This window comes from Mauremys reevesii, linkage group 3 (assembly GCF_016161935.1).
Source record: "Mauremys reevesii isolate NIE-2019 linkage group 3, ASM1616193v1, whole genome shotgun sequence".
Taxonomy (NCBI): Eukaryota; Metazoa; Chordata; order Testudines; family Geoemydidae; genus Mauremys; species Mauremys reevesii.
This window is the reverse complement of record NC_052625.1, coordinates 107206578-107267525: the sequence shown is the minus strand read 5'-3', so window position 1 is coordinate 107267525 and position 60948 is coordinate 107206578. Positions and strand designations below refer to the sequence as shown.

Here is a 60948-nt window from a genome sequence, read left to right as displayed (position 1 = left end):
TACTTAACATATAAAGTTATAGCTATATCTTTCACCACTGAAGCCATTTCCTCAGTCAAAAACATCATATTCTGCTCAAGATAATAATCTGTTTTATACAAAAGCTCCAAGCAGTGAACAGGAAACAAATCACCAACACCACAATTAATACTAAGCAAGATAATCACAAAGCCATTGCATACATCCACTCACTATGTCTCTTCTAAGGAATTACTTGGTAAAATAAAACACAAAACTTGATGATTTCTTTATTTACCAAAAGAAATCCCTTAGAAGCCTGGCATTTTAAAATAGATCAAACAGTATGGCAACTGAAGAGTAGAACGCTTGGTTGGTTTTATGAAACCGAATACTTGATCAGTTTTTAATCAAGATGAATTGAAAAATATTAAAGGGAAAATGCTAATTAAGTAGTCATAACTGAACATAGTAAAGAAATGGATGGGAGGTTAGAAAGGAGGAAAAACTGTTTTGCAGATATTTAGGTTTTTTTCATACTGTGCTGTTCCAGTACAATCACTTGGGAGGGGGAGAAGAAAGAGAAAATAACTCTGAAAAAGAAACTCAGATATACAACACACATGACCATCATCATCTTTTGCTGAATGCTATGCTCTGATTCCTCATTGTGTTGCATCTAGTGGGCTTATATTTATGCAAAGCAGGTTATAAACACTACCATTCTGATTTGGAAGCATTTTACACCCACCTTGCTTTAGAATTACTAAGTAGAATTACTGCATTAATGAAGGAGAATCTGGTCCATCCTATGGAGATCTTATGATCCTGAAAATAGGGTCTGACAATGAAGTTGTCTTCCCAATAATACCCTAATGCAGTGGTCCCCAACCTTTTTGTGGCCAATAGCACATTCATGTTTTCAGAAGAGTGTGGCGGGCGCCAACAATTACTCACATACAGGGCTGGCTCCAGGCACCAGTGGAGCAAGCACGTGCCTGGGACAGCACATGCTACGGGGCGGCATTCCGTCCATTCTGCAGAGTCGGAGTGTTTTGTTTTGTTTTGTTTTTGTGTTTTGGGTTTTTTTTTGGTGCCAGTTCTGGACAGTGCAGAGAGAAGGCGAGAGGAATGAGAACACTGGCGCCCGCAGCCTGCAGCCCCGGAGTTCTCTGTCCCAGCAGGCGCGGTGCCACGGCTTCTCTCCCCTGCTGGGCACTAGGAGGGTGCACATAAATGCCCTGGCGGGCGCTATGGTGCCCACGGGCACCACATTGGGGACCACTGCCTTAATGTATGTGCTACCATGGTGTTATGAAGCATTTATAATCTGAGGCAAAAATTGGTGGAGTGGTCAATAATGAGGGGGATGGGTCAATTATTCAGACTGATCTGGGTGACTTGCTAAGATGTGCTCATTTGGACAATATATGTTTGAATACAGCCAAATGCAAAGAGATACCTTTAGGATCAAAGAATGTAGGTCACACTTACAAAGTGTACTGCTTGGGGAATTCTGTACCAAAACATTAAAAATTCTGCACCCAATATTTTAAAATTCTGCATGTTTTATTTGTCAAAATAACACTACATAATCACACCAGTTTAAATTATTTTGATAATTTATTTCAAAATACCTGTCAGCAAGTATGTCTGTAATAATACAGACAAGAAAAACAATTCGGGAAATGTGTTTTTGAAAAAATAGATTCCTTACGAGGCATATTAATACCGAACTCTGAGTAATAATTCATTTAAACTAAACTACAGACTTGTATTTCCTGCAGCCTTAAGAAACAGTTCAAAGGCTTGGGGGAGTCAGAGGTAATGGAGGAGATGAGGGAGAGGGAAGTAAATTGCTGGGAAGGAGTCTGGGTGTGAACTTGAAGGGGATGTTGGGTAGGGGTGGGAGATCTATGGAACAGGTTTTTTTTTCCTGTGGTGGGGGAGGAGGGATTGTTAGGAAGCTTTCCCCATGCAGACCCTGGATTACACCTAGCCTCTCCCATTCAGTCAGATAGATCTGCCCCTGCCCCCATCTCTCTGTGTACCCCCTCCCCATGTCCTGACCCAGCCACTCCCCTGCCTTTATGTAGTTTTGCACCCCCTCCTCCATCCCCATGTGTCTTTGTCCCCACCCAGCCACTCCACTGTCCCTATGTAGTTCTGCATATAGAAGCTTTTTTTGCACAAAACAATAGACATCTGCAGGGCTCATTAATTATGCACATGCACAGTAGCGCAGAATTCCCCCCAGGAGTAGAGATGGTGGGGGGGATGATATCCAGAAATACAGTCACACTGAAAAGGACTTGGGTGTCACAACCAGCTGAACATGAGCTCTCAGTGCAATGCAGTAGCTAGGAGCACTAACGTGATCCTTGCCTCTGTTTTTACAGCCACATTGAGTAGGAAGGTGATAGTACATTAGTGAGACCACTACTGGAATACTATGTCCAATTCTGGTGTCCACACTTCAACTAGGCTGTTGAAAAATTGGGAAAGGGTTCAGAAAAGAACTACAAGAAATGATTTGAGATCGGGAAAACCTGCCTTATAGTGATAGAATTAAGAAACTCGGTTTATTTAGTTACCCAAGAGAAGGCTAAGAGATACCTCATCATGGTCTACGAGTACCTACACAGGAAAGATTTTTGATAGTAAATGGTTCTTTGATCTAGCAGGAAAAGGCATAACAAGATCCAATAGCTAGATGATGAAACTAGCAAATTCAAGATTAGAAATAAGGCATACACATTAATTATGGTAGTTAACCATCAGAACAACCCACTTAGGAACATGTTGGATTTTTTATCACATTATTAAAATGAAGACTGGCTATATTTCTAAAAGAGATGCTATAGCTCGAAAGAAGTTATAGGGTTGATGCAGAAATTACTGGGTGAGATTCTATGGCCTGTGGTTATGCAGGAAGACAAACTAGATGACCACAATGATCCTTTCCAGCCTTAAAATCTATGAATCTACAAATGGAGTCTCCATAATAATCATGAAGAATACCCAGACTGATACTGCATATTGCTCAGACTGCACACTTTGTGCAAGAATGTTAAGTAATACGGGAAGGCAGTAACTATCACTTCCCTGAAAGAGTTTTGAAATCATTTCTGTAAATAAACGTAACCACAAAACTAAGAAAACGAAAGAACTTTAGGTTCTAGACAACCTAATACTAGACTTCTCTCTTGAAAGTCAGCAAGCAAAAACCCCGACTAAGGGTTTTTAAAAAACCTCTTTCCTGCTTGCTTTCTTTGCACTGTGTTCATAAAGTGTAGTAGCTTTATTTCTTGCATCTAGAAATGGAAAATTCAACTTGTGTTTAGTGTAGTAGGCTTCATGTTTTGAAATTATTTAGCTATGTAACTACCACTGAAGAGTTAACAGGTCTTTTACTAGACGTATGCCAGTTCTCTTAATGTACTATTCCTAATCCTAAGAGTACAAACTATTATGCTATTCAAATGCAAGATCAGGCATTGCTTTCTCATATTGTATTTCATATGGCTATAGTATGTAATCTTCAGATGACAGTTCAAATATCTAGAAATAATACCAATGAAATCTGATCCTGTGTTTTGCTGATGCTATTTTTGTTGCAATCTGAGTATTAATTTAGATATGCTAAGCTATTAGAACTGTTTCAGTTAGTGACTATTGGCATTTAATACAGTATATGTAACTTAATGCCATAATGTGAGAATATCATAGTTTAAGCCTGTTTAATATGAAAAGGATTTTGAGCCAGGTTCACTGACTGTTAAATCAGCTTCTTAGTGCTCCTTATGCCAGTTTACTCACCTACATGAGGATTTTCCCTGTGTAAATAAACCAAACAAGCTGCTGTCAAATGAAAACATTCATAGAAGCAGTCCCTGAGCAAGAGTCAACAGGCACCATCCAGGACCTCCAGAAACAACCAACTAGCCTTGGAGGGAACACAGCTGGTGTGGAGGAAGACATATGAGATACCATTGGGATTGAGTAACACCTGGGGCCTTGTCCTACCTTGACAGTCTTTTTTTGGAGCCACAAGCCTCACTTCCAGATGAAGTCAAACACAATAGCTGCTCATTTGAGGTCCAAATAGGGATATTCCACTGTCTTCTAGCCTAGTGGTCCTGATCCAAAGCCTAGTGAAATCAATAGAAAGATTCCCATTGTCTACAGTGAACTTTGGAGTAAGGGCAAAGTGACCAACTACCAGTCTGATCAGAGCAAAATGACTGTTTTCTTCCTGACACCAGGGCTGGCCTTACCATGAGGCGAACTGAGGTGGCCACCTCAGGTGCCAGACTCTGTGTGTGTGTGTGGGGGGGGGGGGGGGGAGCGGCCTAGGACCCCGAGTGTAGAAAATTGTGTCTGCTGCTGGTGCATATGTATTCTCTCTGCTCTAGATGCACAGAGATGGTAGAGTGCTGTGCTGGAGGAAGGAGGGCACAAGAGACATAGGCAGGCAGGAGAAAAGGTGAGAGGGAATAACAGAAGGCAGCAGGAGCTGCAGGGAGAGAGAGGAAGAGAGCCTCTTATGCACCTTTCTAGTACCCCCAGGAGCCTGGACTGATTAACACCAGCTTCTTAGAGAGCTTCCTGTTTCTTGCTGCTTCCCTGAACCCACTTGAGGAGAACAGGCAGTCAACAGAAGTAGTAGGAGCCAGTAGGAGCATTTTCTAGAATTTATTGACATTGATGTTACTACAGGAGCTGGTATGACAAATGTGCTCCTTAAAAAGCTGGAAGATACTAGAATTGCGATAGCTGACATGAGCGGTCAGGGCTACGATAATGGTGCCAACATGAGAGGAAAAAACAGGAGTGCAGACACGGATCCGAGAGTTAAACTCTCGGGTTTTTTTGGTCCCATGCAGTTCTCATTCATTGAATTTGGTGGTCAGTGATGCAGCATCAGTTTCTAGTGAGGCTGCTGAATTTTTTAATGTAATTCAAAGCATCTATGTATTTTTCTATATATCAACTCATGGATGGCAAATTTTGAAGCAACATCTGGGGGAACATCCTCTCCGACACTGAGACCACTGAGTGCCGTACGATGGGAAAGTTGAGTGGGGGCGATAAAGCCTATCAAACACCAAATTGGGAAGATAGATGATGCCATAGTTGCCATTATGGAGGATAATGCTATGACAGGAACTGTTTGTGGGAGAATAGTGGCAGAGAGAAATGGAATCACCAGAAACATACATAACTTCAAATTTCTGTGTGGCTTAGTGTTGTGGCATGACATACTGTTTGAAATACATGTTGTAAGCAAGATATTCCAAGGTGTTCACCTTGATATATCTGGAACAGTGGAACAACTGGACAGAGCAAAGTTATACTTGCAGTCTTACCGGTCAGATGAGGGATTTCAAAACGTTCTGAAGAGTGCACAGAAGTTGGCAGAGGAACTGCACACTGAAGCTATTTTCCCACCCATTCAAGAATACAAGAATCACCCAAGAAAAAGACATTTTGATTATGATGCATGGGATAATCGCACAAGAGACCCCAAACAACAGTTCAAAGTTGAATTCTTTAACCAGGTGCTAGATTGTGTAATACAGTAAGTTGAACATTTCATGCAGCTCAAGGAACACAGCAGTATATTTGGGATGATGTATGATAGTCCAAAACTCCTCATTATACCTGAAGACCAGCAGCAGCAGGGGTGAAAGTAGAAATAGGGACTTACCGGTACGGGGCTGGGAGCGTTAAAAAGCTGCTGGGAGCCCCGGGCCCTTTAAATTGCCGCCTGGGGAAGCTGGGCCGCCCTGGTACGGCATACCTGATCTTGCCGGTACGGCGTACCAGGGCATACCGGCTTACTTTCACCTCTGTACAGCAGCACTGCAGGGCACTAGAGACAGTGTTGACACATGATGACATGAGCGATATTGATGCAAGTGATGAACTGAAAGCCCTTTCGAGATATATTTCATCAGGATCAACTCCAAAGGCTTTCCTGGAATATATGTGCACAAATAAGATGACCACCCTATTTCCAAATGCTTTTGTTGCCATGCACATACTTCTAACACTTCCTGTAACAGTTGCCAGTGGAGAATGCAGCTTCTCCAAGCAGAAGTTAATAAAAACACATCTACGCTCCACAATGACACAGGAGAGGCTGATCGGCCTTGCAACCATCTCAATAGAGCATGAACTGGCCCAGACTGTGGACCTTCAGCAGGAAGCAGTTCAAATCTTTGCAACCAAGAAGGCACAGAAAGCACCACTTTGATTATTCAAACAGATAAAAATGCCACTGTTTTTACTATGCAAACAAGAAAAGTTACATTTGCTGTTCAGGTATTTGAAAGTTAAGTATTACTTAAAATTTTTGAACAAGGCATTTTAAGTTGTTAGTTCTCCTTTATTGGGGTAGGTAGTAGAGCAGTACCATGAGAGGAGTAGAACAGGAAGAAGGCAGAATTGAGACCTTTCAAAGTTTTGGCCCAAGCGAGAGTGCATGGGGGTGTCATTTGAGCTCCCTGCCTCAGGTGCCAAAATGCTGTGGGCCAGGCCTGCCTGACAGTTTCATGTAAATTTTCCCTTTTAAGCTGATCAAGGGTAGCTCTCAAAATTCAAGAAAAAGGTCTTTGATTTCTCTGCTATTGGCCTTGTGTTTGTGTACTTTCCAAATCTCCCATAGGAGGAATAGTCAAATGTGGGGATTCCAGTCTGTTGTCCCTCTGTATGGAAAAGGGGGATAGGCTTAAAAGGGTCACTTGGGGGACTGAACAGACCTTTATGAAAATAAGACTGAAACAGTCACTTACAGTAATGTCTCCTGGTGTCTTCCTGGGTTGGGGCTCTCCTTTTCTGTACAGAGCTCTACTGAAATTTGATTTACCTTAATGTTCTTTTGACTTGAATTGGATTTCTGAGACTGCAAATATTTTGCCCAATAAAGGAGAATAGCTATCAGCCATGGTGAAGGGACAGTTCATCTCAAATACCTTTCTTCCCCCTGCATCTTCCACATTCCCTTTTTTTTTGGGGGGGGGCAGGATTGCCACCTTTCTCATTGCTGATAACCAGACCCCTTAGGCCACTCCTCTTCCCCCAAGGCTCCATCCCAATTGCTCGCTCCTCTTCTCCCATGCCTCCATTGCTCACTGGATCTTCTCAAGAAGCCTGCCTACAGGTAGGAGGTGGCTCTGGCTGAGCAGGGATTGGCATGGGTTAAATCTTCTAGCCTTGGATCTTACCTGTGCTGTGAGCAGTGAAGTGGTTAACAGTATTTACATTTAAAAGTATCATCATTGGAATCTGTGTTCACACCCGTTGAAATGAATGGGATAGCTGACTCTTCCAGGCTATAGCTTCTTCCTCTCTGCAGGGTCAGGGAGATGCTTCTGCAGTGAGTCACACTGGATTCAAACTTTGAAGATGAAGGACTTTATTATTCAAAACTGGGGAATCCTTCAACTAGATATTTCCTTTATTTAAAAACAGGAAAGCTGAGACTCTGGAGAACTAGTAAGAGATCGGTCTTCACCCTTCTGCTCCTGGCTTGTCCTTTATCATTACACCCCCTCAGGAAGGAAGCCCCCATATGGTACTCTATGGTACCTAAAAACCAATACCAAAAATATGTCCTGTCTTCTACTATCCTGCATTTGCAACCATTCATTGTGCCAGGGCATAAAGACTAGACCATAAAAGTGGCTGGGTCTATTTCCTTTGTTCAACTGAATGAAATGCAAAAAGTAAGCAGTCGGTATTAAAGGAGAAAAGAAGATGTTTACAATTATTTCAGTTCTAATCATCTATAGTGTTAATAGCACAGACAAAGAAACTGTCTCTATAAAATATTTTTAACCTGCTAGGGCCCTCTTAAAATCCACAGAGCAAGAGACAGTGAGAATATGTTTATTGTCTAGCAGGCATTTATACATGTAAGTAGAGTTTGTCTGGTACAGCATCTTGAATCATCTGGGTAACAACCAGGCTTCATTTTCTTTATATTCTGTGTAGCCTGGAGATGGCAGAAGGATATTTGAGATGGCTGACCAGCTTCAGGCCAGTTGCAACCAAGTTGGCCATTGAAGGTATGTCTCCTCTGCAATGAAAATTCCTGTGGCTGGCCCATGTCAGCTAATTGGCGCTTGTAGGGCTCAGGCTGTGGGGCTATAATATTGCAGTATAGATGTTTGGCCTGTGGAATGGAGCCTGAGTGTTGGGACCCAACAAGGAGAGAGGATGCCATTTTCTCCACACAGCATGGCCTCATACGTATGGTGTGTGCAAGGTCATGCTATGCAGATGATGCCATATTTTAGAGCATAGTGTTAATTGCCCCATCCACCCACGGAGAAGTGCATGCAGAAGGCCTCATCCCATAGCTTTGAATGCTGGAAAAGAGAAATAAAAATAGTTAACATGAAGACTTTTAATTTCTTTGGTTTCAAACAGCAGAGAAACCAAACTGAAGCCACAGATCCCCAGAGGTTATCTTCTTGGTCTGCCCTGAAAGATCTCTACAACTCTGTTCATTTTAGGATTAAGTGGTAACTCATTTGTGCACAGGCACCAACTTCCTTCTTTCCAGGTGTGTGTGTTCCGCTCCCTCCCCTGAGTGCACTTCACCCTTGCTCTACCTCTTCCTTTCCCTCCCCAGCACCTCCCACCTGCCACCAAGCAACTGATCGGCAGGTGGTTTGTGGGTGCTGAGCTCCCACTATTTATTTCTGTGGGTGCTCCAGCCCCAGAGCACCCACTGAGTCGGCGCCTATTCATTTGCGTGTATGTTTGCTTGCTCTAACTTGTAAAGAACTCTCTCATTCTCCCCACCCCACAAGTTAATAAACCTTTAGTTTGTGTAAGAAACTAAGACAATCCTGTAAGATCTAAGGTACGAATTGATCTGGGGTAAGTGACTGGTCACTTGGGACTGGAAGCAACCTGAATATTGTGTGAGTTTTGGTGTAAGTGATCATTTATCACTAAAGCTACAATTGTCACGGGGGTCATGACTGAGTACCTCAGGGCATACTGTCAAAAATAGTGCACATCTCAAACTGGTGGTATGTTCCTTAATTAGATTTTACAATCATGAGCCACTCCAGACAGCGTAACAAGGAGGAATAAATTAATTTGGGTTTTTAGAGTTAGTCATGACTGGTATTCCTTTGTATGCCACAGCATAAGAGGCCTGTGAGTATGTTCTGTAATGTGTACAGTATCAGACTATAGGGGATGCTGGAATAAAAATTAATTGTGGAGACTAAATGAGATATTGCAACAACTTTTTACTTTGGACTTAGTGTAAACTAGAAATTCCTTTTGGAAAATCCAGGTAGTGAAAATAATCATACTTAGAGGCAGATTCAGTGGGAATTCTGCATGTACAGAAGTCACTGAGCATTTTTGGGTGTGGAGTTTAAGGCCCTTCACTTGCAATCCTGCAACCACTTATGCATGTATGTAACTTTAGTCATGTAGCCACTGAAGCCAAGGGGGCTACTTTGTGATCAAAGCTATGTATGTGCTTAAGTGTTTGCAGGATTGGATCCTAAACTCTCATGTTAAATATATGTACTTGTGAATTTAGGCCTTGATCTGGAATCATGCACATGAATAACTTTAGTCATATGCATAAAGTCAATCTAAACATGTGATTAAAGCTAAAAAATCTTGGCTACATGCTTAAACACAGGAATGGGGTCTTTTTCAATATTAGCAAAACTGTCTCGGAAGCTCTTAGGAATTGTAGTAATGCCACAAATCCACTTGGAGTCACTCGAACACAGCAACCAGCCCACAATGACATTCCATCCAAACTATTTGTTGTGCAAGACTCGGAACTTTATGCCTGGGGCGGGAGGAGGGGGAGGAGAAAACTGCAACCATTTCATATTGACTAAAACTTTGATATGTTCCTGCCACTCGTTAAATTTTCAACTAAGACTTTCTCTGTCGTGTGATCACAAACATATTTGTACTGGTGGTAATGAAGAGTTTTGTGCAGTGGCAGGACTGTTACACTTCTCTTTTTTGAATTATGTTTGGATGGTCTCATTAAAATCTTCAGTATTATCTATTTAGAACAGACATTCAATTATTTTTTTACAGTGCTCACACAACTAGTACAGTGAAATCCCTAAATAGGTGAAGATTCTAAGTCTATCCCCCCCGTATTAATGTTAGGAGTTCCATTTGAGACTATATTTTGGTTTCAAAGGAAGGTATATCTAATGAATTGATCTTATAGATCAAAGTTACCAGGGATTTCAGGAGTAGGAGATTGTAGGCCATGCAGGGTAAAATAAGAGGTTTGATTGAACATTAGATGCTAATTAAAAAAAATACTTAGGACCTGATAGTGCAAACACTTACCCATGTGAGCACTGTTAACTATTGAAGTTAATAGGTCAGTTCATATGCTTAAAATTAAACATGCTAATAGTTTTTCAGGATGGGGTCCATGATAGAAATAGGTTGCAGACGGAATATAACCAGGAAGAAAAGTAACATTTTCATATTCCATTCAAATTCACAGAAAGAAGAGATTGAATATCATATATGCTAAAATATACCATTAGGTATTTTCAACTTGGCATTCCCCTTATCCCTCTTCCCTCCCCCTAACCCCCTCCGCAAGTTTAGGACTATTCCGGTATATGAAAAGAAGTGACAGGAGATACTAAATGAAACTTTCTTTATACAACTAAAATATTTTCCATGCTAAATAATGTGGCAAATTTTTGTAAGCCTTTTTTTAAACACCCACTTTTTAATTAACCAATTTTTTTAAAAAGAATCTATCCATGCACTGGGTAGAGAAGGAAAAGGCAAAATAAATCTTAGGTGAAGTGGATTTTAGCCCATGAAGCTTATGCCCAAATAAATCTGTTAGTCTTTAAGGTGCCACCGGACTCCTTGTTGTTTTTGTGGATTCAGACTAACCCCGCTACCCCCGATACTTGACTGTATTAAACTGTCACCTTTCCGTTTCTTAGAGGATACCAGTGGTTTCAATTTCAGTGTCTTATTACAGTAATTAGTCTATTTCAATTTTATACAGGGACTGAGTGAGGGTTTTGGAGCCAATGTGAGGTTTTCCTCAACAAGAACTGCAGGGTCAGGTCCACAGTGCAATCCTCCCACCCCTCCGGACAATTGCACTTCTATTTTATGTTCTGTAAATCTGGATTATGAAATACGATGTATGCTGCCTTGCCATATTCCTTCATTCCTAGCCACCAGCATCTTTTTGCCTAAGGTATTCTTATTTGAACAGTAACAGGGTTGTTTCCAAACAGCATTCTTCAAAGAAATGCCTATTTACATCCAAATTTGGGGTTTCAAACAATGTTATACTGATGCTGATGGGGAATTAGCTATGGTCTGTTTAAACATGAGCTGAAAAGTGACTCCAGAAATATCTCAACAATTACTTAATAATGTTTGCTAAATAATGATGGATATGCGTATTCTGTACCACACAATATGGACCCAATCCTACTTCCGTTGTCCGATTAATGGTAATGGGAGTTTTGTTACTCCCTCCAACGGGAGCAGAATTGGGCTTAATATTTTTGAATACCAGAGTTTTGATATATAAAATTAGTTAATATAAATAGGAAACTGAAACTTACTGCCTTTTCACTCCTTAGTCAAAATAATTCAACTGTGACATTGATATAAGAAACATTCACATATTTACTGCTAAACCCTTTCAACATTACAATTGCTTTGAAGACTAAAGGGACACCATTATTTTCTTATGTATTTAAAATTAATTCTCAATATATAAAATGAATGCTTTTCATTAAACTGACATCTTTTGAGCCTTTCTGTTAGTGAAAATAGGCTGATAAGAAAGATGCCTATGATTTTATTTTGAACACTTATATCCAGATGTTACCACAACAATATAAACGTAATTTTATGTGGTGTCCTAAACGCACGTGATCCAACGCACCTTATAGTATTATATATGTACAGTGACATTGTGCAGATTTTCACAGCATTTCTTGCAGGATTATTTAAAAAAAAAAGGCTTTTAGCATGTCACTGTATAAGGGCTCCAGTCAACTCCGTTTAGGAAATGGAAAATCTCCCATTGACTTCAACACGAGTGTTATCAAGCCTTAAGACAGCAACTGACAATATTAAAATCATATCAAACATTTCTTTTAATCACTGACTTGACCTAAGAAAGGCTTTTCATCAAAAGTGTAATTTGTCTTTTTCTAAATTGGATAATTTTAACTGTTTAATTATAAAGAACAAATTTCACAACTTACCCTAAAGGATATTGTAAGTACTACAATTTAGTTATTTTATTAATCTTTATTTAGTCTACTCTAGCACGTAGCTTATAATATATTATATTTTGCTGTAAAAGTAAATGTTTTGCAATGTATAAATCTGTATACTTTATGAAGGCCTGGTACAGCATTTGTCACTCCCTAAAATTTCTGACTTCAAAAAGAGTCTGAGTTTTTAGTAATTGAAAGGCTCTGGAATAGTCTCAAGAAATAAGTATACAAATAAACTAATATAGAAGATACCAATAAAAAAATCTCCCATGAAAAGGAAAATAAAAACTCCCATGTAGCTGGGCTGCATGATCAGGTACAGTAACTGTAATTTAAGAATAGTGTTTACAGTGTAAATACATTAAATTGGCTCTCTTAAACAATTACTAACAGATAAAAGAACTTAAAATTCTTGTATTAGTCTTTACAGATTTCAATAGAAATGAGTATTTATTGCATAATAAAAAGCAGTGTTTATGAATAAATGAATTGGTAATTGCTGTGTGTGTGTGTGTATATGAAGAACTACTCATTTTCAAATAGGTAAATGTTATTGCTGATTATGAATTTATCTCATTGAACACAGTTTTCAGGACAAGACATCAGAGATAGAATTAAAATGAGCCTGAATGTCAATCAAAGGTGTTATATTTGTTTTGATTTTTCTCTTATTTCTGGGGTACCTGTAAGGCTAACCCAATATTAAATCAGCTGTGACCATGAAAACTTATACTTATTAAGTCTAAAGGGGCATTTGATGGGTTCCCCCTCCTGCAGACTTGCTACATGTTATGAAGAGTGACTGAATACCTTATGTAATGATACATGGCTAAAATTTTCAAAGTGAGTGATTAAATCTTAGCACCCAAGTACATATCTAGATAATTTTATCAGGAAAAATCTATGGTGGGCAATGGAATTACATGATAGTAGTAGAGCTGTCAAGTGATTAAAAAAATTGTGTGATTAATCACACTGTTAAACAATAACAAAATATCATTTATTTAAATATTTTGGATGTTTTCTACATTTTCAAATATATTGATTTCAATTACAACACAGAATATAAAGTGTACAGTGCTCACTTTGATTACAAATATTTGTGCTGTAAAAAACAAAAGAAATAGTATTTTTCAAATACTGTAGTGCAATCTCTTTATTATGAAAGTTGAACTTACAAATGTAGAATTATGTACAAAAAAAGTTTATTTTTTAATGCAATGTAAAACTTTAGAGCCCACAAGTTCACTCTGTCCTACTTCTTGTTCAGCCAATTGTTCAGACAAACAAGTTTACATTTGCAGGAGATAGTGCTGCCCACTTCTTGTTTACAAGGTCACCTGAAAGTGAGAACTGGTGTTCGCATGGCACTTTTGCAGCCAGCATTGCAAGGTATTTGCATGCCAGATGCACTAAAGATTCATATGTCCCTTGATGCTTCAACCACCCTTCCAGAAACATGTGTTCATGCTGATGACGGGTTCTGCTTGATAACTATCCAAAGCAGTGGAGGCACATATTCACTTTCATTGTCTGAGGCCTGGTCTACACTAGGACTTTAATTCGAATTTATCAGCGGTAATTCGAACTAACCGCTCAACCGTCCACACCAGGAAGCCATTTAATTCGAACTAGAGGGCTCTTTAGTTCGAATTTGGTACTCCACCCCGGCAGGTGGAGTAACGCTAAATTCGCACTTGCTAGCTCGAATTAGGCTTGGTGTGGATGCTAATCGAACTTAGCAGCTCCGGGAGCTATCCCACAGTGCACCACTCTGTTGACGCTCTGGACAGCAGTCCGAGCTTGGATTCTCTGGCCAGCCACACAGGAAATGACCCGCGAAAATTTGAATTCATTTTCCTGTCTGGGCGGTTTGAATCTGACGTTCTGGTTGCACATCGGGGCGAGCTCCACAGCACCTGCAACGATGCAGAGCTCTCCAGCAGAGGAGTCCGGGCAATCCCAGAATAGAAAGAGGTCCCCAGCATGGAGTGACCGGGAAGTCCAGGATCTGATCGCTGTGTGGGCGAGGAGTCTGTGCTCGGAGCTGCGCTCCAACAAGCGGAACGCGAAGACGTTCGAGAAGGTTTCTAAAGCCATGAAAGACAAAGGATACAGCCGGGATGCGATGCAGTGCCGCGTGAAAGTGAAGGACCTAAGACAAGGGTATCATAAAGTCAGAGCGGCAAACGGACGCTCCGGAGCCCAGCCCCAGACATGCCGCTTCTACGAGGCACTGCATGCCATTCTAGGTGGGTCTGCCACCAGTGCCCCACCAGTGACGGTGGACTCCGAGGACGGAATAGTGTACCGGGACAGTTCCCTCCCTGTTCGCCGATGGGGAAGATGAGGAAGGGTCTTTAGAGGACGGCGCAGGCGACATGGAACCCACTCCCGCTTTCCCTGACAGCCAGGATCTCTTCATCACCCTCACAGAGATCCCCTACCAACCCTCCCCGCCCGTTAACCAGGACTCGGAATCAGGGAAGGATCAGGCGGTAAGTGCAACACACGTATAAACATTTATTTTTATAACAATGTTATAAAAAATAGAAACAGTATTTACAAAATTCTAAATATTAAACTATAATATATATTAAATTATATGAAGAGAAGGTCCACACAAATGGACTTTAAAAAATTCTAAATATTTACAAATTAAAACATTCTAAATATTAAACTATAATATATATTAAACTATATAAAGAGAAGGTCCACACAAATGGGGATAGAAAAATAGTCCTCTAGCGACATTTCTACGAAGGTGTCATTCAGTTCCTCGCAAAGCCTCCGCATGAGGTTCGTCGGAAGAGGTCGCTTGTTGGGCGCTCCGTGGAAGCAGACTCTTCCACGCCAGGACATCCGAATATAGAGTGGAACCATCGCCTCTACTAGCATTGCTGCATATGGTCCTGGTCTGTGCAGTGCGTCCCGTAACATGCGGTCTTTCTGGGCACGAGTGACCCGCCTCAGGGTGATCTCGGTCTGCAAATACTGCATCTAAGTAGGGCAATTAGTGTAGTGTTACTATTGTTAATGGTTTACAATTAGGTTGCATAACAATGACCCTCGCCTAACAGCCACGTGCGAGAGTCCACAGAGAACAAGCATGCATTGATCGTTCCCGTGCGCTGGCGGGAGGGGCTGCTAAAGGCTTATCCTTTCTGCTTTGCACATTGCCTTTAGCAGGAGAGCACAGCTAACCAGTAACTGATAAGCAGTATGTACTGTAAGGCTTACCAGGACTTTGTGCAAGAGGATGCAGCTATCTTTCCTCGCATGCGCTCTCCAGTGCAATGGCGCCGCCAATGAGAGCGTATTCAAATCTCGGACTAGTTCTGAGATCTCCTGAGACTTGGTTCCCTCTTTGGTCTTGTTAACTGAAACTGACTAGACTGTGTTTACTGTTGGCAAACATGTATGTGTTCAAGGAAATCACCTACTTTTTCACATCACACAGCTTCGGCTCCTTCCCGGACTGCCCCGCCATCCCCCTCGCAGAGGCTGGCTCGGATTAGACGCCGAAAGAAAAGACAAGGGACGACATGTTCCAGGAACTGATGGCCAGCTCCAGAGCGGAGGCGGCAGAGCAGAGACAGTCGAGGGAGAGCCTGTGTCAGCAGCATCGCACACACCTGGAACGGGAGGATAGGTGGCGGCAGGAAGACCAGCAGGCGACTCAAACGCTGCTTGGTCTAATGAGGGAGCAAACGGAGACGCTCCGGCGCCTTGTAGATGTTCTGCAAGACCGCAGTCAGGAGGAGAGAGCCCCCCTGCAGTGCATCTGCAACCGCCCTCCAACGCCAAGAAGTCCTGTCCCCCCCTCACCCAAAGTGACAAGACGGAGGGGCGGTAGGGGCCGTGAGAACTGTCCCTGCACCGCAGCACACCGATAATGTTAGAGACAACTGTTGCGCTGTAAATTTGTACAAGCTCTTTCTTTACAGCATCAACCAGTCCCAACTCCAAGTTCAAACCCCCCACTGTGTATTACATTATTAAAAGCGGTTTGGTGTTACTGACTGTTTCCGTCACGTTTCTGGTGTCAGAAGACTTTCTGTTGTTCTGTGGGGGGGGGGGGAATTGTAATGTCACTGCATAGCCCACAGTGCCATGCTACAGACTTGGCTGCAGGGTCAACTGCAGGGCACACACAGACTGCAGTCACTAGGCACCAGGGACAGTCTGTGTGGTGTATGCTGCCCAGGGTCTTTCCTTGATGTGTATGCTTGTGCAGGGTCCTGGTGCCTGACATCCCAGAATGTAAAGGCAGGCTTCCCTTCACATGCATTTGGACCGTAGTCACGATCCTCCCCGGTGCCCCGAGCCCCAAAAAGAGACCTCATCCAGGGGCAGATACTCACCCTTCCCCCACACCCCTCACCCCTTCCAACGCCCAAACCCACAGCCGTCATGGTAACCCCTATCCAAGGACGGCACCCCTCGCCCCTTCCTGCAAACCCACCCATCAGTGCACACCTTAACCAGCACAGAATGCTTCCATGTTTCAACGAATAAACAGAAATGCAAAGTCAACGAAAGATTTATTATTAATTACTAAAACATGTCCTTAGTTTTAAAACGTCCTTGGGAAGTGGGGAAAACTTGGTTTATGATCAGGCTCTCTTAAAATCAAGTGGACAGTCACAGGTTACCCTGCTCTGCGAGGAAACTCCCTGATGCATATCGCTTCCCGCTGGGATATTCTCTCAGCACGGGTGTCTGGCTGATCGTAAACAGCAGCCAGGCGATTTGCCTCAACCTCCCAAGCGGCCAAAAAGGTCTCGCCTTGCTCTCACAGAGATTGTGGAGCACACAGCAAGCAGCAATAACTACGGGGATATTCTTTTCGCTGATGTCCGAGCGAGTCAGTAAGGTCCGCCATCTCCCCTTGAGACGTCCGAAAGCACATTCCACCACCATTCTGCACTTGCTCAGCCGGTAGTTGAAGAGTTCCTTTTCAGTGTCCAAGGTGCCTGTATAGGGCTTCATGAGCCAGGGCATTAGCGGGTAGGCCGGGTCCCCGAGGATCACTGTAGGCATCTGCACATCCCCAACCGTTATTTTGTGGTCCGGGAAGAAAGTGCCTGCCTGGAGGCGTCTAAACAGACCAGAGTTCCTGAACACACGCGCGTCATGAACCTTGCCCGCCCACCCGACGTTGATGTTGGTAAAACGTCCCCTATGGTCCACCACAGCTTGCAGCACCATTGAAAAGTAGCCCTTTCGGTTAATGTACTCGCTGGCCTGGTGGGCTGGTGCCAGGATAGGGATGTGAGTCCCATCTATAGCCCCACCGCAGTTTGGGAATCCCATCGCGGCAAAGCCATCTATGATGGCCTGGACATTTCCGACAGTCACTACCTTTGAGAGCAGTTGCTCAACGATTGCGTGGGCTACTTCAATGACAGCAATCCCCACGGTAGATTTGCCCACGCCAAAGTGGTTCGCTACTGACCGGTAGCTGTCTGGCGTGGCAAGTTTCCAGAGGGCTATGGCCACTCGCTTCTGCACAGTCAGGGCTGCTCGCATCCTTGTGTCCTTGCGCTTCAGGGCAGGGGACAGCAAGTCACACAGTTCAAGGAAAGTGCCCTTACGCATCCTGAAGTTTCGCAGCCACTCTGTGTCATCCCAGACCTGCAGCACTATGCGGTCCCACCAGTCTGTGCTTGTTTCCCGGGCCCAGAATCGCCGTTCCACACCATGAACTTGACCCATTGCCACCATGATCTCCACTGCCCGGCGTACCCTGCTTTGTGAGAGGTCTGCGCCACTCTCCTCACCGTGCTGCCGGAGCCTCCTCGCCCGGTTTCTCAGCATCTGACTGTGGAAGAGGTGGACGATAATGTGCGAGGAGTTGACAACGGCCATAAATGCAGCGATGATCGCAGCGGGCTCCATGCTCGCAGTGCTGTGGCGTCCACGCTGTAACTGACCAGAGAAGGGCGCGAACAGATTTCCCGCCGGCGCTTTCAAGGAAGACAGGGAGGGCGGGATTGACGGTTCAATGATGACACATTTTTCCCCCCAGCATGCATTGGGGGGAAATCCCACAATTCAAATGGGCAGCGGGGAGTGCGGGAACTGTGGGATAGGTTCCCACAGTGCACCGCTTCCAAAGTCGAAGCTGGCCCCGTGAATGTGGACTAAGAAGTTCGAATTTGTGTATTTAGTATGGATACACAAATTCGACTTATTAAGGTCGAATCCACAAATTCGACTTAAGTAGATTCGAAATAGTCCTGTAGTGTAGACAAGCCCTGAGTCAGATGCCACCAGCAGAAGGTTGATTTTCTTTTTTGGTGGTTTGGGTTCTGTAGTTTCTGTATCAGAATGTTGCTCTTTTAAGACTTCTGAAAGCATGCTCCACACCTCATCCCTCTCAGATTCTGGAGGGCACTTCAGATTCTTAAACTTTGGGTCCAGTGCTGTAGCTATCTTTAGAAATCTCACATTGGTACCTTCTTTGTGTTTTGTCAAATCTGCAGTGAAAGTGTTCTTCTGAACAACATGTGCTGGGTCATCATCCGCAGCTGCTATAACGTGAAATTAATGTCAGAATGTGGGTAAAACAGAGCAGGATACATACTATTCTCCCTCAAGGAGTTCAGTCAAAATTTAATCAATGCATTATTTTTTTAAAGAGCGTCATCAGCATGGATGCATGTCCTCTGGAATGGTGGCCAAAGCATGAAGGGGCATATGAATGTTTAACATATCTGGCACGTAAATACCTTGCAATGCTGGCTGCAAAAGTGTCATGCGAATGCCTGTTCTCAATTTCAGGTGACCTAGTAAATAAGAGGCAGGCAGCAGTATCTCCTGTAAATGTAAACAAACTTGTTTGTCTGAACAATTGGCTGAACAAGAATTAGGACTGATTTGACTTGTAGGCTCTGAAGTTTTACATTATTTTGGTTTTGAGTGAAAACAAAAACAAAAATCTACATTTGTAAGTTGCACTTTCACGATAAAGAGATTGTATTAAGGTACTTGTATGAAGTGAATTAAAAATACTATTTCTTTTGTTTATCATTTTTACATTGCAAATATTTGTAATAAAAATATAAAATGAGCACTGTACACTTTGTATTCTGTGGTGTACTTGAAATAAATATATTTGAAAATGTAGAAAAAAATCCAAAAATATTTAATACATTTCAATTGGTATTCTATTATCTAACAGTGCGCTTCAAACTGCAATTAATTACAATAAAATGTTTTAATCATGATTAATTTTTGAGTTAATCATGTGAGTTCACTGCGATTACTCGACAGCCCTATATAGTATCCATTGTAAGTGTGATCAAAATCAGTCCCTCTGTTTCCTCATCTATAAAATGAAAATACTTCATAATCTGTCTCACAGGGGTGTTATGGGAATTAATATATTAAGACTTGTGAAGTCTTTTGGAGAAGGTGGCCCTGCTCTTGGCCTGCACTTTATTCTTTATCCTGGGAGATGAGTGCAATGCAGATCCAGCCTCAGGAAGTTTTCCCTTAGTTGAAAGTTGTGACAGTCAGGACTTACCAGTGGTAACACACAGCTGTTAGGTACCTGGGTCACAACTCTTTCCCATCTTTATGACCTTTGCAGGTGGTCATTCCAGCACCGTGGCTGTCTTCTTTCTGGTAGAGGGTGACTCGGCCCCCTGGCCATGTCACTAGTCGAGTCCATCCCCTGCTGGAGCGTTGAGTTCAATGTTCTCCACAAAAGAGAAGCTTCAATCCACATCCAGGCATCTGTGAGTGGCACATCCTTGCCTCAAGGCTTATAATATCTCTATCCTCCCTTAGCTCCAGTGGGGGTTTGTGCCCTTTCATGGGGGCAGGTGTGGTAGGGGAGCCCAGGCCCTCCTTTTTGCTGGGATCCATCCCAGGCCCCTACAAGAGGCAGCAATAGGGTGACCAGACAGCAAGTGTGAAAAATCGGGACAGAGGTGGGGGGTAATAGGAGCCTATATAAGAAAAAGACCCCAAAATCGGGAATCTCCCTATAAAATCTGGACATCTGGTCATCCTAGGCAGCAATATCAAATACCCAAGGAGTGCTTTGGGGCTGCCTCCCTGGGCTACTTCCTACTACCCACCCTCCCAGCCCAGGGCACAGTCAAAAGCCTCACAAATGATCCACCAGAAAATGAGGTGAAGGGCTCTGTAGGGCTAGGGAAAGACTGCTCCTTCCTCTAGGGCCTGTGGTAACTGCCACTTGCAGACCTCTCCCCTGCAGCTAGTGCTCCAGGACCACCCTTACTCAGGCACTCCCAAGACAAGTCTTTCCTATCCTGCCTGCCTACCTTTGAGTGGCTCTTTTAAGCTCCTCCTGCTGGAGCAGGCTCTGCAGGTGCAGTGAGATGGAGCCATCTGGGACTAGAACTGTTCCCTAATCCCTTCTATCACAGTGTGGAATATATACCCCCTCACTGAAGTTTTTTTGGTGGCTAGAGATACTGTAAGAGCTCTGACACCACCTACCCTTCTGTCTGTCAGCACAGTGAGCATGGCCAGGGAGCAAGAGGCATGGCTGGGTCATGCTTCCATGGGCGTTGTGGCTGGGACTTGGCTGCTGGTACAGGTTAAAGCATGTAGCTGTCTGCTCTGATCTCTGCACCCCATGATCAGGGAGCTCCAGGACAACTTCACATCCCAAGCTGTGCTAAGCACTCCTCAGGTGCATGCAACAGAGGATGTGGACTGAAGAGATCAATATAAATACTAAATAGTGATGATATTAGAACAGATGCACAGGCAATTTTCATATTGTATAATATTTGAAATAAAAATGGTGGTTTTTTTTTCTGTTTCTAAACTGTTGCTGGTGTGCTCATTTGTATGCAAAAATCCCATAATACGTCCCTGTCTTAAACAGTTTTGAAAGGATTTACTCTATTTTAATTGAGGCAATAAAATTAGAGCTTTTTGAGCTCCTATAGATACAAAATAAATCTCTGCTTTGCTAATGAAAGGGTGGAAGCTTTCTTGTCTCTAGTCCAGCATGAGCATAATAATGATATTGTACTAAGAATCTCAAATCCGACTCAGTCTGATAATGGGACTGTGGTGATTCTTGAGAAATCTGAATATATTTCCTAGCTGCGTTAACTACTTGATCTGAGTATCTGATCCTTGGTGCTACTTGATCCTGTCACTAACACTACTTAACGGTCTGACCCTGCTCCCAACAAAGTCAATGGCAAAAACTCCTATTGAGTCCAATGGGGTAGGATCAAGCCCTAAATTGAGGGCCGTATCAGGTCCCTGAAGTCTGATCTAGTAATCATTGTAGTCAATGATTGTTTTTATATGCAGAGCCGTATCCAGAATGCTTTCTTTAAATGTGCATCCTTTCACTTTGTCTGCCCTGGTTTCAAATGTTAGAAACAAACTGGTAAGTTTGCATGCATGCATTTCTTCAGGGACTCTGGTGTTTTGAAGAAAAATGTCCCCATGACCTGCTTTTTTCCCCCATGGGAAATGTGAGAAAAACATCAAAATTTCTTCAAAAGTTCTTGGGTTTTCATCAAAACTGACAATTAGGTGGTTTTTGGAAATTGAAAACTGAAATTTCAGCCAATACCCATAACATTTTAAAATTTTTGGATGAACATTTCTGGTGGGTTTTTTTTCGTTGCCAAAAAACTGCAACTTTTAAAAAAAAATAAGCAAACAATAAATTTAGTAAGTCAGAGAATATTTCCTGTGAAGATTGTGGATAAAAAAAGCTATTTCCCATTAAATCTCTTTGATGAAAAATTTTAATCATCTCTAATTATGGCTGTTAAGAAATGGGGGAACTATTCTAACACTCCTTTCTAGTGTTAAACTGGAGCAACTGAACTGATAAAAGAACGAACTTCTAAACAGCCATATTAAGAGCACAGAATTATTTTCCTATTTCACACTTATATGTACCAATATTATCTGTGAACCTGAATAGGTACTCTGATTGGCCCTGATTCAGGAAAACACTTAAACACACTTCAATGGAACTTCAATCTGATTTAACTGTGTGCTTAACTTTAAGTAGGTGTTAAAGTGCCTTGCCTGAATAGGGATGCTTTCCTGAATCAGATCCATAGTGTGATTCCTGAACGATCCTGAACACCTTCATTCTATTTTCTTCAGAGGGATTAGAGGGTACCTTTCTGTATCAGGCCCTTGCCCTTTAAAAAGGTTTCATGGTGTCTGAGTTGGCAAAAGACAACTGTTCAATTTTAAATTTTTCTTAGTCCAGAAATCAGATTTTTCCCAGAATAAAACCTACACCAGCAATATGCACACAGAAATCAGATGTCTATGTGCTTTTAACATCTTAACAACACATATGGGGCCTAATTCTGCTGTCATTAAGACCATGGCAAGATGCTTGTTGATTTACACAGGTGCAGGATCAAGCCATTTGACTTGCAAACTATCATAGTCACCTCTGGACTTACTATACGGAATTGCTGTCTGTTGCTGCAAGTGTTTATAGCTATATTAGTTCTCCAGCAAAGGTGGGTAGTGTTATATACCTAGTAAACCAATTTCAGTGATTACACTGACAACTGGCATCTTTTGTCCTTTCTAACTCAGATCACTGGAACTGTTAAATGTATAATGAAAACTTGCTTATATTTAAGAAAATATTAGTTTTGATCCTTACTTTATTTATGCCACAATGTGCAAAAATATTACAATTGGCAACATCTAAGCCTGATCATCCAGCTACATGTTTATATTACACACATATATATATATAGTATTCTGGGAAAAATCTGATTTCTGGACTAAGAAAAATTTAAAATTGAACAGTTGTCTTTTGCCAACTCAGACACCATGAAACCTTTTTAAAGGGCAAGGGCCTGATACAGAAAGGTACCCTCTAATCCCTCTGAAGAAAATAGAATGAAGGTGTTCAGGATCGTTCAGGAATCACACTATGGATCTGATTCAGGAAAGCATCCCTATATATATATATATAGCACATACCATGTACTGGCATTTATAGTGAAAACTGTAAATTTGATGTACTGTACACTCAGACTTCTAGTCTAATCTGATACATGTGACTGTACAATCCAGCTGTCATAGGATTTCTCTTCTGTTGCCAACTTGTGCAATTTTTTTTATCATGAGTCTCACATATGATGCTTTTCTTAAATCCTGTGTTCCCAGATTATGTGAGAATCTCAGCATTCATTTTAAAATATAAAAACTAAGTGTCTTGTCCTCATGGTCAAAGATAAAAGCTTGAGACTGTGAACCTGAAAATTTATGATACCAAAAGACAAAAAGAATCCAGATGTTGAAGCCAATTTCATGATTTTTTGAGTATTCTGACTCATTGTTTTTCAATGCTTAGGGTCAGCCACGCTGCTTTCGCTACTGACAGTGACCAAATTTCCACATTTCTCCTGATTTCTGTTACCTTTTGAAGTTGTGCATTCAGGTGCTCAACAAGTGAGTAATTTCTACCTTTACTTGGGTTCATTCTGAGAGCTTTAAGATCTATCTAGTTCTACCTAAACCCTCTCATTTCTTTTCATTAAGTAGCACAGTACGTGGATAGGATTTTGCAGTTATATGTGACTCTTGTGAGAAGTTTACCATCTAAGGTCCTAATCCTTCAATGAGTTCTACCCCTGCAAATTCTGATACCCTTATTGAGCCTCATAGGAAACAGGTAAATGAAGATACCAATGAGTAGAGACAGCAAATGAAGGGGAAGAACAGTGGGGGTGACCCCCCCTTTTTCCTGGATTAAGTCTTTTTTTGTGAATAATATGGCTTGAGTGTTGCACTAACTGCTGAGATTTGTATTATTTATTAGGCTTGGCTTTTTATAACCCTGTCCTGCTCAGACATGGGGATCACCTGAGAGATTAGCAGCCAAACTAGCTAGTTTTAGACTCAGCTTCATCATATCCTTTTTTTAAAAAATTATTTATTTATTTTTACGCTGATGACAGAATTCTGCCATCGTGAACATACTCTAAAGGTCTCTGAATTGCGCTCTAATTATAAAAACAGAAAGTGCACATCTAGGTCATGCAAATGAATTGTTGTCCTATTAAACAAGGAAACTATGGACCTAGGTATCCTTCTCATAAATTGCATTCAGATACTGACAAGAGAGATGAGATTAGGGAGGTATTCTCTCATGATGCGATTATAAATATCTTTCACCTAACTATGATTTACAAATGACACTTCCAGGTAGGAGAAAAAAGAGGGTAACAGTTCTTCAATTGGAAGTGAACATTCATTTATGAGAAAAAACTCAGTCATCCTGTGATAAGACTCAGAAAGCTTGTTTTTCGGCTAATGTGATTTCATATGTTTTTGTTGCACGGTAGGCTGAGCAGCATTCCTGCTTTGTTGCCTCGGACGGGAGTTGTTCGATATCATGTCACACATAACTGTGCACTGAGTCCTCATGCTGAGCTGTGAACTGATCCCATGGTCAATCGATGACATTTTGAGGGGGCTGGGAGAAAGCAGGGGCAGCCTGATTCATTCTCTGTCTCCTCTTCCTCCCTGGCTCTGTCTCCAGCCTGGGCTCCTTTCAGCTTTATTCATGAGCTGATCATGGGCAGAGAAGGTGGGGAGGGAGGGAGTGGTTTTAATTCTAACATTAAATTTAAAAGCTATAAATTACAGACAACTATAAACACTGCTCCTTGCTAAAAGTCAGTGCTCATAAAATCTCTGAGTGTCCTTGCACGCACATACACACACACACACATAACATATCACAGACAGCCTTACTGGATTTTTCTCCCTGCAACCTAGATGCGACAATAGTATTACATCTTCTGGGTTCTGAAATGTAACAGCTAAATGACTGACCTTCCTAATGCATTCTGTGTGCTATAAGATCCCCATCCAAAGCTCACTGAAACTAATGGAAAGACTCTCACTGACTTTGGTAAGTTTTGGATCAGGCCCTAAACTGAGAGGAATTTTTTTTTTGCATGTTTATAACCAAGGGGTGTTTCGAAAGCAATTTACTACAGCTAGGAACTGGCAGCCTTCTAACTCAAACAGAGTAATGAGAGCAGTGAGGATGGGGGAAGGAGAAAAGAGAAGGGTAAAAAATGTAATAACTTTTGCATCTGACAGTCTATGTTGTCCAACAGAGAGACAAATACGTCTACAGTGGAATTGCTGAATACTACATATGTACGTTAGTTTTACATTCATTTCATGTTGTTATAATTAAGGCTATGTTTTAGTCATGGGTATTTTTAGTAAAAGTCGTGATAGGTCATGGGCAGTAAACAAAAATTCACGGCCCATGACTTGTACTATAGACCCCTGCCTAAGTCTTGGGGGAAGTGGGGGCCTGGGGGCACTCTGGGTGCTCCGGGTGGGAGAGATGCTGGTAGGCGCCCTACCCCGGTTCCTTGTGGCTCCCCGGAAGCAGCGACATATCCCTCCCTCAGCTTCTAGCTCCGTGTGCTGCCTCTGCCCCAAGCGCTGCCCACGCAGCTCCCATTGGCTGGTAACTGCGGCCAATGGGAGCTGTGGGGGCAGTGCCTGTCGGCGGAGGCAGCATACGGAGCTAGGAGCTGAGGGAGGGACACGTCACCGCTTCCGGCGAGCCCCCCAAGGTAAGTGCTGCCCAGAGCCCTCCTCACCCCATCCCGTGCCCCTGCCCTGAGTCCCCTCCCCCACACACCCAAACTCCTGCTGCAGCTGGGGGCGGGGGCTGGGTGGGGGGGCATTGGCCCGAGAATGCCCAAGCAGCAACCAGTGCGGCTAGGCCAGGGGCTGCCAGAGCTGCTCAGGCGGCCCCCGGGCCAGCCGCCCCAGCTGCTGCAGAAGTCACTGAGGTCCCAGAAAGTCACGGAATCTGTGACCTCTGTGACAAACTAACAGCCTTAACTATAATAGCAATTTTATTCCTACCATTCCCATAATTCCTGATATATAGACGTGAAAACTACTTACAGGATAAGTCAACTACTACTACTACTAGCCTAATTTAGTGGTGTCATAACTCTATCGAGGTCAGTGGAGTTATGCCAGCAGAGAATTTGACCCAGTGGCTTCAGGGGGTAGAATGGATATAAATGGTATCAAAACTTGGCCTACAGAGCTTGTAGCACCTTGTGCTACTTATTTACAATTTACACTTTCCCTGGGTTTGTTGCATAAGGAGGGGATGAAATTCTGCTGGAGAAAATCAGTTGGCTTCAACATTTTATTTATACAAACATAAATACCAGAGGTACCCCCTGCCCTTTTGTGCCTTCCAGGGTCCTAAAACAAGTTGTAGAGTGCAGGCCCAGAGATATAACCAGTGGAGAAGTGGGAAAGCAGGTCACTAGGAGTGTGTTGTGTAGGTAGAAAGCCACAGAGATGCCTTCTGAATTCCCCACTGATCCCTCTTTCAAAGACTACTCCTCTAAATCCTCTGCACCCCTCAAGCTCCTCCCGTCTAATGAGATAGTCGGGCAGAAATTCCATATGTGTAAACTTGGTTTGTTTTCCGCTGGAAACATATGGAAAACATAATTCTAACCAGTGATGAGCTGCCAAAATCTTAACAACTGGTTCCCTACCGGGTCTTCGGTGGCACTTTGGCAGCAGGTCCTTCACTCGCTCCAGGTCTTCGGTGGCACTTTGGTGGTGGGTCCTTCAGTGCCGCTGAAGACCTGGAGTGAGTGAAGGACCCACCACCGAAGTGCCGCCGAAGACTCCGAGCGCCGTCCGGTGAGTACAAGCCCCATGTGTCTCCACGTGATTTTTTTACGTGATTTTTTTTTTTAGTCATTCCTGCCAGGGCCCCCTCAAAACTGTTCAAATCGGGCCCTGCACTTCCTAAAGCTGGCCCTGCACACTGGGGTTGCAAAATTGTATTGGGGGCCGGGTAGGGAAGGCTGTGCCTCCCAAAACAGCCTGTCTCCTCCCATGTGACCCCCACCCACGTCCTGCCCCTGACTGCCCCCCTCAGAACCTGCAACCCATCAACCCTCCTTGCTCCTTGTCCCCTGACCACCCCATCCTGAGACCCCCCCATCCTAACTGCCCCCCAGGACCCCACCCCCTACCCAACTTGCCCCGCTCCCTGTCCCCTGATTGCCCCAACCCCATCCACCACCACCCTGACAGACCCCCTGGAACTCCCACGCCTGCCCAACCCTCCCCATTCTCCATCCCCTGACTGCCCCCCCAGGACCTCCGCCCCCTCCAACCGCTCTCTGCCCCTTATCCAACCCTTCTTCCCAGCCTCGGCCCGGCCCCCTTACCATGCTGCTCAGGGCAGCGTGTAAGGATGCCGCATGGCCCGCTGGAGCTCGCAGCCCCACCCCCTTACCATGCCGCTCAAAGCGGCAGGAGCTGCAGAACTGCCCAGGAGCCATCCAGAGCGCTGGCGCTGGTGGTGCAGCACGCTGAGACTCTGCGAGAGGGGGGAAGGCGGGGGAGGCACTGGGGGATCCTCCCCAGCTGGGAGCTCAGGCGGGCCGGACAGGACGGTCCCATGGGCCAGATGTGCCCCACGGGCCAGAGTTTGCCCACCCCTTTAACAACCGGTTCTAAATTGGCTTCTAAATTTAACAAACGGTTCGCATGAACCGGTGCGAACCAGCTCCAGTTCACCACTGATCCTAACTATACATATACAATGATGGAGTCTAAATTAGTTGTTACCACTCAAGAAAGAAAAGGGGAACAAAAATGATTAGGGGTATAGAATGGCTTCCGTATGAGGAGAGATGAATAAGACTGGGACTTTTCATCTTGGAAAAGAGGTGACTTAGGGGGGATATGATAGAGGTCTATAAAATCATGAGTGATATAGAGAAAGTAAATAAGGAAGTGTTATTTACTCCTTCTCATAATATAAGAACAAGGGACCACCAAATGAAATGAATAGGTAGCAGGTTTAAAAGAAACACAAGAAAGTATTTTTTCACGCAATGCACTGTCAACCTCTGGAACTCCTTGCCAGAGGGTGCTGTGAAGGCCAATACTATAATGGGGTTCAAAAGGGAGCTAGATAGATTCATGGATGATAGGTCCATCAATGGCTATTAGCTAGGATGGGCAGGAATGGTGTCCCTAGCCTCTGTTTACCAGAAGCTGGGGTTGGGTGACAGGGCATGAATCACTTGATGATTACTTGGTCTGTTCATTCCCTTTGGGGCACCTACCATTGGCCACTGTCAGAGGACAGGATATTGGGCTTGATGGACCTTTGGTCTGACCCAGTATGGCCATTCTTATGTGATTTTTTACCCAAGTGTAGGACCTTCCCCTGAGGGGAGCATGTTGCATGATAGTAATATTTGTAAAACAGTTTTATCTGCTAAGATTGGGGTAATTAAATCTCATGTTTCAGAGCATGAGCTGATCCTAGAGAGGCCAGGAAGATAATAGCTGTGTCACTGTGCACAGTTGGTGCTACGTTTTATAGAAGTGTTTGCCTTCCTCAGCAGAAATTGGTTTTTACCACCAAAGCTGAGTGAACTTGGTGGGCAAGATCCCCAGATGTGCCAGGGCTGCACTCAGTGCACTGGGTGAGTTGCGGCTTAGGTAGCTCTCCTGATTCTGAGGGCTGCCACAGGTTGAAATGGCCATCGGGCCAGCTTAGAGCAGCTTCAGGGATGCTCTAGTTTGTACTGGCACATAATGGTTCCCAAGAATCCTCTTTGCCAGCCAGTATGTCTAGAGTGCAGTATGCTCTGGCCTTGCTCCCTGGGATGCCTCCCCACTGCCACCCTGCCCCAGATTGCTCCTTACGGCTCTGATGGAATGGCATCAGGCTGCCCTTACTACACTAGGGGAATCCTCAGCAGCTGTCATAAGGGGTCTTCAAGTCCCCTGTGCCCCTCTGAATTGGCTCAAAGGGGACTTAGGAGTGGCCAAGGATCGGGCCTAAGGATTGACGTTCAAATTGTGTTGGTTAGGGATAGAATAACAAACTTAGCCAACATGAATTCATTTTTAAAATGCAAGCTACTATTCATAGACATTTCCTCCTCTGTATTCATCCAGATCTATTGGCCACTAGTGAAGGCAAATAACAAACTTGCTGAACCAATAGTCAGAGCTGGTATAGTGAACCCCTATGTTCCTGGGGTTAAGGGGATGTGCTGACAGGCTCCAAAGGTGTTCCAGGCTATCCTTGTTAAATAGAAGGTTTGTGTCCACACATGGGCCCTGTGTGACTGTGGTGGTGGTAGATTGGTTAAAGGGGAAAATATGGGGCTTCATAGAGCATTGAAAATAACACAGATTCTACTGTGGGCAGAAAACAGCTCCTGAGCTGAACCTCTAGCTCTAGCTTCTGCTGAGTTATGAAAATGAGTAAAACATGTCAGACATGTATTTCTATAAGTCTTCCTAGTTCACTCTGGACCTTGTGACCATTCCAAAATGGGATCACTCACTCGCTCATCCTGGTGCTGCAGCTCAGTTGTTTGTGACTTCACAGCAAAATCCTGGATGGGTTGTCATTAGGCTCTGATCTCTCACACAAAGCAGACTGTGGAATAAAGAGTGCAGCACTGTATGCTTTAGAAAGAAAAAAAATATATGGTTTAAGGGGAAGGATATACCATGCTTCAGTGGCTCCTGTGTTGCATGGGACAGAGTGGACAGCATTTGATTAAAATATTACTTGCTGAAATATGAAGCAATTCCTTGCCAGCCTTTTCCTGACTGTTAGCGGGAGAGAACAGGCCCTATAGATCTTCATGAGAAGCGCCACTCACTCGGCAGGGAGAGTGAAATGGGCTAAGCCCACAGTTCACATCTCCTTTGTCAATGGCATCCAGCCCCTGGCCTTGGGAACTGACTGGCGGCAGTTTGCAAATGTATGTGCTTGGCTGGGAGCCTGCAGTTTCCTTTGTCCCAGCTATGTTGGGGGCCTAATAGGGAAGCCGGAGCGTGTCATCCCTGACTGCCAGAGCTTCCAAGCAGTAACATGACGGGCAACTTCTCAGACAATATCCAACATGAACATTCAAGGCTGAGCCTATTCTTCTTCGAGACACTGGTACTGACTGATTCCACATGCTGTTTTCCAGAGCCTATTGCTGTAACAAGCTAGAGTCCTGATATAGACCTTACCCCTTGTGGAAAAATCCTACAGGATTTAATAGGGTTGAAAGCAGGAGGGTTCACTAGAAGTTTAACAGAGGTCTGTAGAAATTACTTAAAAATTTTCTGTAGAATTTAACACAAAATTGTAACCATTGTGTAGGGTATTTTTGATCCATCCCAAGCAAATCTATCGAGAATTTTATCCCTGCTATAGATTTCTACAGGGTGCTTCAAGAAACCATTAGGTAGGCCACTATCCTCCATTACATTCTATAGGATTTTTCCATAATTGGCAGAGCTCCAGCCATGGAAGATGCCAAACATACTTTCAAACACTTATGTACTTCTCAAGAAACAGTCCTGGCACTAATAATTCAAGGGATCATTTTTACATATAATTAGAAAAGCAGCTTTACTTTCTCTAATGTCTAAAGTGATGCTGTATAATTGGAGGCACTGAAAAACTTGCCCTCAGTGTCACATAACTGATCCAGAGTACAGGTGATCACCCATTTCCTACTTCCAGATTCATCAATATTGTTTGTAGTCAAGCTAGAAACACAGATTTAAAACTGTGCTGATGACTGAACAGCCAAAATTGTACACGCAAATGAGCTTCCTGTACTGGTATTTGTCATTTGTGTGTGTGTAATATGCATAGTCAGACATGACGGAACAAAAGTACAGGTTTGCAAATTCTATCCTAACTGTGCATACACAGCTCTCATTGCCTTTAATGAAAGTTGCATGGATGTATATCTGAGTGAGGGCAAAACTGAGCTATCAGAATATATCTTGTGCCACTGTATTTCAAGTCAGAGTGGCAATGGCAGAGGAAATGTAGGCCTAGATTGGCCCCTCCTGAGGAAAAATCAGTAATAGGCAGTTGTGGGGAAGAATTTTGTGGAATTTCCTGAGAACTGTTCCATCAATGTGTCGGAGATTATCCCTCCGGTGAAGGTATGGTACAAGATCTCTGCAGATTTTCTGAGATTTACTGGTGGACAAGATCATATGTGTGGTGATCCCATGTTTCCAAATTGCCTTCAGAGCCCCACGCTCTACTTCCTGGCTGTTCAGCTTCAAGGTCTCCCCTCTTGCCATGGCTGCTCAGGTGGGTTCCACATCCTGGGAGAGGGGACCTGGAAACATTCAGACAGCCTCAGGTGAATGGGAGAAGGGTGTGCGAAATAAATTTTAGAGCCAAATTCTGTCTTCTAATGAATTTTACAACTCTGACTCAGTTGAAGCCGCCTACAAATATCCAATGGCTGAATTTGTTCCATTTAGAAAATGAGGTGCAATGATCACTGATGTGAGACCAACGGTTTGGGAAGCAGATAACAAGACTCTGGAGCCCTACAGCAGATACAAGCTTGGGTGCATGTATTTGTTATTATTACATCCTTCTCATGCCAGTGGTGGAGCGCAGAACAGAGCTAGCCTCTTCCATCCCTCCCTTTCATTAGCTGCTGCTTCCTTCTGCTCTAAGGTGTTGAGATTGACTGTTCTGACCTCCCTGCTGAGGTTCTTCTTAGGGGTTCTCTTGGAAGCCCTTGTTTTCTCCCACCAGTTGGTTTCCACTTGGAGCTTCATGTGGAAGTCTGCATGTTGGCATCCAGAGTACAAGCTCCAAATATGTCCAATACATCCTTCTAATTGTATTGGAGATAAGTTACTGGTTGGTAATTTCTTGGATTTCTTCATTAGTGATAAAAACTCTCCTTCCAATGCCCAGAATCTTTCACAGGACTTATTTTCAAAGGCATTTAGTTTTCTGTCTAATGATTTGGTAGATCTTCAGCACTTACAGCCATACATTAGCATCGAGATTACATTTGACTGAAAATTCTCAGGGTTAGTCTACACTGAGCTGCTGTAGCACATCTGTTGAAGACACTCTCCGCCAATGGGAGAGAGCTCTCCCATCAGCATAATTACTCCATCTCAATGAGAAGTTGAAGCTATGTCAGTGGAAGAGCATTTCCCACTGACTTAGTGCTAGTGTGGACAACGCTTAGGTTGATGTAACTTGCGTTGCTCAGGGGGGTTGATTTTTAACACCTCTGAGCAACGTAAGTAACTTACATTGACTTAGGTGGTAGTGTAGACAAGCCCTCACTTGTGTTTTGATACTATATATTTTGATTTCCACACGTTGTTGAGTTAAGTGAATGCTGTGGATGCCTATCTTTTACTTGGATGTCACTTTGTTCTTGAGCTCTCCATTGGCTAGTATGGTGCTGCCCAGGTAAATGAACGATTCTATTTCCTTGATGCTTTTGTCTTCTAATTTGATGTTCTGGTTTCCAGGGACGTTTGTTTTGGCATACCTAATTTTGACCCCTGCTTCATCTGCTGTTTTTGCCACAGTTTCTGTCTTTGTTAGTAGCTTTTCAGGGGTGTTTTTCAATAGCACATTCCCATCAGGTCTTCTAGGCATTTGCCATCTACCCAAGCTATGTGTTGTAATGTAAACCAGACATGTTCCAACTTCTTAGAGTATTAACAGTCTTTTTATTCAGGCAATATGCATATAACTTGGCAATAGCTCCACAGACTTGCACTTTCTTCAGTTGCCAACAACGCATAACCCAATGCTGGAACAGCCACACATTTCCTTGTTTAACTATCTGCCTACTCTTCCCTCATGGCTGGTTTATTATATGCATTATAACACTATGCCAGTGTTTGTGTTGCTACTACACTTCTTCACTATCTAATCTGTGGCAATGCTAAGCAACAGCAGATACAGAATGCAGCTCTTTTAATGCCAGTGTCCACGTTGAATGACTGCTGTTTGGCTGTTCACTTGTTTATGCACCTGCTTTGTTGTTTTTAGTTCTTTCAGCTTCTTGATTATAGCAGGTATGTCTGACCATTTGTATTGGACCAATGTATAGGAGAATGTATAGACAGGAGTAAAGGAAGGTACCAGAGAATATAGACTGTGGCTTGAAAATCTGAGAGCAGAAAGACAACCCTGAAGACACATAGAGGGAGGTTCAGAAGAAAGTAAAAAGCTGACAATACTGGAGTTGTGGAATACTTATGAGAAGACAGGAATCATGAGACAGAGCCTTGGGGCAGAAAGAAGAGAAAACATTAAGGGCTAACGTTGCTGAAAGAACCAACATTTATGTGAGCTGTCCAAGCAAGGATGCTGGGAGAGGATTAGAAATTTCCTCACAAAAGCAACAGAGCTATATGAATAATACTAGAATTTAGAGCTCAGAATGAGCTGTTACAGTTGTCCCATCCCCAGCTTAGTTAAAATTAGTTATTTTCAGAACTTAATGTATAACAGTGCTGTCAACGGCTTTTCTTTGTAGTCAAAGATTTGTATTCAGAATCAGATTCAGACACAGAGCAACACTGCATAACAATGCTTAGCTCACGTCCTCTTACTGAGATGTATAAGGTCAGGTCTTGGGGTAAGTGGGCATGATGCAACAAACCAAAACTGAGTTCCATTGCCTTAGGTTTCATCCAGTGCATCCTTTCGTACCTGCTTTACATTCCAGAATGATCAGAGGGGCAATTACTGAAAAATATATTAAGGTGACTTTTAAGGCAAACAATCCTCAGTAAACTGTACTGAGAAACTGAAAATGAATCTATTCACCTCAACTCTTCTTCATCCATCTCTCTTCACCCACAAAAGGCATCCTGGTTCTCCACCCAACTTGCTTCCCAGAGAGATCTAGCCCACTTTCCTGTAACCCCACACTCTTTCCCGCTGCTGGTTACCCCTTTCTCCCTCTCAGCCTTGGCCTTTGCCTCCCTTCTTCCCTGACACACCCACATTCGCTCTCCAAACGTGGGCTCTTAGCCAAGAGTGAGAGTGGGAAGCAGAACAAGGGAGGTGGATCAGGGAGGGAGGGAGCATATACAAGGAGTCAGGACGCTCTTCTCTCCCTGAGTATCTACAGCTACAACAGAGGGGACTACGAGTCTGTGGGTCCCATCTTGAGAAGGGTGGAGAAAGGGAGAGTGCTACTTCTATAGCATTGTTCCCTGACCTCAGAGGAGTGCTTCTTTGTGGTTCAGGCTCAAAACTGTGGACTGAGGGAGCAGCTACTCTTTTCAGAGAGCATGATACCACCAGCTTCGTGGGTCTTGAGTGCTTTCCTGCTCCCTGCTTTCCTTCTCTGTGATACTGAATGGCACAGCAACCAGTGGCGTGACAGCATGTATGGACATTCTATCTATGAAAAGCCTCAGAAAACTGGGGATACTTTCTTCCCATAATCTCCTAAAGTAGTGATAAGGGAAATGACAGTTAAGATTAGCCTAACCAGCTACTGAATTTCACCATTGCTTCTTTGGAAAACAGCTGAAGACTCGTGTCTGTCTGGAAATGCTGTCAAGTGACTGTGGAAGACAAATGTTTTGTAGTACTAGAGCTATAGCTCTACCTCTTCCTGCCAGAACTGCAGTAGAGGTAACATCTGATTGACAAGTCTGGTGTGCAGGCACCAGCCCAGCTAAGAACAATTAACAGCTATTTCCTCAGTGAAAGTAAATATATTGACGTATTGACAATATACTGATTTTGTGCCCTTTTGGAAAGGGTGAGTGCATCTCCCATGTTTCTACTGCTTGAACTCATCAGAAATAGTATGCAGAAACATAGCCCTCTGAAAGTACATACACAGTCTGGGCACGCTTTAAACGAATGGGCTGAAATATACATATACCTGTATGTATTTCTAATCTATTTTAGGTATTTATAGAGTATCCCTTACCAGAATGTTTAAAGACAATAGTTTGGGTTTCACAGAAATCATTGTGTAATTGAGTAAATCCCCAAGCGATGTCTAAAAATCTAGGGTGGGGTGGGGTTAGGATTAATGACAGACTAAAAGCTGTTTGTCTGACAATAATTCCTTAAGCCCCAGTGAATATTAAGAAATCATTCACTGGTTTAATTTTGACTTAAATGTGTTACTTTATTGAGATACATTCTTACCAAATGATTAGTTTATGTAATAGGTACATCTCTATTATATAATGATAAACCACAATAAATATGAGTTTTAATTTAGGCCCCACATCAGCAATGTACATAAGTACTAACTTAACTTGATGGCAGAGCTGCTTATAGTTAGGCACATGTTTAAGTACCTTGCAGAACTGGGGTCATAGTATATAGTTTACAGGAAATATCTTTTAGCGTATCTTCAATGCACACTTGACACCTCATTTAAAGGTGTTAGTAACCACAATACTGAGCAAGCTGTGGTCAGACTGAGACAAAATTTCTCAGCACTCGAATGCCTCTGAGGTGATCTTCTGAGGTCACTGTCACTGTTCTCACAGTCACTGTTCTCAACTGCAAACCAGAAGCCAGCGGAGGAAAATGGTGGGTTTGGAGTGAACGCTTGTTGCGTGTACCTGATCTCTATTAAGAAGGAATGGTTATGACCACTGTGCCAGCACTTTCCTTTATTATTTATAGGCCAGACTGTGGAGCCCTTACTCACAAGAGCAGTTACAGTGAGTGAGACCCCTCATGTGAATAAATACTCAGCAACCTGAGTCAGGGTTCTACAAATGTAGGAGTAATACAGCTATACCCACAAGGGCAATAATAATATCCCCATAGCAGTTGCGTGGCCAGGGCCAGGGATCGGCACCCACTGCCACACAGCTGGGGGGTTTGGAACCTGGAGCTGGCACCTGCTGCTGTGTGAGCGGGGCTGGGAGTCGGCATCCTGGTTCAGTGCTTGGGGTCCGTGCCTGCAGCTGCACAGCTGGAGTTAGGAGTCAGTGTCTTGGGCCAACACCCACCAGCACCTGCTGCTGCGTGCCTGGAGGTCGGCGTCCAGGGCTAGCACCTGTCAGAGCCTGGGGTTGGTGCCTGCTGCTGCGTGACCGGGGCTGGCACCTGCAACTCGGGATCGGTGCCCATAGCCAGCTCCTGCCAGAACCCAGGGCTGGGGGTCGGAGCATGTAGCTGGGGGTTGGCTGCCACCGAGGTTTGGGCCTGGCACTTGGGGTCTGCGCTTGGTACCACACAGCCAGGGCTAGGGGGAAGCATCCAGAGCCAGCACCCATGGGAGCCCAAGGCCAGAACCAGGGACCTGAGCTCAGGGTCGGCGCCTGGGGCTGGTGCCTGGGGTTAGTGACTAGCGCTGGGCGTTGAAGCACATGGATGGGGGTCAGCGCTTGGGGCCAGTGGCTGCCAGCAGGATTGGGGGTCAGTACCACATGCCTGGAGCCAGGAATCGGAGCCTACTGCCACATGGCCAGGAATTGGAGTCTGAAGCCCCATGGTTGGAGCCGTCATCTGCAGCCAGGCTCCGCGCCACGTAGCCACCCCAGGGCTGAAGTCCGAGCCCCACTAAGCTCCCCCCCCCCGTCCCCTCTCAGGTAGAGAACTCACTTTGCTCCTTCAGAGTTGTGCCCCACCTGTCTCTGGAGACATGCTTTGCTGCCCCCACTTCCCATCACCGCCCAAGAAGCTGCCATGGCCGCAGGGAAACCCCTTGGTGGTCGCATGTGTCTACAGTGGCCGAATTTGAGAAACGGTGCCCTAGAGGACCAACAAACCATCAAAATGCCAAAGCTCTGAGGGAGCCCGCCTAAAACGGACATTATAGAGTCTGAGATGGATCTGGTAGGCTCAGGGTGCGTCCACAATACCCGCTGGAGAAACCAAGAAATTTAATCCCTGGAGAATTCTGTACAGGACTCATGATATAATGAAGGAAAAAAATAATAATTTTACAGACCAAGGTAGCAGATTTAGAAGACCTTGGTGCAACAATTCTTCTCTCCACCCTCCAGATCTACCCCCCCACCACACCCACAGCTGCCCCCACCCCTTCAAAGCTGCCCCGTGAGTCCTCCCCCATGAACACCCTCTCACTGCCAGACCAGGCCCCTGCCATCCCCCTTGCTCCCAGGAGCTTTCCTCTCCTGTTCCCCAGCCGGTGTGGGGAAAGGTGGAAGGGAAGGGAAGGTCTCTCATCTGCTTGGTGCGAGGGGGATTCAATAGATGGTGGTGGGGAGGTGCTTCTGCCACCGCTCAGCACCTGCTGGTGGACCTCACTGAGCCACATCCCTTCTCATTGCTAGGCCAAGCCCTCAGCTGAGTGGCTGGCCAATGGCAAGCCATGAAGGGGCAGGGACATCCATTCATATCTCCAGCAGCTCCTCAGGGATTTTTCTCTGGTAACCTGGGACAACTGTAAAAATGGGAGCCAGATGCGGGATGCCATGCACAAGGCAGGAGACTTGAGGGATGGGGGTTGCTGTAGTGTTGTGTGTGTGTGTGTGTTGTTTACATACAGATAATTTTGTTATTAAATACCAACTCTTGGTGCCATTACAAATTAAACAATACAATAGCTACACAGGCCTAACACCAATATAGGACACTATATCTTGGTCTACACTACAGAGCCTACCGGCGGAGCCTATGTTGGCATAGCTATGTCAGCATAGCCCCCTAGCGCAAACCCAGCATCTGCCAACAGAGGAGTAGCTCAGCTAGTGCAGGAACACCACCTCCCCACATGATGTTTGCTATGCTGACAGAGATACTCTTCTGTTGGCATAGCTGCATGTACACTGGGGTTTTTGGTGGCATAGCTGTGTTGCTAGACAGTGTTTTTTCACCCCCTGACCACCACAGCTATGCCAGTATAAGTTTTAAGTGTAAACCAAGCCTAAGAGCCTAATTCATTACAAGCATAAGCAATTGTAATGCAGTGGAGCTCAGCCCACTCACACTAGCTGAGAATATGGCCCTGAGATGTCTGAAATATCTGCTGAGTGTGTTTTACTCATTAATTAAGCACTAAGGTCCTTATTCATCAATGTATTTAAGGTATGCTGAACTTTAAGTATGTTTCAGCCCTGGTAAGCACTTGCTTAAATGTTTTGCTGAATCAGGGCCTGAAGTTGGAGAGAATAATTCTTCAACTTGTGTTCATACTGCCGCTTACTACATAGACATCTTCATTGTGTAAGCACTCAGACAGAGGCACCTTCCTGTGAGCAGCACTCTAATGATAAATTGTAATAGAATACATATATTTTTATAGCTTATACCCTTGGATAGTAAGTTCTTCAGATGTCACAAACCAAGTAAAACTGGCCCTGGTCAGTATTTAAGATAGAACTGATCAGAAGATATCAAGTATTTTTTGTGGGAAATTTTGAAAGAAAAATATTTTTTCATTTTTCTCAAAATTATCAGTATTTTTCAGTTTTTGAAGAACAAAAACAAAAGTTCAGAATTGGGAAAACATTTTCAGTCAAAAGTTTGTTTTAAAAAAAATTTATTTATGGAAAACCAGAAACTTTTACTGAAAATGTTTGGGTTCTGAATTTGTTTTTCCTATAAAAAACCTGGATGGTTTAACTGAAAATAAAATGTCTCAGTGAAAAATTGTTTTAACCAAAGAGCTATTTTTTGTTGAAATTACTTTTTGAGAAAAAAATTTCAATCGGCTCTGATATCAGAATATTCCAAGTTGTGCATGGGGTCCAGATCAGCACAGAGTTGGGGGAAAGTGCAAAGTGGGCTTAAACCCCCATCTGAGGGAAAGAAAAATACTTTAAATCACCTCTGAGGGACTGTTCCATAGATTATGAATTACCATAGAAGAATTTTATTCTGAATGGACTCGCTCTCCCTTCCATCCTTCCCTTTATCCCCTTTAAAGTACACATTTTATATTGCCTACCTCATTTACAAAATTAAAACGAGCAAGGTCAACTAAAGTTTTCCTTCACGTGATTTTGATCCATGACAACCCCGAAGAGAAATTCGTGGACGCCTGTTTTAAAGAAGGACATATGGGTCTGAATTATTACAAACAGCCTTTTTTTTTAAATTATGACTAGAGCTTTTTATGTCCATGTTCTAAGAAGAAAAAATTGTCGAAGCTTTAATTGCAAGTATTTTTACAAATGTTTAAACCATTGCACTTTATTTTAGCTGCACAACTGCCATTAAAAATCTCAGTACAATGAAACTCAGACAACTAAAACCCTGTACAATTCCTTGAAAAAAACACTAGTTGGAATCTATTCTAAAATGCCATTGTACTCTGATTTGCTACAGAACCAAGTGACAGAAATATCTTTCAAGAGGATGAGCAATAGAATAGAGTTAACAATGCTAAAACCAGAGTGTGAGAGTTGGTGAAATAATGTGGAAGTCTCGTTTATATTAAAAAGAAACATTTTAAAATATAAATTCATGATTTTCTCAAAGTGCATATTAAACAAATAAGCATTCTAATGTATGTATAACAGGTCAGAATTTAGCACTAACATACATACATATATATATGGATTGTATGCATCTATAAATCCAAAATCTTAATATTTATAGCCACCCAACTTTCCCAAATAACTGTCCTGGCTGCCTCATTATAATTCCTTTGGCAATTGCATTTGACATTATTCACACACTGCCTCAAACTCTGCAAAGTACTTTCTAGAGATATTTACAAAGTATATAAAACATCGAAAGTGGTATGGCATTATCAGTCACGTGGTTTGATTGAGATCTTTGCCCCACGAGAAAGCAACTAGTTACTTTACTGTGCTAGAAGATTGGTAACTATTTATTTACGCATTTATTATCTGCTTTACTCTGAGGATAAAGAATGAGTTTGAACTACAAAAGCCGAGACTGCAGGAAGCCCCATCAGTCTCTCCACACTTCTGCTGTCAACCCTATTGTAGAGGAAACATTATTCAAACTGCAGGCTCCAAACTCCCAGGTAACTAGAGACAGCAGGAAGCTCTGTTTGATATCAAGTATATTCTTTATCAACCTTTTTGTTGTGATGGGAAGAAATGATCTAACTTTACTTTCATCTTGCTCTGTCCTAACATCACCCAGTAGGTGAATTGCTTTATTGGTACGCCTTGGCCAGAAGTCTTTGATATACAGTGCCCTTTGCAGCCATAAATTGTCCATCTTTCAGACAAGGTTTTAAACTTTCCTCATCTAGTTATGCTACCCATAAATGATTAGTCGCTCCTTTCAAAATAAGAGATGGGCATTTATTGAAACACTTGGCCCTCACTTAGATACCATAAAATAACCATAGTCTGACCTCTCTAATACCCAGGAAAGTCATGTATATAGTAACTGGACTTACTACCTGAAAATTTTGACTGATATTGTACCTAGTGTTCTCTCATCAGCATTCAGCAGCACTGTCCTATCACAAAAGCCAAAAATCTCTACCAGAAAGGCCAGTATAGTAGTGGTACTAAACAGAAAACAGAAACAATTTTTCTTCTTTGTGCTGTGGTTTTCTAGTAACATATGCCTACAGCTAGTCAAGGGAAATGCACAGAAGTGTGTTTTCTGGAAAGTGCAGCAGCAATGCACTTATGGTTATGCTTTACCACCACAATCTCTCATTACCCACTTCCTTGCACTCTCTAGCTCAGGGGTTCTCATAACAATTTTTTTGATGACCTTAGAGTGCGTCCACCAATGCTTGCTGGTGACTGCTCTGACAATTTTTCCTAAAATACTTAACTAACTTTAGGAAAAAACAAATAAATATGCATATATACATATCCAAATCATTGTAATTTATTTATGTAGGGGTTTTTTTCAGACTCAATAATAAAAATAATGTACATTTGTCTCTATTCTTTACTGGATCTAAATAGAATAGAAACAAATAAGGTGCTTTGCATGTTCTTGTCCTTTTTGTTGTTACTTTTGGTTTTTTGATTGCTTTTGTTTTGTTCCTGTGAAAAGTGATATTTATTTGTCTGTTTGTTAATATCACTTTTCACAGCAGCAGCAGCGGCAGACTTGCTAGCTAGCTGTGAGGCAGTGAAAAGTGATATACAAATATCACTTTTCAAAACAGACTTACTCAGCCTTGGCAAGCCGAGGGACAAATTAAGCACTGGATGGGGAGAGGGGTAGGGAGTCAGCTGGGGGCCAGGGTCAATGGAGGGATGGATGGGAGGCTGGGGATGGAGCCCGAAGCCCAATGGCCAGGGGTTGGGGTACACCACCATGCAGCTGAACCTCAGGGCCAGAGCCTGAAGCCCATGATTGGAACCTGTAGCTGGGGCCCACCACTTCACACCTAGAGGCAGCAGCCAGAGGAGGCAGCAGGTGCCAGGGGCAATGGGGGGTGGGGTGAGCCCGGGGCCAGGGCTGGGGGACAGAGCCCCGTGACATGGCTGGAGCCCACTGGCCACCATCCCAGATCTGAAGCCCGAGCCCCCAGGAAGATGGGGAACTCACGCCGGCTGCCTGCTTCTCTAGCGTTTGTGGCTCCCTGTTGGCTGCCCTGGGGGAGGGGCCACTACTTTGCTGCCCCCCCCGCCCCCGCAATCACCACCCAGGAGTCTGTGGCTGCACAAAAAGCCCCTGGTGGATGCATGCGGCCATGGTCTCTGCATTTAAGTAATGCAGCTTTAGCTCCATGTCGTCTCCCCTCCACACCTAGCTCCGCCACACTCTCTGCAGATGCTATTCTCACTCCCCAACCTTATCTCCTCTTTCACTCTCCTCCACTAGTCAGCGTCCCAACCCAGGGGTCTAAAAGGGTATTGCAGTGTCCAGACCAAATGTGTGTCCACCGCAAGTTACACTCCTTGCTGGATCTCTTTGTACTAGGCTGGACTTCATCTCTTTGGGGCATGGTTACAGGCTTAGTAGTAGCAGTTTAGTCCACCCGGGGAGGGTAGGAGGGGGAACATTCTGCTCTTCAGGACCTCTTGTGTGTTCCCCCCTCCAAAGAGGATGTAACGCTGGCAAACCAGGTGCTAACTCATGCCAAGGCCCCAAGGCCTCAACTGAACACTGACTAATACACAGCTGGAAATCAGTCTGGCTCACCTGTGTGTTAATAGTGTTGAAACAGATGTTAAATTTGTAAGAATGTGTTTAGTGTTTAGACTTTATGAAATTCTTGTAAGTTGCTGCATTCGTTAATCTCACATTTAACATCAGTATCACATGTTATACATGTAATATTTAACTGTTTGCTCTGAAACTGTAAAACCACCAGTCAAGGGAGAAACATTCCCAAGTGTGAAATAGTAGTTTGCCACAGGAGGTGTTATCTCCTGCCCAACAAAAGAAGGCCCATACATACCAGCCAAACCATTGTGGAACATCAGAGGACAAAAGATGTTATTGATTTCTCTCTCCACCACCCATGAAGAGGAGACATGCACATGAACTCATCCCATCATCTTGAAGTCTGGGGGAAGGGAATACAAATTCCTGATGGGAAGAAACTGTGTCTTTATGCCACTTTGACTCTAAGGGGTAAGGATTACTAAGCATAAGCAAAAGATCCCCAGTGCTTGACTGGGGTTAGCCCTCAAGGACATCTAGAGCTTGCTTATTATAGAAGCTTTTACTACCTTTTAAAACAGGTTGGCAACCTTCAGCACACGGCCCATCAGGGTAATCCGCTGGCAGGCTGTGAGACTTTTTGTTTACTCTGACCATTCATAGGCACGCCCCCTCCGCCAATGCAGCTCTCAGTGGCCGCAGTTCATCATCCCTGGCCAATGGGAGCTGCAGGGGGAGGGGGCGTGCCTGTGGACAGTCAAGGTAAAAAAATGTCTCATGGCCCACCAGCGGATTACCCTGATGGGCCACGTGCCGAAGGTTGCCGACCCCTGTTTTAAAACCTAATACTGTAACTCATTAGTGTGCACGTATTTATCTGCTGTAACCTTGTAAATAACTCATTTCTTTGTCATAGTTAACAAATTTTTAGTTAATTTATTATAGGATTGGCTACAAGTGTTGTCTTTGGTGTAAGATCTAAAGTGCAGTTAACCTGGTATAAGGGACCTGTCCTTTGGTTTTGGGAGTTACCTGAATATTGTTGTGATGTTTGGTGTAAGGGACCATCTATCACAAAGGTAAGCTTGCCTGGGTGACAAGGTAGATTGGAGAACCCAAGGGCACTATCTGTGACTCCATGTTTAGGATGTTCACACTTGATACTTGGTTAATGAAATCTAAGTATAGAGCTCATAGCCAGTTTGGGGTTTGTACCCTGCTTCTTAACAGGTTGGCACTCATGCTCTTGAGCCACTCCAGACAGCTTAATGGGGAGGGATCCAGATCACTGCTTCCAGAGTGGTTTTATCAGTGTTGTAGTCACTCTGCCCACAGCTCCAGGCTTCACCCTCACTTCCTGGTGCAGTCTGTACCTCCTTCCTCCTTTTCCCTGGGCTGCCCCTTTTAAATTGTCCCTCCACCTGGACCATACTACGCAGTTGCTGAGGGGCAGGGCCTCCCTAGCCCAGTATTACTCCATGCCTTGCCCTGGTTTAGTGTGGGGTCTGTAAACCCCATCACAGTCCACCACTGACTTGCTGTGTGGCCTTGAGCAAATCACTTTACCCCTTTGCTCAGCTTCCTCTCTATAAAAGCGGGGAAATAATAACTATGTGTGCTATCTTCCTGATGAGCAAACTATCTACCCCTCACCTTCACCCCCCCCACACACACTGGAGAGTTGGGGGAATTGACAACATGGTCAGTGTTAGTGCAGTAGTGCTCAGTGTATGCAGTGTGCTGAACACGTAAAATGCTATGTAAGGGCTCCATACCTAGTAACAATACCCCAGGGACATGTGACAGAGCAACCAGAATAATGCTGCTGGCAGCCTGCCCTGATTGTGTTTGAAATAGCCCATCCATGGAGCAGGTTGGAAAATTATTTCCAACCCACCCCTGGAACGTTTCAGAGAAAAGGAATATAGCTCAGTTTTGCTAAAATATTTCTTTGACAAATTTTTGAGTTTTCATCCAAAAAATCAAAACTGGAACATTTTCATGCATTTTTTCTTTTTTCTTTTGGTTGCTGGAAACCTAAATATTTCCACTTTTTGACAAAAACTCAAAACCATTGGCCAAAAAAGGACAGCTTTCCATGAGAACTCCTGTGTCGTTGAGAAGCCATTTTCCATCAAACGTGTCGATGGAAAATTTTAGACCAGCTCTAAGCACATCACCTCCTGCACTACTTCAGAGAGTCAGAGCCTGATCCCTGAGGAAGGACACTTGCATTGCCATTTTGCTCCTTTGTGATTTTGACTTTTGTTGCTTTTGACATTATGGTCCAGATACTTTGCAGTGGCTGAGGAGTGCCCAGGAGAGCTAAGGAAGTAGGGATGGTACAGAGTTAACCTTCGTGCTCCCCCAGTCCTGTGACATCTGTGCACAGGGCTGGTTTCCTGATAGCTGTCCCAAGGGACTGGTAAGGAAGGCACGGCTCACTGGGGCAGAAAGAAGCCCTGGTTACATCTCCTTTCCACCAACCTCACCTCCTTGGCTGGGAACAGGATGGCGCAGGAGCCATAACACCATCTCTGTACCACCTACAATAAGGTGATGCTCACAAGGCTGATTAAGCCAGCTTTCGGGATACTTGGTGCTGCTGAAGATTCTGGGCTCATAGGTCGAATAGTGCATTCTAGTACAGTGTGGGAATTTCTGGTGACAGATGGAGAAGGTCCAAATTCACTGAAATGTGAAGCCCACATACTCAAGAAAGGAATGTATTTGAAAAATTGCAATAACTAACTTGCACTGGCAGCAGGTCATTGAGACAGCATGTTTTTAAAAGTGGGCCAAATTCTTCCCTGGTCCTACTCCACTGACAGCAGCCAAATGACATGTGCACACAACATGCCAAACAAAATTCAAACTGCATAAAAAAACCATAGCTATCAGATTGGGCCAGTTGGTCCAATCCAGATGTTAGTGACGGAACTCCCATTGATTTCACAAGCTTGCTATCTCCGTGCATCCTGCTCTTCCTAGATGTTGAAACTAGATGCCGGGGTCCTTTTAGAATCAAACTATTAGCTGCTTATTCACTTTTGAATGTTAATGAACAGCAATGCCTGTCATTGGTTCTGGAAGAACCCACTCTTGGATGAACACAGAGCATTGTCTGATAGGTATCCTTGGGATGGAACAAAGCATAGATGTTGGGAACTTTAAATTAAAGTCTTTTGCTGTCATAATAAGGGGTGAGCATAAATTTGATTTCCATCAGGCTATACAAGCATCTACTGGGTGGTGGTGATGGACCTTATTCTGGGTATAATATAACATTAACCTAGAAAGTGTGATTCTGATCTCACTTATTGCAGGTGTAAATCTGAGCTACTCTATTTGCATTTACACTATTATAAAACTGGTGTAAGTGAGATTGGAATCAGGCCCAATGTTTAAAAAAGGAGAAAACACCGCCTGGTTTAATAAATAACATTCAGTTTTCTGGACAGCTGGCAATCTACATGCCCTAAGTGTTCAGTTGTAATGACCTGGGTCACATTTTAAGGATTTGATTAGCAGACTGACCAGACTGCCAGTAGCACCCAGGGTAAGTGGCTCCAGCCAGAGCCCTCAAGAATGGAGTGGGTTCTTCAAAAGGAGAACAACCTTCGACCCACAGTCATCATTTTGGCCATCAGGTCAACAGTTGTTTCACAGAACATCGGCAATTGTCTTTCTCCTTGTGTCAGGAGGCTCTTGAAACATTATACGAGGATAATTAAGTGGTGAATAAAGGTCAGTGTGGACAAATAAATCAAACTGATAGTTTGAACACAGACTGATTGAGCAAAAACAAGGAATTCCGCCATGCCTGTTATCGTAGCTCTTGATGTTAACTGACTTTGTTAACATTACATCCAAAGGCAGCAAGTGGAAAGCTTTGTGAGGAATCAAAAGCTGAGCAAAGAGACATGGGCTTTAATTGTTCAGCTTTATTTTTGAAATAAAGACATGCAGTGCATCAATTTAGCTGACTTTAATGGACCACAAAACTGAACCTATTCTTTAGAATGCTAATTGAGTTAGAAGATTCTTGCCTCTCGCAGAACAGGGCTGCAAGAAATGCCAGTGCCATAATCACACTTGTCAGAAACTGGAGTACAGTTTCACTGAACACAAGCTAGAAACATCTATGCATCGTGCAAGAGGAATGGATATAAATACACACACACACACACACACATATATAAATTATAATGTAAACTTGATATTGTAGAAATCAAAACAAAATATTATGTTACAAACCCACTAGCTGGCTTATCTGAAAGCTCTCATGATCAAAAACTACAGAAATCAAGGTCATTAACTTATTCAGAGTACTTTGTTGTGCAAAAGGGGCAGCCAGGCAGTTCTTAATTATTTTATTTTATTTTGAAAAGGCCACAATATGCCCACAAATCAAAGTATTTTTTAGGAGAAAAATGTATTTGAACATCAATAGATGTATAAAATCTATTTTTTATTCAGATGTCAAGGGAAAATATCACTGATAAAAGACAATGTTGTTCAAGCTGCTCAGAGAAAGTCAACACAGAGTTAGCAGAGTTTTTATCTGTTATGCTTTTGGCATTTCATTGAAACTTCTGTTTGTTGGCTTAAAAAAAAGACCGTTATGATAAAGATTCCATTTGTGTCTCTAATTGTGTAGCTGCAGTCAACAGTATATATGGCTGTTTAAACTTGTTCTTCCCCTACCAACATGCACAACTACAGTGTATTACTTCTACTGTGTCAATAGTTGCAGTATAATGTATTACAATTTCAAATAAGAGAAGAATTCTAGTGTTTGAGCCATTAGTGTCAGTGTCCCTGTACTAAGATATGACTAGATTTTATAGATGCTTATGTGGCAGCTTCTATTTAATGTGCTCTTTGATCTCAGGCATATGTACTCAATGGGCCATATCCTCAGCTGGCGTAAATCCGTGTAGCTCCATTGACTTCAATGAAGCTATACCAATTTACATCAGCTGTGCATCCAAGTCGTGATTTAAATCCTCATAGTTTAATAACATTTTATAAAAAAAAACCCCAAACCATAATTTTCCCATGCTATATTTTTGGAGGTTAGTCTAATATATTTCAGCATATAAATGTATATCAGCTCATTTATTCATCCATTTACAACAGTTATAAACCCACAATAGGTTATGAAAATAAAAATAACATTGGAAATAAAATGATTTTTTTCTCTTGTTTATACAACATCTCTCTGTGAAGTAGAGGTTTCAGTGTTTGTTAATAATTTTATTATTTTCTTCATTATTTGTAGTGCACTGTAAGTGTACGTGACATGTTATGGACACATAAAATACAAGATTCCAGCCCCAAATATTTTGAAGTCTTGTACAGACAATTATGAAATATAGCATATAATATAATGGTCATAGTTTTTATGTGGCTTCATTTGGTTATTTTGCCACATCAGGTTATTATGAAATACCTTTGTGCACATTTATTTTTGCACTATAACAACTTTCCTTCAGACTAGATAACTACAAATCTACTATTGTTGGGGTTTTTCATTGTAATGCACTGAATTACATCTTCAGTGAGTCAGCTAACTATAAATACATGAGGGCTGATCGCTAACATTTAAAATAGCAACAGAATTATACAAAAGCATATAAATGATAAGGGATGAATTTAATGATAAACACGCGCACACAAAAATCTATGGGAAACCTATCTATGAGCCTACATAAATTATGAGAGTTTGCTAAGAAAGGTGTAATGGATTATGGTGAAAGATGAAGAGGAGCTTATACCATAACCAATCAGCCTTTTTCTTAAAGGTCAGGACATTCTGTCTGGGTCCACTTGAGTTTTTGATTCTGCCGTTTCACTATTCAGTGGCACAATGTAACTGTCAGTCTCAACAACAGTTCCTCGATCCACTGGCTCCACTGCTCGCAGGGCAACACGCAATATTTCACATCCACAAAACAATTCACCGTCTGCATAGGCGAACCATACGATTTCCATGGGGAGCAATATTGACACACCCTATTGAGTGTTCTTACGGGGACACTGAAAAGAGCAACATCTAAAATCAGACTCTGGCTTTACTATTCTTTCCTATTACTGAGTTACGAAATCGCGTTTTAATGTTCTATCACCATAAGATGAAATTAAATGCAAATGTACTCTCTCCCTCCCACCTCTTCTTCTCATTTCAGCCGTTGGAGACAGTTTTACTGCTATGCAAAGTCTTCCTGGTCGGTAAGTAGTAGCATGATAGATATTAGGAAAAATTTAACACATGAATGATGGTCTGTTTGGATTTTCCCCAGTGTTTCCCGTACCAGCTTATTCATTTCTGTCTATAAAAGACTGTCCATGGAGGGCTACAGCACTGGGCTGTGGCTCACTTTGGAGATATGAACTGATCTGCAGAGAGAGTGTGAACATTGAAGGGATTTGACAATAGGCTGTAGAGTAGTTTTAGCCATAAAGTTATGGGCGGTGATCAAGAAGCTAGCTCTGCAGATTACCTTGCTCCAAGCTTTCCTTGTGACGGCTCTACCTAGGCTTTAACTCCACTAGTTTGGCATGCGCTGAGTGTGACTTACCTACACTAGCCTATTAAAACATGTTAGTTAGCATTAGCTAATATCATACCTTAAATCGAAGTCTAGGCAAGAGTCTGCTGCACTTAATGCATTACAAGACTTAACATCTTGACTTGCCTTTTCAAAAGCTAATTTTATCTCGTAGTTTTTGCATCGCTTTACCAGCTCTGAGATTATGTAGCAGCTGCAAACTGAAATGGGCACAGGAATGTTAACTGAGGCTGGTGCTGGAATTGACACCCTGATCTCTCTGAAGACACAGATAGGGGAAAGTCCCTGTTTACTGTGACTAACTGGGGGAGGGGTCAATGTAAAATACGCAACTTCAGCTACGGGAATAGCATAGCTAAAGTCGACGTAATTTATTTCGACTTACCTCCCGTCCTCAGGGTGCGGGATCGACGGCCGTGGCTTCCCCCATCGACTCCGCTACCGCTGCTCACTCCGGTGGAGTTCCAGAGTCGACGGGAATGCGTTCGGGGATCGATATATCGTGTCTAGATGAGACACGATATATTGATCCCCGATAAATCGATCACTACCCGCCGATCCGGCAGGTAGTCTGGATGTACCCACAGACACAGAAGAGACTAGAGGTTTCTCCAGAATGAGGCCTCAGAACAGTGACGTGGCTACAACGAGGGCTAATAGACTAGGATTTACAATGTCAGTGCAAGGATTACAATTCAAGGAATACACAGCTTAGTTCAGACTCTGGCTTGGGATCTGTTGGTGGGGCAATGTGGGGAAATTGGCACTTCCTCTCATCTTGCATGTCCTCAGCGTGGCACTCTTCATGAGCACTAGAAAGAGAACTTTTAATAAGAATTTAGAAATACGTATTATCCAGGACTCGGCAGTGACCTTTCTAAGGCCTGCACAGCTTTAGGTTTGATAACATAAGCCATTCTCACTAGGAACAGGTCAACGAAATCTTGGATCACCAATAAAAACCTATTTTTGACTGGTCTTTATCTAAGTAACAACTTAGCTACTATAATTGGTCCCCTGGGGGAGAGATCCTCTAAGCCCCTCCTGGATGACCAAAGAAACCTGCCATCTTCTCCCGTTAGACTGCCCGCACTCTAGTGGCCTCTGCATCACAGCCGCCTGTTGCCGATGCAGCACCAGGGCTGGTTAGGGTGACCATATTTCCCAAAGGGAAAAATGAGACACAGTGTGGGGCTGGCCCAAGCTGCTGGCCCGAGCACTTCCCTCCCCTGGCCTGAGCTGCTCGCCCCAGCCCTGCCTGCCTTCCTGTGCATGGCTGGGGTTGCTGCTCATCGGAGCCCTGCCTCCCCCCTGTGCAGAGCTGGCATCACTGCTTGTCCCCCCTGCACGTTTCTCCGCACTAGATCCCACTTTTTTGACAAAAGTGGACATTTGTCCTGTTTGCTCTTGCTGACTGATCAAGTGGGCAAGAGCAGATGGGACAAAGGCCCACTTTTGCCAAAAAAGTTGGGACGGCCGGGACAGGGCTTAAAAAAGGGACTGTCCTGGCCAAAATGGGACATATTGGTCACCCTAGGGCTGGTGATTAAATAATCTAGTGGTCCCTCAAACTCTAACTTTAAACTGGAGCAACAGGATCCTGCACAGCAAGTACAGAACAAACATACGGACAAAGGCCCAGATCCTCAAAGGTATTTAGGTGCCTAACTAAAGGGATTTGATCTGGCCACCCCTCTGTCATGCTGGAGTGGTGTCTGGGCCAAATTTGAGTGGCTGTGCACCCTGCACCAGCTCATAAGACCACTTGTTCGAATTTGGCCCCTCTGTCACGATGGAGGGGCGGCTGGACCAATTTTGAGGGACACGGGATGCAGCACACTGAAGTGTTGCCTAGCCGAGCAGGTTTTGTTGAACAGCCTCTGCCTTTGAGGATCTGGGCCTAAGCTCCTCTTCTGCCTCTTCTTTCATGGTATCTGCTGTCATCCCAGACATTGACCCTCCTGAAGTTCATGCTTCAACCTAGTTTTTGTGATACATTTGCTTTCCGCAAACAATCTTGCAAAAAAAAGCCTTGCTCACAAAAATTATTTGCCTGATAAATGGGCTTACAAACAGCAGTGTAGCACATCTGTGTGTTTTATTCACAAGGATATCTGTGAATACTTTCTGGCTGTAGTCACCTAGCTACAGTTGATACTGTGATGAATCAGCTCTTACAGTCTGGGTCGACGATGAAAAGTAGCTTTGTGTAAATGGCCAGAGTTCTAGATAAATTCTCTCTCACTGGCTCCCAGATGAGATGTATTTAGTTTACAAGTAAAACGATGCTCTTTTCCTGAAAACTCACCTTGGAATGTGAAAGCCACACTAAGTTCTTACCAGCCCACAAACCATTAACAAAAAAAAAACACTGCAGAGTTGGCAAATCCACTGAACAAGCTAAAATAGGACCCAGCTTGCTCTCCTAGAGCTGTAGTCGTTCTGTAGAGTTAACAGGAGTAAAAAGCAGTAAAAATTCATTCTAATCGATTAGTTCAGTAGGTATATGTTAAGTATTTTAAAGGGATAATACCTGCATTCCACTATGACTCAGTGTACACCGGAAACAGATGAGCTGAGTAAGAAGATGCTACATTTGCAGTCACGTTTCAAAGTAGAACTGTATTCCAAGGGGAAAATTCTCACCCCACCCTGCTCCTGTTGTGCCAATCAGATGATGCAAAGAGAGAAGAGATTGGTCGCAGGTAGCGTAGAGCCGGTGGACCTACGCTGTTTTTCCCACAGCTCTTGGTGCAGGAGGTGTGTCAGGGAAAAGGGTGAGTCTGTCAGAGGTGAGGATGGGGAGTGGCTGGATTGTGAGATACTCTGGCTATCACCACCTGGCAGATGGTACCTTGGGGACCATTGGCAGCTGGTGTAGGTTAGAATAGCTCAGAAACTGCTCTAACTTGTGCCTGGGGGTGGGGCTAGCAAGAGAATCAGAGAACCATAACAGGCTCCTCGACAGCCCTCCCTCCCCTGTGCCCAGCGTAAACTGGACATAGCAGGAATCTGGCACCTGGTGTTGAGCTACAGCATTGCATCTTTCATTTGAAGCATTATTCTCACAAATGAAAGGCAGTTGAAGACAATGAGTTTCTCTCTCCTTAAAGGCTACTGATCCCAGAAAATGACTGTTTCTAACCCAGGCTTACTCAGCCAGATCTCCTTCTTTATCATCATCACAGCCTGAGAATGAAAGGATGCAGCGGTCGCTTTCACCTACTGCTGCTCTAGATTTGATTCATTACCTTAATCCCTCTAATTGTTTACAGTACCCCAATCCAGATGTATTACAGCACACTGTGCTGCTTTCACAACAGGACAGGAGAAAAATGGCAAACAATAGCACTGGCGAGCACAATATATGGTATGTGAATGCTGTATTAAATGGAGTATGCTATGTATAGGTTTCTGAAGGGAAGCTGGGTGTAAATAGGCTTGTTTCTTGTCTTGACGATGTGGTCAAAGTCCTCTCTACAAGATGGGCAAACTTGTGCGCTCAGCAGACCATGACAAGCACATGTGGAGCCAGACAATTCTGAACTGAAACACTGCTTGCCTAATGGACATCCAGTCCTGGAATGGCGTGGGATGTTAAAGGCTGTATCTGTCACCTTGGATAGAAGGTAACTAGAGCAGGTTAGGAAATCCATGTGAGATAGCTTGTTCCACTTCGGCTGGAAGTGACTCTGCACGCACTCTGTTCACCTTGTGCTCTGACCTGGACTGAGGAGTATATTCACGTTCAGGTAACTCATGTATTTTCAACAAAGGGGGGGATGGTGACATGTATAAACTTGAAGTTAATTTAAATTGCCCAGGCATATCTGAGGGGCTAAACTAAAATAAAAAAACCCTTTGAACTTCATTTTATGCCGCAATTGCCTTCGTTTTCTTTTTTATTATGAGACAGTATTCAATCCTGTGACATGCTGAACCCCCTAGCTAGTGTAGATACTACTGGAGCAACTCACTATCTTTAATGTAGTTATCCTGGTAACGCTCCTGGGAAGTTACACAGTGCTATTGTCCCCATTTTAGAGCTGTGGAACTGAGGCCCAGAGAGACTAAGCAACTTGCCTGCGATCCCACAGGAAGTCTGGAGTTGAGTGGGGATCTCTTGAGTCCCAAGCTAGCATCCTAATCACTGGTCCCTTCTTCTGCTCTTGCAAGGTGCTGATTGTTGTCAATGGTGCTTGGCATCTTGCAGGAGTACCTACACCTTGCAGGTTCAAGCCTATATAGTGCCTTGTCATCAGCAGTTACCAAGATAAAAATGTCATGCATGTACCACCTGTGCAGTGGCAGGTTCCCTTTGACCTACCATCTTATCAATGGACCCATTAAGTTACAATCCGCTTTTGTGTATTATTACTGATCTGCAAAACAGTGGGCAGCGTGCAGCTTCACAGTGTATTGTAAAACACATTCTGAATTATTAATCTAGAAAACAAAGGACCAGTCCAGAGCCCACTGAAAGTTAATGGGATTTTTGTCTTTAACTTCAGTGAGAGCAGAATCGGGCCAAAATGCATTTAGCTGCTTTTCAGGTGCTGTTTTAAAAAATATATATTCATATTCTACAAGAGTGGAATCCTTACTGTGTATGCCATGAATGGGTATTAACAATAGATTTTATTAACATATTTTGGCTTCAAAATGCTAAAAGTGTGTAAAAGTTCCTATGCAAGGATGCAAAGGATACTGCAGATACACAACGACATTTTTCTGACCCCTAGAACTTGGCCATTTTACAGTTTGTTTAGTCCTTGTTATGTATTGCTCTCAAGCAAGATGACAGAAGCAATCATAAACAGGGCAGGGTCCCTTCTTATTCTTATTTACTACAAACAACCAAGCTATTTTTGAAAACGTTCTAAAAACTTGTGATTTTAGGAAAAACCTGGGCTGAAATCCCTCTAAGGGAAATCCACCAAATTTCCTAGGTAGCACTGAAAATTGCAGCCCCAGGAACCTGATTATTAGTCTGAGTTACATTCCTATGTCTGAGTTTCAACGATAGCAGTTTCTTTAGTGGGCAGCACTTGTACAGTATTTAAAATACCTGCTTTAGGAAGGCAGTACATGAGAGGACATTAATTTCCAAAAGTAGTAGTTTGTCTCATAGAACAATGTTTTAATGGAAATACATCCCTAAATTATGTGGTTATTTCACTTAACTACAATAGCAAAGTCTGTAACCAGAACTGAAATACCAAATGTGGACTCATTTCAATAATTCTCACATTGGATCAACAATTTACAAAAAACACTGTATAGAAAATATGTTCGCTGTGTTCTTTTAATTCTTATTTACATTAAAGCCACATTAGGCCACTCTCGTAGTGTGAAGGAGCCTTAAAGTGTGAGTAAATTATATTTTACTCCTGGGGGAATTCTGCGCCACTGCACATGCACAGAATTTATGTCCCCTGCAGATTTCTTTGCTTCCCTGCAGAAAAATGACCTTCTGATGGGGAAGCAAAGGGAAGCCACAAGAGTGGCCATGCAACCCTCCCCAGCAGTATGTTTTGGATGCCCAGGGCAGCCGGCAGAGAGGTAAATCACTGTGGGGTAGGAGGCGGGACTAAGGAAGTCCCGGCTGGTCGTTCCTACACTGGGCCAAGCTCAGCTGCTGGTCCCTCTTCCCATGCATTGCATCCAGGGCTGGGTCAGACCTACCTCCAGATTTCTGCCTCAGCCGCAGGAAGTGCTGCAAACTCCACCCCTCTACACTGCTTCCTGCACCCATCACTCACAGCTACAGGGCGAGGGATCCCTGTACAAGGGGCTGCTCCCCCATCCGCCCAACCCTCATGCATCCAGACCCCCTCATACCCAGACCCTCTACCAAGCCTCACCTCCCTGCACTCAGAACCCCCCATGATGAGCCCCACTCCCTCTGCACCTAGACCACTCTGACAAGCAACCCGCACCCAGATCACCACCCCACCAAGCCCCAAACAGTTGCACCTGGATTACCATCCCACTGAGCCCTACTCCTCCCACACCCAGACCCCCCTGCCAAGCTCTATTTCCCCTACACCAATCCCCTCCCTGCTGACCCCCAACCACCTTCACCTGAACCCCCCTGAAGAGTCCCATTACCATTGCACCCAGAACCCCCCCAACAAGCCCCTGTGCATCCAGATCCCCCCGCACCCGGATACCCCACTGAGCTGCCCGCACCCAGATTGCCCCACCCAGAACCCTCTGAACCCACACCTGGATCCCTCCACATTTGGATCTGCTTTGCTGAGCCTGCCTCCCACACCTGTGGTGTTTCTGGGGGCAGGCCCAGTCCTTGCACTGTGTCAGGGTTCGATGCAGCCTCACCGCTCAATCCATGTCCCAGAGGGGAGGGGAGTGCACAGTCATCTCCCACCTTTGTGCAGCCAGTGGCCTGTGCTCACCAATGCCATTCTGGAGCCTCCACATTTATTTGACAAATACAATTGGCAGAATTTTAAAATATTGTGTGCAGAATTTTAATTTTTTTTGGTGCAGAATGCTCTCAGGAGTAATATTTACGCACCCACTTTAAAATCTCTTTATATTGTGAGAGGAAATCCTGGCTCCAGTGGGAATTTTGCCATAGACCGGTGAAGGCAGGATTTTGTTTCTAAAGCAATGTAAAGTCACCTCAGTGTAAATGGAAATCAAGCCCATATTCCAAAAATGTATAGCCTAGGGGCTTGCTAGGTTTCAAAAACTACTTTTGCAATGAAAATGTGGTAGATGAGTAATTTTTTGTTACTATTTATCAGTGCTACAGTATTTGACATTTGCTACTTACAAAATAAATAGCTTGATCAAACCTTCCAAATACATCTTTACCCCGATATAATGCTGTTCTCGGGAGCCCCAAAATCTTACTGCGTTATAGGTGAAACTGTGTTATATCGAACTTGCTTTGATCCACCGGAGTACATGTCCCCTCCCCCCGCCCCACGAGCACTGCTTTACTGCGTTATATCCGAATTCGTGTTATATCAGGTTGCGTTATACTGGGGTAGAGGTGTATCTGCAGATATCCTCTGGGAGAAGGGCTAAGTTTGTTTTCTACTTTTATCAGAAAATATTACATGTAGAATATAACACTGTGCAGGAGAGAATCAAAAAATGTTAAAGTTTGAACGTAACACCATACGTAAGAGAATCTCTCCCGGGGGCGTCTCTACCATAGTCTACAGAGTGCCATCCTCGGATTCTAACAGATGCCCAACAGAGAAGTTCCAGGCCCTAAACCTCACTGTAGTCTCTTGTGTTAATGAGGACTCTTGATGCAGTTTAAGGTACACTGAGCAGCTTTAAATCAGAGCTCATCCTGCTGAAGGAAAGTTTACAATGGATACACAGGCCAGTCTGTTAGCATTCCAGATGTGGTGCCTGTACCCTGTCTATGACCAGCATTCATTTCTGCACTCCACAGCTGGTCCATGTAAATGTGCCATATTGCAGCCCATCTGCTCAGAGAGCACACAGTGGCCCATCTCTCTCTGACAGTGGACCATTTTATTGAACACTATAAATATTGAAATTCATAGGCATGAAGCAGCAGATTTTTAATGTTACTTAGAGAGACATTTGAGCCACAACCTTTGGCAGCAGCACACACTGTTAGTATCTCAGTACACTGTGCACCATTTGGTTCAGACTCATGAACAACTTTTCCAGAGATTTCATGGCTCTCCAATCCCAGGTAAAATGGAGTACAGACCCTATGGGATGATATTTAGTGTGAATGTCACCCTGCATACAATGTGCATTTGGGATATGGACTTTCCAGCCCTGTGCTGTGTTAAACCATATGTTAATGTTTTTATACTCAGAAAAGATTAGACTGGGGACCAATAAAGTTTCAAAACTACAAATAATAGGCTAACCGTAATGAAATGTGAGGTATTCTTTAGCCTGTGTTTTTTTCTCCCAAAGTCTCTGCAGTTTTCATTTTTTGAAATGGCAACACTATCTTTTGCTAAAGGAAACCAGCTTATTCATATTTTATAAGCTAATATGTGCAAATGTTGTACTAGAGAGTAAACATCCCCATTAATTTGAAATTACTAGCATCTGATCTGGAAAAGAAACAAAACGCTGCCTTGTGGTTTTTCTCTTTGTTTCATAACCTCTGGATTTTTTCTTCTTTTCCAGACAGAAAGTCTTTTTGAGAGTAACCCTTTTCCTTTCGGAGTTAATGGGAGTTTGGGCATTGACATTAATTAGAGCAGGATCAGGCCCTTAATAAAGGGAACTTCATTAAAAATGAATGTCATATTTAAAATTTTCTAAAACACTTTGAAAAAAATCATTTTTATGTACAAGGTTGAATCTGTCATAACATCCACTATGAAAGGTTTCGATAACTCGCTTTTTGCTATTGGAATCAGGCATTCAAACCCTGAATTACATCACGCCCATGTACAACAGCTGGGGGAATTAGAGAAAAATGCTCCCAATGTAGCATTTGTTTTGTTCAGGGCTTGTGTAAAACCCTTAATGTGACAAGCAGTCTAAAAAGTTGTTCGTGTGTATTAATTATATGAAGAACTGAACACTAAGAAAAAAGATCAGCTTGGAATATTGTTCTGGCACGTACCTGTCTTAGAACTGTGCTGCTTTGTAAGTTTGCTTCATTATCATTTCTCAGTTGCTCAGTTGTCTTTGTTACAATTAAAAAGAAAAGACATCTTTAATAGTGAAGTTGTAACATTTCAACAATAAGCTGTGTCATTGTTCAAACAGTTCCCTGAGTTCCCAATCAGCAGTGTTATGTAAGGTGGCAGGTTAATAAAAGCGACACACTGAAATCATTTGTACCAGATTATCTCTCCTTCCAAACTCTGACAGATGCTAAGTCCAGCTGGTAAAAAAAGTTTATAGGCGAGTTGGATCTGGGGCCTTCACACACTCCACAATGTTGGCTACCAATGCTTGTTTTAATGAGTCACGAATTGCCTGTTTATCTTCTGCTCCCTGCTGTTTCTGCATTTTCTCTTCCAGAACAATCCTAGAAACACATGCTGCTACAGACGCTGGAGCAATGTGTGTAGACATTTGAGCCAAATTATTATAAAGAACTCTTTCTTCTCTGATATTAAAAAAAAAGGGTGAGAATTGCACATTGCCTAGCAAATCGTTATCTCAGATGTTCACTGTGACATGCTCAATATGGCCTACCAGAGAAAGTTGGAGACATTTGAAACCTTAACAACTACACAAAATGACACTGTAATTGGCGGGTTTTGTTGTTCATGTTCTGGCTCTGCTAAAACTACTCTAAACACTTTGTTTAATGATGTTACATTATGACAACACATGGCTTCTATAGAACAAGTCATCATGTTTAACATGCAACTACACAGGAAAAGTAGCAAGTGGCCAGAAAACAGTACCAGTTAGAGGCATTTTTCAGGTCTCAACTCCAATTACAAAAACGCAGTAACAAACAAACAAACAAATTAGAGGCAGTCTGGCATCAACTTGCCTGTACGGGGATGTACTCACATCCCATCCATTTCCAGTTACCATAACTACAGGTACCTAAACCCAACAGGCTAAGTCAGTTCCAAAAGGCTGCCTACGGAAAGAGGTCTTCCTGGGAGTAATGTCACCATACTGGCTAATTTGTGATACGGCAGTGTCATTCCTTGGGACGGGTGGTCTGATACCCTTCTACCTTGTCTGGTTATTTACATCTGTGCAAGGTGTAAAATGCTGCATCCAGCCTTGGTAGTGTTTTACTCTCACTTTGCATAGGTGTAAACACCTCCACCCAGCAGGGAATTGGGCCCACGAGTGTGAGAACACTGTAAAAAACTATAATTGCCCACCAGGTGAGCAAGCATTGGCCAGTTAGTAAATTGCCTGTCACAAAAAACTGGCTTCTGAACACTTCCTGCAAACATTTTTCTTTATTTTCTGGGTGATATTGAAATAACACCACCACCAACTAGCCCAGAAAGCTATGATATTAATGGCATGGCACAACTGAGAGAAAAGTAACAAGTGAGAAAACAAAATCCTAACAATTTAGCTTAGTACAATGAAAAGAATTCTTAAAATCAAATTTCTTTCCACCGTTTATGTTATTTATTGTGTGCACTTCACCGTTTGGACAGTTGAACTAAATTATTAATGTAATTAACTACCTGGTACCAGGGGCGGCTCTACAAATTTGGCCGCCCCAAGCAATCATGCCCGGGAGGCGCCCCCGAGCCGCGGAAGCAGCGGACCTCCTGCGGGCATGACTGCGGAGGGTCCGCTGGTCGCGCGGCTCAGCTGGACCTCCCGCAGCTGCGGGCGGTTCGCTGGTCCAGCGGCTCCGGTTGAGCTGCCGCAGTCATGCCTGCGGGAGGTCCAGCCGAGCCGCGGGACCAGCGAACCGTCCGCAGTCATGCCTGCGGCAGGTCCGGTCGTCCCCGGGCTCCGGTAGACCTCCCGCAGGCATGACTGCGGCAGGTCCACCGGCCCAGCCTGCCGCCCCCCTGGGAAAGGGCCGCCCCAGGCGGGTGCTTGCCCCGCTGGGCTCTAGAGCCGCCCCTGCCTGGTACTCCCCTCCTTGGATATATAAAAGCTTTCCAATAATTCAAGAAGTGGTCCTCCTGCATCCTGCCATTACAATTAACATTACAATCACACCCTTGGCATAGTAATACACACTAGACTATTCGTTGCCTCACAAAGACCTCACTCCTACAGTGCCCCAGTAACAAAAAGTGCCTGACTCAAAGCCCACTGACATCAGTGAAAAGATTCCTATTCACTTCAACCAGCTTTGGATCAGGTCCCAAATACTGAAGTGGATCTCCTTTTCCCCCAACTCGAAGGGTCTGATTTGTGACAGGAAGGCAAAAGAGATTTCCAGATGCAACAGTAGATGTGTCAGTACACCAAGCTCTGGGGTATTAGCAATAGGTCTAAATGGACATCCGGGACAGAAACTATATGCTTTTATGAAACATTTGCTTACATTGATTAAGCTATTATAGTATTATTGTAGTAATGCCAACCAAAATCAGCGCCTCATTGTGCTGTACAGTCACTAAGAAGTGACAGTTCCCACTCTAGAGAATTTACAGTCTAAATAGACAATAGAAAGGAGGGGAAAACATAGGCACAGAAAGGTGAAGAGTGTTGCCCAAGGTCACATAGCAAGTCAGTGGCTAACCCAGGAACAGAACCTCTGTCTCTCAGTCTCCTGACTGCACCCATTAGAGCACATTGTCTCCATCTATGGCTGCTATCACCGCTTGAGCTGTCATTGCTTTTCTTGTGTGCATTTTAAAATGCTTTATATATAGTATTCTATAGCTATATACTCAATATTATATGTTATATTGAGCTGCCCTAGATGAGTAGTTTATAAAGTAAGCTACAGTATTGCATCACTGACTCATGAATTGAAAAAGCATTAAGTGGTAATGCTGTTGGGCACTTTTTAAATCCATGAAGTTAACATTTTCCACTATGAACCTCAGCTTCAGCCAATATATGTTGTATTATAATAACCTCTATAAATGTCTGTTTGCCCTAAATGTGCTTCAGCTTTAGTTTCTTGCTACTGAACTTCCTTTCAGCTCCCAGCATCATGTGATTCCTTCAGTTAATGACAGAGGCAACTCAGTAACAACAGCAGTCACCTTGGAAGGTATATGTGTGTATATAGCAACATTACAACAGGGAGGCATTGGGCCCACTGGGCTCAGGACAAATAAAATCTGAGGCATAAATACTTTAAGTCTAATAAATAAACTGCAAGGGATCAGCTGCTGTACTAATGTAGAAGAACTATAACATGGCTGGTTGGATTATCTACCATTAGGAAAAAGTAGACTACGACACACAATTTCCACATCCTTCAGACATCATTTAGCATTGTTACTAGTAGTGACCTTTTCTAAATAGTCTATATCTTTATAAGAGTGTCTTCAACGATAAAGCTTATTTTGTGGTTTTGTTTGAAGTCTGTGTTTTAAAAACTTTATGACATGGAATCCATACTGCCCATTTACGATAAACCAGATCGTTGAAAGCAAAGTGCACAAATGCAGTGGGCCAGATCAAGCCTGCGTACTGGGGATCTCTGTGGGAACAGAGGGGAAAGAATCATGTCTAACATCTAGAGTAGCCTCTGCCCTGATGCTCTTGCTTTGCAAGATGCGATGGCCAGTACATCCATGCAATGGAAGGGTTTTCTATCCCCCTCCCCATGGAGCCATCTTGCGCAGCCATTCAGGAAGCCCTGGTGCAGCTGGGTTCTGTGTGCTGATTCAGGCAG

General features: G+C 43.4%; 1 long non-coding RNA gene across 2 annotated transcripts; it reads left to right on the top strand.

Annotated features, from left to right (window-relative positions):
* The first annotated feature begins 6250 nt into the window (after positions 1–6250).
* Positions 6251–49091, top strand: LOC120401591. Of its 2 annotated transcripts, XR_005596578.1 has the most exons (4): positions 6251–6285; positions 7957–8030; positions 48282–48324; positions 49064–49084. It is a non-coding gene; the product is annotated as an uncharacterized LOC120401591 (long non-coding RNA). The 2 variants fall into 2 exon arrangements; XR_005596579.1 differs by lacking the exons at positions 6251–6285; positions 7957–8030 and adding an exon at positions 39942–40027 and having other exon boundaries at positions 49064–49091.
* The last annotated feature ends 11857 nt before the right edge of the window (positions 49092–60948 follow it).